The 60,948-nt window shown below is 35.1% G+C and overlaps 1 protein-coding gene, 1 long non-coding RNA gene and 1 pseudogene across 2 annotated transcripts; 2 read left to right on the plus strand and 1 right to left on the minus strand.

The window, feature by feature from the left end:
* The first annotated feature begins 1,596 nt into the window (after positions 1 to 1,596).
* LOC101955513 (afamin-like) lies at positions 1,597 to 60,628 on the plus strand (annotated as a pseudogene).
* On the plus strand, positions 36,249 to 52,882 carry LOC101970734 (albumin-like). The gene is made up of 15 exons (XM_078021402.1): positions 36,249 to 36,404; positions 37,097 to 37,154; positions 38,061 to 38,193; positions 39,977 to 40,188; positions 40,729 to 40,861; positions 41,620 to 41,717; positions 43,477 to 43,606; positions 44,539 to 44,753; positions 45,789 to 45,921; positions 46,994 to 47,091; positions 48,364 to 48,502; positions 49,270 to 49,493; positions 50,749 to 50,881; positions 51,510 to 51,577; positions 52,729 to 52,882. Exons 1-14 carry the CDS (start codon positions 36,326 to 36,328, stop codon positions 51,549 to 51,551), a joined length of 1,827 nt encoding a protein of 608 aa, XP_077877528.1. The 5' UTR covers positions 36,249 to 36,325; the 3' UTR covers positions 51,552 to 51,577; positions 52,729 to 52,882.
* Positions 52,797 to 58,979, minus strand: LOC144366713 (uncharacterized). Its single transcript, XR_013425817.1, has 3 exons — positions 58,782 to 58,979; positions 58,110 to 58,244; positions 52,797 to 53,507 (listed from the first exon to the last, which is right to left on the minus strand). It is a non-coding gene; the product is annotated as an uncharacterized LOC144366713 (long non-coding RNA).
* Positions 60,629 to 60,948: the final 320 nt, after the last annotated feature.

The raw sequence follows: 60,948 nt of genomic DNA on the forward strand, positions 1-60,948 counted from the left end.
GCGAAGTGCAGGAGGAGGGATTTCCCCGGGAGCTATTTCCGGCTGGGGGTTCCTGCAGGAGCCGTGTGGCTTTTCGGGAGGATTCCCCAGGAGCGTGTGTGAGGTTTTTTCCTGCAGTTAAAAAATAAAGTTTGTTCCTGCTTCAGTGGCTCGTGATTTGTGCCCAGCCAGACTGCGGCAATTGCCTTTCTTTATGACCTACCTTCTCATCAAAATGATTTGGCTTTCCCCAAATATATCTTAAAATTTATCATCTTTGTGTTTTAATCACTTCACTCTCTCCACACTGAAAGGCAGGGTTCCTTATTTTCATGTTAGTTGAATTTTTTACATTTTTTTTTCATATGCAACTCATGTGCCACTCCTGTAAATCCTTTTCTGGTTCCTCACCCAGGGATCACAAAGCATCCCTGTGAAATATGTAACCACATTCTAAATGGGATAATAGTCATAGGCACAAGCTGATTTCACTATGAGGGTGCTTAAGAACGCCATCTCCAGGAGACATATCTTTCTTGATCATTGTTGATGGCCTCATAGTGTCCAGCTTGATAAAATGTAAGGACTTCATAAACATATTCTATGCAGAAAACATAAATGTCTTCTGATACACTCATGCTCATTGGGAAAGAATCTATGATTTTATGATTTGAGGTGAGTCTGGAGATCACTTAAATATCTATGTCTGAGTAGTGCTATAAACTACACTCCCCTCAGCATGCTGAGACCTCTCTTATCAACTCCTGTTCTGGAATTATATCACTTACCAGTTAATCTTCACATCACTTCTCTAGTCATAAGTGACAGACATTTGGCATGGACATGGTGTTTGTATTTCACATTAGTTATTGGGGGAGCCATCAATGGCAAATCTAAAATCCTATCAGTTTGAGATTAAGTCAATGAGTTCAATTTAGTAAACATATCCCGAGCACACAATTAGCTAGGATTAAGATCTCCTATTTGGGGGCTGAGGTTGTGGCTCAGTGACGGAGCGTTCACCTAGCATGTGCGAGATCCTGGGTTTGATCCTCAGTACCACATAAAAAGAAATAAATAAAATAAAGATATTGTGTCCAACTCAACTAAAAAATAAATATATATTTTTTAAAAGATCTCCTATTTGGTTCATTTGACTCCTATCTTTCTCATTAAATGTCAAGATAATTTCTATCATAATATTTTACTTTACACTTTGTAGGCTTAAGTGTCATATGTAGTTTTTCATTAGAAAAATGTTAAAATACCAGAATATTTAATAACCTAAATATCTTTACTTTTCAGACAACTTCATGTTAACCAGAAATTTATGGAAGAGAACACAGGAATCCATGTGAGTTGTGCTAGATCCTTTTTGATGATGATAGTTTTGTAATCTTATGTGATCATTCCAGAAATTTTAGTGCTTCTTAAAGTTAATTTAGTGAAACTGAACCCATATAGAAAAGTAAATACAAAATGACATTAATTATAAAATTCAGGCTATGCAATTGAATTGTTAAGAAAATATAAAATTTATAGCCTTCATACTTAATCTCCTGAGGCTATAGAACAAGTGGACATTCCTCTGAGTTTTCGTTAGTGGAAATTCCGCAGATGATCACTGATTTTGCATGTGGACTGTTGCAGTACCATTCTCGCTTTGCTCAGTATGTTCAGGAAGAAACCTTTAATGAAATGGAAACTCTGGTGAAATATACAATAGAATACAGGGATAAATGTTTTGCTCACAAAACCCTTCTAGAGTGTGCTGAAATAGCTTTAAGTAAATCACTTGCATTGCTTATATATAGGAGATTATTTGCCAACAATGAGAAAGTTTCTGGATTACAATTATGAAAAGAAAGATACCCTTTGTGCATCATTTTTATTTCACCTAGTTTTAGTATTTAGGATAAGGCTTATTTATCAGGTGAGATGCACTTCTTTTTATTATATACAGAAGGACTTAGTTATATACTTGCAATTTGTATGCATATGTCTTATATATGCAGAGTCACCACCTGCATCTCTAGAAACTACTGAAAACTATTTCCAAGTCCTCTACTGATACACTGACCTTGTTTTCTTGGGGAGATCAGGAGAAAAGCCATGATGCAAGGGAAATATAGGTAGTAAAAAAAGAGTAGCAGGTTAAGGGGGCTTGTGGTGGGATAAAGACAGCTTCCCAGCTCATGGGATGGTTGTCAAGGGTGTGGGTGAAGATACTCTGCTGGCAATAGTGGGGAAATTGCAATCGTTTCTCCATAAGATAGCACCAATCATTTGTTGTGTTTATTGTTTCTTTTCAGAAGATAGAACAGATTAACCATGACTAAAAATTGTCCTCTTGTTCTCTGTTGTCCAGATGAATGTGTCACAGTAAAGGATATGTATTATGGAGGTGTTGCCACAAAAGTATAATTTTTCACAGTGCTGCAGTAAAGAAAAAAAAAAGTGAACTTTGAAAGAAGGCTCTGTTTCTGTATAAAAGAAAGCTGTTGTAGGATTTCTGCCCCTTTCCCTACTCTGGATCCTGAAGAGAAATGCCAGGCTTATACAAATAAAAGAGAATCTTTTCTAAATCAGTAAGTTTAATCTTGGTAGATAAATGATTTAATCAAAGCATTATTCTTAGGATAAGACATATACTTACCTCAAAAGAACATGACAGGGTTCATTGATTGACTGAATCAAGCAATGTATTATCATATGTCAGGTTCTGTTTAGGATATGGTTATGACTAAGATGTGGTCCACCTTTAAGATCTTTACATTAGTGCTGTGTATCTTCTGATGAGAAAAGCCCTAGAAGAGAGGTACGTGCCCAGTGTTTCAAATTGCTAGGAAACTAGTGAGGAAATGACATATTTTCCCAAGGTGAAGTTTCAGCTCTTTTTTTTTTTTTTAATTTGTTTTAGCTAATTATACATGACAGCAAAATGCATTTCGATTCATTGTACACAAATGGAGCACAACTTTTTATTTCTCTGGTTGTACATGATTTAGAGTCATACTACTTGTGCAATCATACATCCAACTAGGGTAATGATGTCCAGCTCATTCCACCATCTTGCCTACCCCCATTCCTCCTCCCTTGAAGTTTCAGCTCTTAGCTTGGAAAGACATGAAATTATTGGCTGTTTAGCTAATATGCTATTTTAAAAGTTCAGTACTTTCAGAAGCACAGGCTTTTTATAGAAAGATAGTGTGCTTTGAAACCTCTCACAGACTTATATGAATAAAAGTAAAAATTATCCTTGAATCTCAAATGGGGTGTATATTGGTTGTTATTCTTTGAATATGGAAGGGAGATCTGCTACCCACCAAGCATCAAGGAGAAAGAGATTATTTGTAGATGAGTGTGCTGGATTAGAGCTGCAATTATCAATCTTAATTTAGAGTTAGCAATGTCAGGGATATGGACTTTGAAGGATGATACTGAGGAATGTATAATGTTGCCTGGTATAAAATTTTCTATAATAGAGACCTTTCTTTTACCTTCTTTTTTTTTTTTTTTTTTTTTGGTGGGATGGTGGTGGTAGTGGTACTGGGAATGGAACTCAGAGGCACTAGACCACTGAGCTACATCCCCAACCGTATTTTGTATTTTATTTAGAGACAGGATCTCACTGAGTTGCTTAGCACCTCGCTTTTGCTGAGGCTGACTTTGAACTCACAATCCTCCTGCCTGAGCCTCCTGAGCTGCTGGGATTACTGGTGTGCACCATTGAGCGTGGCTTATCTTCACTTTCTTTCCCTTTCATTTTCTCTCCCTTCCCTTCTCTGATCTACCATTCTTTTCCTGCTTCTTCCCTTTACCTTTCCCATTCTTCCCATCCCCTTGCCTCCCTTCTCCTTCTTTCACTCCATTTCTTCATTCTCACCTTCCTTCCTTAGTGCTGAGGATGCAACTCAGGGCCTTGCCCATGTGAGGCAAGTGCTCTACTACTGAGCTATACCTCCACCCCTCCTTCTCTGTTTTAAGAAATATTTTGAACTTTTTCATAGCTACACGCATGAAGTTGCCAGAGGGGAACCCCTTTGCCTTTGGCCCTACACTCTTAACTCTCGCTGCTCTTTTTTGAAGAAGTGGCAAAAATATGTTGTGAAAAACAACAAAACACCAACTCCTTTCAAGCAAAGGTGGGTATTGCATTTTTTTTTGTTAAAGGATAAGGAATCATCCCACTCCATGGCTCTGGACACTTACTTAAAACTATAATTATTTTATAGCAAATGACTTATTTACCATATTCCCATATACCAAGATAGTATCATGATACACCCACTGATTTAAACCCATTCTCTTTATCCAAGACCCTTGTCAGATAGCCACAAATTTTCAGCGTCTGTTTTCTGACTTTGTTTTCTTTTCAAGTTGGAGAAAAAATGCTAGTGAGTAAATATCAGGGTGAAGAGAACTGTTTATCTTCTATCCTGGACAAACCCTCTTTGACACTTCCTCTTTGGCATTGGAGCCATCCAAGTAGAGATGACCAAGCTCACAGCATACTGCCCAACCAGGTGAGCACCACACATCCCAGTCAGTTCAGCCATCAGAGACCAGCCTAACCTTCAGAGTGTACCACAAATGCATAGCTCTTTCCATATGCAAATGTGCCAAAACAAAAATTCGTTAGATTTTCTTCTCTGAACAAACTCTCTAATGATGGAGATGTAGTTTAAAAATAAGAGAGTAGGGAGATTTTGGTTTTGTTTTCAACAGAATTTCCTCTTTTTTCTTCAGGCGGCACCTGTCACACAATATTTAAAAGCATTGTCTTCCCATGAAAAACTGTGGTACCTTTTTGATATTTGGACCCAAAGTTAAACTCTGTATGAGTTCTACATCATCTATCTTGTCTATACTTGTATTTTCTTGTCTGCATCCCGTTTGGTTAAATAATTGATCCTTTTCATTTGTATTCCTCCTAGTTCCCCAGAGGTTTTGAGGTGGGTGAGCATGGCTGGCTCAGAACCAGGTCATTAGAACAGGATGAGATAAAACTTGGGAGGAGGAAAGCTGTCAAGGAGAAAGGAGGCACTTCTGAGATGTATTTTGGTCAGTCTGTGGATTATCTATGCCTCCTGTGGGCTCACAGCAGGAAGTGGAGGCCCTTATGCCTTGTGCCCTACTGGGATTATAGAAGGAAACACCTCTCTTGGGTCTTTTATTTCCTTGGATCCAGTCAGGATTTTTTGAAGTATCCTACAGATGGTGCAGTATGCCATGAGCTGCTTTATGAGGTCATCTGGGCAAAGTCAGTGTGATACCAGTGGCTTTGGAGCTGTTTATGTTGTATGAACAAAGAACTCACTATTGTTTTATGGTTGTTCAAATTATTTCAGTGGTTTATCAATTCTCTTTCTAGAAATATTGCTGTATTCAGTCAAATATTTCCCAAGATTGAATTTAAGGAGCTTACTTCCCTCCTAGAAAATGTTTCTTCCATGTATGACGGATGCTGTGAAGGGGATTTTTGTAGTGCATCCGTTGCCAGGTATAATATTCTCCCAAAGTAAGTAAAACTGTGATTTGTGGTATTCATTTAAAATTTTCTATTTCTAATTAACATGAAGAGTTGTACATACTTTTTAGATAAAGTGTGATATTTCAATAAATATATAAATGCATACTGATCAAATTTCCAATTAGCATTTCCATGTCCTTATCATTTCTTTGTTTAGATCTCTTCAAGCTCTTCCAGTTCTTCATAATCTATCTATCTATCTATCTATCTATCTATCTATCTATCTATCTATCTATCTATCTATCTATCTATCTATAGGTTATTATGACTTGACATCAGGAGGTCTGGCCTAAGAAGTTAACTGCCATGCAATGCTATCCCACAGCTGTTAAGGGGAAGGTTAGCATGGACTAAATTGAATTCTGGTTGAGTCACTAGGACAGGTTAATGTTTTGTGCTTTAATTTTCATCACATATAAAGTTCACATAAGAATATTCATTTGAAATTATGAAATATCATCTAAAGACTATGGGGTGTCTTCCTCCAGGACGATTACATCTACAGAGAGTGTGAAATGGGAAAAGACAGATGCACAACTGAAATAGTGCAAAAAAATGTTCTTTTAGTTCTGATAGCACTAGGTGCTAGGTAGTGTGACAAGTAACAGGTAGTAATGGGAGAGGCTGCTTCTCTTCTCTCAGGAAGGCTGCACTGGGAGTGAAAAGAAAGCCATACTGTCCCCCATCCCAAGTTGGAAGTCTGAATATATTTTCCAATAGAATTCGTCTCAGTGTGTAATTGCTAAAATACTAGTTGCATCATGTACTATTTCTGATACTTGATGAGTTGCATTATTCTAATAGTTAACTTTAAGTAATTCTAATAATTCTATCCACTCAAAAAAAAAGTCTAAAACATAACATGGATGAGAATTTATCAAACCCGAGGAGGAGCTTAGCAATTGAAAGCAGACTCAGTATTAGATGTGAGTAGCCTAAAAGAAAGTGAGGCTGGATTTTTTTTTGTAAATTTGGACCGTAAAATGTGATTGATTGACCTGAGTCTATTTTAGATTCAATGAAGATGATCACTGGCAAAACCCACATCATCAATTTGGTTTATGCAAATGCTTTGAAGTACTACTAGTCCAGTTGTAATCCAAAAAACTCTTTCCAGTTAACATTTTTTATTTTCACTTTTATTTCTATGCTCTGTTTTATTGAGTCTTATTAGATTTTGATATGATTTTAAAAGTAATAAATGATTATTATAGATGACTAGAAAAGTAGTAAAGTTACAAAGAAAAAAGTAAAAAAAGAAAACTTTTGATTCTATTGCCAAGAAATAGCTATAACTATCATTTATTTTAAACTTTTCTGTGCATATAGGCATATTTGTGTGTGTGTGTGTGTGTGTGTGTGTGTATGTGTGTGTGTGCGAGCCTGCTTAAAAACAAGATTAGAAGAATTCCTTTATAGGAAACATTTAGGCCTGCAATTTATTTGGAGTCATAGAAATTTTTGTTATAAATGATGCTATATTATCATTCCATTATGGTCACAAACATAGTAACTTAAAACAACAGAAATCTACTCTGTTTCAGGGGCCAGGAGTCTGAAATGAGTCTTATAGGCTAAGATCAAGGTATTAGAAGGACTGTGTTCCTTTTGAGGCTCTAGGGAGAATCTGATCCTTGATTGTCCCAGTTCCAACCTTACATGTCATTAAACAAACTTCAACGTATATATCATTTTATTTATGGTTTTTAGTTGTAATTGGACACAGTATCTTCAATCAATCAATTAATTTATTTATTTTTATGGGTGCTGAGGATGGAACCCAGTGCCTCACGCATGTGAAGCAAGGGCTCTACCACTGAGCTACAGCCCCAGCCCTACATCATTTTAAATAACGTTTTCCCATCATAATGATTTAACTAATTTTACTGCTTTCTTGTTTGTGTTGGGCATTGTGGATGTTTAATTAGGTTGTTTTTCATTTTATAAGTGATTTGAATGTAAGTATCTCATTTCATTTTTTTAATGAGTTTTTATCAGTTTTCTTAGGATAGATTATTAGAGGAGAAATTATTGGGTTTAAATCTATGAACTTTTAAATAACATTTGACACAAATTGTCAAGTTATTTTCTAGAGATGTTTTGTCAGTGTATATAGCAATGTATGAGTATACTCATTTCAATTTCATATTTACCAACATTGGACATGATTATTAGCTTTGTTAGATTTACACATAAAAAATAGGGCTGCGCACATCAATGTTGACAACAGTACAATTCACAATAACTAAATTGTGGAATCAACCTAGATGCCCTTAGTAGAGGAATGGATAAAAAAATGATATATATATATAATATGTATATTATATATATATATACACAATAGAATATTACTCAGCAATAAAAGAGAATAAAATCATGGCATTGCATGTAAACCGATGGAGCTAGAGAAGATAATGCTAAGTGAAGTTAGCCAATTCCAGAAAAACAAATGCTGGATGTTTTCTCTGATATAAAGAGGCTGATTTTTTAGTGGGGAAGGGAGGGGGAGCAAGGAAAGAATAGACAAACTCTAGATGAGGTTAGAAATGATGGAGGAATGAGGTGGACATCATCATCCAAAGTACATGTCTGAAGACCCAAATGGTGTGAATATACTTTGTATACAACCAGAGATACAAAAAATTGTCCTCTATGTGTGTAATATGATTTGTAATCCATTCTGCTGTCATATATAGCAAATTAGAATAAAAAAATTAGGGCTAGGTATGTAGCTCAGTTGTAGAGCATCTGCTGAAAATGTGCTAGGTTGTAAGTTTGATCCTCATCCCCCGCCAAAAAAAATTGAGAGAAATATATATTTTTAAAAAATAATGGTTGTGTTTTAAGTCAATATTTATTTGATATTTTAAGTTTCATTAAACTTTTCCCATATGATTTTAGCTATTATGCTTATGAATTTCCTGTGAAAAATTAGTTCATGTCTGTTACCCATTTTCCTACTGAAATTAGAATGTTTTTCATATTAACTCTGATGCAATCCTTACGTATTATAGAAATTAAGTATTTGATATTCTAAAATTTTTCATTCCTTTGATATGTGCTAATTTTGCTTTATTTAAAATGTTTCTTTTACTTGCTATAATTGTTAGTTTACTGGTTCAAATTTGAGCAATGAAGTAAGAAAACTTGAATTTTTAAATTCCTGCCCTGTCACTTTCCCTAACAAGGCAGTCTGCTCCTGATTCTTAATGAATCATGGTGCTAGAAAAGTCTTTTTATAAAGGGAAACACAATTTGTCCCATAGCATTCATACACTGTTATGTAGTTCTTTCTGGTGGTCACTTGTTAGAAGTCCAATTTTATGCCATGTGACTGACGGTCCAAAATATATTTGAAGATGACTATTGGAGACCCCTACATCCCAAATCTAAATGATGAAAAAAAGGATAGATTAACATAATTTAAAATGTTCTGCAGTAATACTTACTTGTTGGGTCATTCCAAGTAAGTCACTTAATTTTACAAGGCCAGTTTCATTTACTTAAAAATTCAAGGCACACTCAAACATTCCTGGTGGGACTGAAAATTGGTGTAACCAACCTGGAAAGCAGTATGGAGATTCCTTGGAAAACCTGGAATGGAACAATCATTTGATCCAAATATCCCTCTCCTCCATCTATACCCAAACAACTTAAAATCAGCATACCATAGTAATGCAGCCACATAATGTTTATAGCAGCTCAATTCACAATAGCTAAACTGGGTTTCAATAGTTATTCCATAGACAATGGGAATCTACTTATGTTCAGAACCAAATTAGATGTCCTTAAATAGATGAATGGATAAAGAAACTGTGGTATATATACACAATGGAATATTACTCAGTATTAAAAGAGAATAAAATTATGAAATTTTCAGGAAAATGAATGGAGTTGGAGAATATCCTGCTAACTAAAGTAAGCCAATTCCCCAAAACAAAGGCCAAATATTCTCTCAGATAAGTGGATGCTGATCCATAATGGGTAAGGAGGGGAATGGAAAAAATGGAGGAACTTTGATTGGGAAAAGGGGAGAGAGGGATAGGGAGGAGGCTTGGGGTCAGGAAAAATGGTGAAATGAGATGGACATCATTACTCTAGATACATGTATGACTACACATATGGTGTGACGCTATATCATGACAACCAGAGAAATGAAAAGGTGTGCTGCAATTGTGTATGATGAATCAAAATGTGTTCTACTGTCATATATACCTAATTTATATAAATAAGTTAATTAATAAAAAATTCAGATAACAGCCACCCTGGCCATTTGAATGAGAATGAAATATAGTCATTGTCAACATAAAATTTGAATTGTACTTCGAAATTCTTTAAAGCTCCAAAAATTTTGTACTTTCAAATTTCAGCAAAAATACATTTTTAATAGAAAAATTCAAATTCTTACACATACATGTAAGACGTGCTCTCAACTTATTGAGTAACATATAATAAGGAGAGTCTGAAAATGTTCTATAAATAGAGATGGTATTGGACAAGTTGACATAGAGTTTATGACCGAATCTTAGATAAATGTTTATACCTGTGATTTTTCTTAATTTTCCAGAAAGACAAATTCAATGAGACAACTGAGAAAAGCCTCTGGATGGTCCAACAAGAATGTGAACAGTTGCAGAATTTGAGGAAGGTTGGCTTGAAATACCAGTAGGTTGCTTACACAAGTGTGCTAATACTTGGTGGGACTGAAAATTGGTGTAAATTGGTGACCAGGGCAACATAAAAAATTCCTAAGGAGTAAAAAATAAAAGTCAGTCTTTGTTTTGCAGTTCACAAACTCTGGGAAATAATAAAAACACAAAACCCAACAATGCACATTGGATTGTCACATTAAATCTTTTATCAGAAATGAGGTTAGAATTGGGAAAAGATCCAGGATTCTGGACAAATGGCACAAATTGGTTCTCTGATCTTTAATTGCTGTTTAAAATTGACTTTCCCACTCCCAAATCAGGGTCCCTGGATTTTGTCTTGTTTGGGAATAGGACGGAACAAACTAAAGGTCATTATCATTTTCTGAGAAAGAGATGGTTTGCCCAGGATTTGAGCCTATCTTAACTAAGTTTATAGAAATAACTCTGGATTTGCTTAACACTGTAATAATTATTCTTTCAGTGTTCATGAATAATATACAGTTAATTCCAATTTTCTTAGTTATGCTAATACAGTGTTTGTTGATAGCGAACATCTTCAAAATAAAACATGATTCTATTTATTTATTTATTTGGTATGGGGAACTGAACTCAGAGGCACTCAACCAAACAGCCACATCCCTAGCCCTATTTTGTATTTTATTTAGAGACAGGATCTCACTGAATTGCTTAGCACCTTGTTTTGCTGAGGCTGGCTTTGAACTCACGATCCTCCTGTCTAAGCCTTCTGATCCTCTGGGATTACAGGTCTACGTGACAGTGCCCAACTAAAACATGGTTTAAAAAAATATGACTTTACTATTTCTGCCATCTTGCTGTTAGCTGAGAATTCAAACCCAGACCATTAAAGATCTTATTTTCCTTCATCTCACTGCCAACATGTGTCTATCAATTTCTCCTTTTAATATTTATTGACTACACAAATGATTTCAAGCAGGATTTTCACTTATAAGCCAAGGTGTTTGCTGCCGTGGAGCTCCGCAGGGGAGATACAAAAAAAAAATCTAAGAGCTTCTAAGAGCTTCTGAGATGACCATGAAATGAGAAAGGGAGCAAAAAAAATGCAGAGATATAGGAGGCAGGGAGAGGAAGATGGAGAGTGAGGAGATATTTCTCTACCATTTTCTGGGAGCAGGGAGCACATTGTACTTATTTTGACTTGCTTGAAGGGTCTGGGTTTCAATAGCTATTCCATGGTCGATGGGAACCTACTTATGTTCAGAACCAAATTATGTTCTCTCAGCTCCCTTATCAAGTTCACAAACATAGCCTCCAGCTCTTCACTGAAGAACTGATCCCTCTTGGCAAGGGAATGGTGTCCCTTTGACTACCTGCTGTACACTAAGTGAGGAGTTTGCCTGTGTTGATAATATGGTGAGCATGGCCTGGCCATCTGAAATTGATTCTCATGCATGTATGAGTTTATCAGGATGAACCCAACTACTGTGTAGAATCAAAAAGACTAAAACATAAATAAATAAAACAAAATTTAAAAAGGAAAATGAAGAAAAAGTATTTCCACTCACCAATTGGTATTGATTGTCTACTTTCCTCTCTTCCTTGTTTTCAACATTTTTGAGCAAGTAATGTCAAGTCCTCCTTTTGGTTTACTGTATGCAGACCCTAAGAGGGAAAAAAGACTGTATTAAATATTTGTTAAGGATTTTCTAAATTATCTTGCTTATTTCTTATTTATATGAGAAGTGATTTGTTATGATTAATGATCTAGGAATTACAATATTGTTTCAGGATCATGCAGGGAATCTTATAATTTTAAGTACTGATACAAATTCTTCCTTTTGCTCTAAGAGGAAGAGTTCAGAAAGAGATATGCTACTTCCAGCCCAATCCTTTTAAGCTTGGGGAGTAAAATACCCCGCAGGGAAACATACCCAAGAAACATAGTGTTTGCTCACCACTTTCTGTTTGTTGACTGCAGGTCTCTGCTTACAACTAAAAATGTGTGTGTATGTTACCAAGAAATTGATCTGTATGCATTCCAATTTCTATACTTTGAATTTTTGTCATAATGTCACTTAGGACCATAGGCTTGACTTTCCTTTGGGCATAATATCGTGTTTTGAGATCCTGTGTCTTCTGAGTGAAGTTTGCAGTGATCGTGGAGCTTATAACTATTCATCTAATCATACTTTTCAAAACTCCATTTAATATTTAAAATCAGATCTGAGTTCCAATTCCTATCGGTACAGGCAGATTTAGATCTTGGAGAATTATGTGGAATAAATGAAAATCAGACCATCAGCCCTGCTGTGGACCACGGTTGTAAAGAAAACTTTGCTTTCAAAAGGCTCTGCTGCAAGGATTTGAAAGCTGATGAAATGTATGTGCTGCCCTCCTCTCAAGATTTCTTTACCTTTTGGGTGGACTATCAGGCTTAGAATGAGGACCTTCAGAGAAAGACAGACAGGTACAAAGTTGTTCTTCTATGCCTGCTCTTTTCAGCCAGGGGGCACACTCTGCAACCAAGAGAGGTTTACTGTAATAAGTTATGTGCTTTTGGTGTTCCTTCCACCAAACTGTCTACTCTCTCCTATTCAGAAAAATACCAGTGCATTTTTATTGCCACTGTTTATAATAAAATCCCGTTTTGTCTTTTTCTCTGCTAGACACTTGGAGTGCTTAGCAGATGGTGATTTGGAAATGTGAGCTAGGGCAACTAGCAAAACGCCCATGGACAGGTTCACAATGAATTGGATTTTCTTAAGAGAATGACAAGAATATTTGTCTTTTGAGTATTTCACTTAATGATTGAAAAAAGAAGGGGTCCTAAAGAATTTTACTTTCATTCCTTTAGATGTGATACTTTAGATGCTAAGAAATAAGACCTGTTTTTAAAATTATTTACACAATATCTGTATCAATGTAGTACAAACAGCATTCATTGTTCCTGAAGAAGGGAGACTGGAGTTGTTTTGGAAATAATGTTCTGGAAAAATCAAGTATAGCAATTTATTTTAAAGTTCTGTTCATATTTTATACCATTTTACTTGCAGATCCCCAACCCTCCAAGAGTCCATCCTGTAATTTTAATGGTAAAGTTTCAGAAGATCTTTTCTAAAATGGAATATTTTAGCTCTTTACATTTACTCAATATTTAGACGCCCAAGATATGCAATTCTCCAACAAGCATTTTGGAAAAGAGGAGTGTCAGGAAGAAATTGTAAATTAATTCTCTTTGATTTCTTTGGGCTCAAGCCTGGACTCACCTATGAGTAGCTGCAACCTTTGTTTACAAATCTCTCTAATATGGCAAAGAAATGTTGCCAAATGCAGGAGTCGGAAGCCTGTCTTCTTGAAGAGGTAATTATATTTCTTTTCCACTGATGTGCCACTGGTATCTCTGGTCAAATAAAATCAAATGGAATTCTCTATGGGACTCTGTGTCCACTGTGCATTGTCTCTGAGACCTGTGTTTGAGAGCACACGTGCTGTCTAGCTCACCTGCAGATACCTCTCTGATTCAGGTGTTGGGTACAGTCTCCTCCATGAGCACATGGTATAAAGATAGCTGTCAGGAGTCATTATAAGATTTTGAGTGAAAGAAAGATAACAAATCCATATCATATTCTAGAAAATAATTTGGGGGAATAATATGCAAAATAGCTTGTGTGTGAAGTATATCTACTCTTTAATATATCACTACAATGAAATAGACTAAGAGATGAAGTACAAATAGATTGAAAGAATTAAAAATTAATTATGACTCATTGATATATAGGGAACAAAGAAGCACAAAAAGATAAAAGATACAAAGAGTTGTCAGTGAATAAAATGTGAACAATTTTTTCCATTATGTCCAACTATGATGCACCAATAAAAACTAGGGGGGAAAAAGAATATGATTTCACTGAGGTCAACATCAGAGAGGCTGTGTCCTTTCATATGCATGGAACATATAGCCAGTTCTTTCTCTTTGGGATTGAATAGTGACTTGAATGCAGTTTCAGAGCAATGAGGGGGAGTGGTGTGACAGAAATGTGTGAATTAGGCCAGGGTAGGACCCTTGGGAGTAAGGCTCTGTGGTGAACTGAATGGTCCATGATCTGCCTAATGACATGCAGATTAAAGTGCTTACAAAACATTTTTAACCACCAAGTTAACAACTGGAATATCTATGTAACTGATCAATGAGATTTAAAAATGCAAATGTTAGATTGAGTTGTAGAGGGAAGGACCTCTTGCTTTATGGCTTGGTCATATAACCTGACCTCTATCAAATGGATGTTTGGGTTAGAACTCAGACCTCAGGTTTTACATCCTATCTTTCCTTTCTATTGAGTTAGTAGTTTAGGACATGAAAGAATGATAACAGTGACTCACTTGAGTTGCCACTATCTCTGGCTGTTGTGCTTGGAATAAGGCATTTTTTACAGTCTTGATTCTTATGTTTACTCTGAACTCCCTCTACCTTTAGCCTAGTCTGAGTAGGAGAACAACACAGAACAAAAAGGTTGTTAAAAACAAATATGTTGAATTCTTAGTGAAGAGGGGATAACTGGGTATTTTTAGAATTTTCCACAGTTGTTCACTTTCACTGAAAAATAAGTGGTAGTGACCATAGCCAATTAATATTGTTAATATTATAAATACTGTTGTCAATATTTGTAGGCAATTAACTCAATTTATTTAATTAAATGATTGCAAGTGCCTTTGGTATATAATTGTGTGGTTTTAATTGTTCAAGAGGTTACATTTTTCCCTATAAAAATAAGCATATAATGTTATAAGAAAATCCAAGAGAAGAACAGAATTACCCTATCAGAAATTTAAGAACACTTTTGCACTTCAACACAGAATATTATAAAGCAAAGCAGTTGAAGATTATCATATCATAAGATATTTTAACATTATTTTCAAGTAGCTGTAACACAAGATCATACAGGATTATTCTTTTGAAGAATAAAGCAGAAAGGTAGAAGTTCTTTTTATATGAAATGTAAGTGACAGAAGAGATAGGAAATATTTTTTCAGCATGAGGATTTAAAATTTACTGTTTCAGGGGATGACACCCTTTAAACAGCATGTGTGTATGTCCAAGGGTTTGCTTAACTTAAAGAGATGCAATGTCTACAAGTTTCCACACAAAAATGTCCGGTACAAAGTTCTGTGACCAGTGGCATGTAAGGTAATCCAACCAGGGCAACTCGGGTGATGCTCTGTTAAATTTCAAAGGTTACCATGCGTGGGTTTAGAATTTGTTTAGAGAAGCTGGGATAACCTTTACTCCCTTTTAGCAGAAGCACAATTTTATGAATCTGAGACCCACTCCCTACGTTTGAATCATTAACTTTTACCTTGAGTTTCAGATAATAACATTTTTCTACCTCAGGTTTGTTGATTCTTGAAGCTGGGTGACTATATCTTTTTTGCTTTTCTTCATGCTCCACCATCTTAAATTATCTTTCTACAATTTAGTATTAATTCAATTATTAAACTTAATGAAAGATGGCTGAACACAGTTATTAGGGATCCTTCTTGATATTCTTGTAAATAGTAGGATTGGGTTCAGGACTCCATTGTTAAACTCAAGTTTAGGCATTCATTGTTTTGTTGAGAAATGGAAATAGATCTTAATTTTATCTTATAAATAATCCACTTTTTATTGGAAAGGTCTTTTGTATACAAGTCAACAAACATTTCTTTCAAAAAAATAAAAATAAATTGGTTGAGATTGAACCTCATCAAACTCAGTGAAGAGGTGTTTAATGTGCAAGAACATATACTCCATGAGTATCTTCAGGTTTCTCATTCAGGCTTCCCCCTTCCTCTTTTACATGTGATCAGTTCTCAGTTTTCTTTTATGGTGTCTGAAAGGCAGATTTGCATTTCACTTTATGATGTGTAACAAAAGCACAATTGTTATCTTCTGTTAGTTGTGATCTCCTGGTTTCATCCTTTCAAAAGCCAATAAAATAAAGCTTGTTTTATTTTGGCAGATGTTGCTGTGACCACTTTTTATTTGACATCTATATTCGACACACATTTCTTGGATATTGATGCAGAAGGTAATAAATCTGCTCTTGTATGCTTTACATGTTTTAAATGAATACTAGGAGAATGGGAGGATACTAGACTCTAAGAAGAATCAGGTTTTCATCCTGCTCTACCACTTACTAGCATTTGAACTTTGGGCAAGTTCACTCTTCTGTCTGTGCTTTCCTCATTGTCTTCCAGCGCTGTTAGAAGAGTTGTATTCAATTAATTTTGTTGCATAGCTGGTAGTGTTACAGTTCTTGTTAGGTCCTGAAATTAAGAACAAGTGCCTGTTTAATTAAATTATGAGGGTCATATTTTGAGCAAAAATCATTGTCAGACAAAAGATATTTTTTCTTTGTGAATTTTAATAGAAAGACTCGAAATGTATAACATGAAGTCATATTCACTCATTCTTTTATCTTTATTTTGAAAGATAATTATGCAATTATCTTTATCTGAAGATAATATTGAATAGAATATAATTACATTAAAAATCAGTTTGTCTCAGAAGATTTGGATTGTGATTTGCCACACATAGGAATCAAACCATTTTCGAAAGCAATAATTTGATCATTTAAAATACTGTAACACTTCTATTAAATGTATTTTTTTTGTTGTTGTTGCAAGGAGAATGAACAGTAGAAAATTAGCTACTTTTCTAAAAAATAGTATAAAAATTTTTGTTTCTGATTTTGGGAACACTTGGTGCATATGTGCTCACTCATTTAAATGATATTTATTGAATGTGCAGTATTTTAACCAATGGAGATAAAATAAGAATTAAGATTGGTTAAGAACCTATGATCTTGGGCTGGGGATGTGGCTCAAGCTGTAGCGCGCTCACCTGGCATGCGGGCGGCCTGGGTTCGATCCTCAGCACCAATACAAACAAAGATGTTGTGTCTGCCAAAAACTAAAAAAAAAAAAAAAAAAAAAAAAAAAAAAAAAAAATTATCTTGTCTCTCTTAAAAAAAAAAGAACCTATGGTCTTCAGTGAGAAATGTTTTATAATAAAGGAACAAGTTCCACTGAAGGCTTTCAAGAGGAGGATGGGAATCAGAATTCAGAATATAATAATCAGGATAGTCAAAAGATGTCTGAATTCTTCATGAGACCTCTATTTTCAAAATATAATAGCAAATATTATTATAATGTATAATGGGATTTCAGGGAGATATATCTATATCTTTATCTATATATATCTAACTATATTTATATCACATGTTTGCCTTTTGCCTTCGGTTAATATTTAGGGAAACCAGGTACTGTTTATGTTGACATGTATTAACTAATTTAGCTTTTTATAGCCACCCTATTAATAAATATTATCCTTAAATATCAGGAGAAAAATTAAAGGACCACAGTGTTGAAGTAAGTTACCTAATTCCATGCAACAAGTAAGTAGTAGAGTTGGTATTTGAATCCAGGAATCTATTTCCAAGTCTGTCTTCTTAACAAATACATAATAATATCTCAGCTGGTACATAGAACAGACACTTAATAGAATGGGAAATATAGCACACACTAAACACACATTTGAATGAACTCAGTGAATAAACAGGAAAGAAATACAAAGGTGTAGCTTTGTGGAGTGTATGTATATCACATATATACTATTTTTTTAAAATAGTAAATTAATATGAAATAGTAGGTTCCATCCTGGATCTATTGTGAGAATATCTAAAATTTGAAATGGGGGTCATGGATACATATAAAAATTCAAGTTAAATTTATTTTTAACTTAAAAATAAAAGTTATTATTATTAATGGTATGTTATATAATGTAGTGATACAGGTATACATGGTGTAATGTTTAAATCTGGTTAAACACACACACACACACACACACATCCTCAAACATTTATCATTTCTTTGAGGTGAAAACTTTTAAATCTTTTCTTTTGACTTTGTAAAATGCCCAGAACATTATTATCATCTGAGGTCATCCTGTTATGCCATAGCACACCAGCGCTTCTTGCTCCTATCTAACTGCAACTTAGTACACATTGATCAATCTCTCCCCACCCCTCACTTCCCTCTACACTCTCCATCCCCTTATAACCACCATTCTACTCTCAACTTCTATGAGACCCATTTTTTAGATTACACATATGATTGAGAACATGCCTGCTTCTGAAACACATTCCCCCCCCCTCTCTCTCTCTCTCTCTCTCTATATATATATATATATATATATATATATATATATATCACTTATTACATTTGTTTGGTTTAACAAGAAGGGGATCTATGTTAACATCTAGCCAAACCAGATTTGTTCTTTAGAGTGAAAGAATGCCACCAATATCTGCCCTTCCTTTTCTTGAAAACACATTTTATATTTGATATTTCCCAGGATTATTCTCAATTTTAATTCATAATGAGAATAAGCCAAAGAGTAACCTCTATAAGGAGGGATTAGGTTGTTGTGGCTGACATTTCAATTTGACTTTTAAGAACCATCAAGAACCATGGTGAGTGGCTGGCTATGAACAAGTTTCTCTACAACAAAGGCCCTTGTTTTGCAGGATGGTTGAGTTACTGGAAAGATTTTCTTGTTTGACTTTCTTGAGAGTCCCTTTTACTTACTAAGGTAACAGAATACAAAAGAATATAAGTGGGAATTACCATTAGGTTGGGACTTAGATTTGGGTGGGGAGGGCAAAGAAGTGTCTGTCTTAAAGGCTCATTGTAAATAAGTATTGACCCATATTCTTTGCAATGAATGTATCTACTGGGCCAATGGGATAGATCATAAACCTGTTTAAAGAGACCCCAGTATATCTAATGCTAGAGTGTTTTAGCCTCTTCAGTTGGCCATGGTGAAAACAAGACAGCTTCTGCTAACCTGTTTACCTCCATTTTATCTAACTATGCTAATATTCATGGCATTCTTGTGAATAAAAGAATAATGTGGGAGGACTCATCAGTTGCTCAGGACCCCTTGCCACATGAGTGAGGTTGTTTCTTTATCAGTCAAATTAAATTAACAATCAATGAAAGTTTTAAATTGCTCTTGATTCAAGATATGTCCTAGACTGTTAGATATAGTGAGCATGAGACATGGATTGTGCTTTCAAGGACTTTATGTTGGGGATGTAGGACAGAAAATGAAGCATTTCACTTGTAAGGAAACATTAATCTATCAACCTCAATGAGAGACACAGTGATGGGTGGATTTCTGAACAGCCAAACAAACATACATTCCAAAGTTTGCACATCAAAATTCAGGCTGTAATGGCTATTTACAAAAGTCAGTTAACCTTCTGTCCTAATGCGCTAAGACCTGTGTGATAGGATCTGAAGCAGCACAGAAGTACTGCTTTAGTTTCTTCTCTCCACTTTGTCACCTCACTGAGATGCCCTCCACTGGGAACTCACAGAGACTGTAGCAGCCCTTTCTGAAATTCTTCTACTTCTAGGAAGGTTAGGTGCAGTTTAGGAGTGGAAATAGTGCTAAGGAAATTGTGAATATGATTTTGAGGTAGGGAGAGACAGTCAGGTTTTGTGAAGCTTGTTTAATAAATTGTTGCTCTTCATCACCTTGTCTGATTTTGTCCACAAGTTAAGAAATGGAAATTTCTGGCATGTGGTATGCATTAGAGAAAAGGCACATGGGAATGACAGGCTGAGTAATAGTGCAGGACTTGGTGCCCCTAAGAGATAAGTCCTGGGGCGGGGCTGGGGGGGTGTAGACCAGGGTTTGAGGTTAAGGTTATAGATTTTTCAACGTAGCCCAAGGCAATCAATCTCTCCACTCAGGACTCTCTCTCATTCACTGTGACTGCCTCATGCTTCTCCATTTCCCTGTAGTATTCAACTCCAGGCTCTTCATTCTTAGGTGCCCCTACTTTAAAGACAAAGCACTGTAGGAGTTACAGATGGATTTTGATTCTAAATGAACAAATCTAACTGTATCTACATCCATTCAATCCTGCTTCCATTCAGTTTTGCTAGGTAAGCTACTCTCTGCTCAGCTTCATTTGTACTTTTGAGCTTATCCTTTCAATAATTCATCCACTATCTCTTCTATTTTCTATGTTTAATACCTGAATCTCAGCGGAACTCTTCTTTTTAACTTCTGTTTGCACTCAAGCAAAACCTTTCCCTTCGACTCTTTTCAGCTGCCCACCTTCACATTCAAATTTCTTGGGAGATTTATCTATGTCAGTATCTTATTTTTCACTTTCAGTCTTCCTCTTTTTTAAAAAAAAAATGTTGTTTTTAGTTATAGATGGACACAATATCTTTATTTATTTATTTTTATGTGGTGCTGAGGATCGAACCGAGTATCTCACAGGTGCAAGGCTAGTGCTCCTCCCCTGAGCCACAACCCCAGCCCACTTTCAGTCTTTCTGTATCCACTCCAGTCTGGGTTTGGGTCTCAACATTTTACCAAAGTAGCTGTATTAGGGGTCTAGGTCACCTTCGTGCAACAGATGGTTTTTCAATTCTCATCTGTAATCCTTGCTGGTAATATTTGTGATTCTTGAACGATTCCTTCTCAAGCATTCTCTTCCCTGTGCTCCTTAGTGTAACACTGCCTTGACCTACCACCCCTCCCGACAGCTGCCTGATCTTGACTCTTTGATCTTTCTCAGTACTCCATCATGGGGCTCTCCCTGTTTCACTTTCCTTACTTCCTCGGCTATTTCAATCTTGCTCTTCTTGAAGGTTCACAAATAATGTTCCAAGGTTAGGCTTATCTCTAGATCTTTTCATCTATAATACCTACTTGATGTCTCTTCTTAAAAAATAAAAAAAAGCCTAAAACTCAACATGTCCAATCCTCCCAAAGATTTTTCTATAGGAAGACTGACACTTGGTAGACCATTTTGTTGTATTAAAATTATTGCATTATACAAAGCAAAAGGTCTAAATCGTCACACTTGGAGTTTTGTGCTGGGGACAATCAGGCCCCAGCCCTGGCCCACATCTCTGCTCTGCCCATCCTTGGTTCCCTCATGCATTGTGTGAAAACTTCACTCCTCCTTTCTCAGCTCCACCCTTGCTCCTACGAATAGCTGCCTCCTGGCCACTCCTCAGGCCTAGTGGTAAACAAGTCAGTGATATTCTTTGCTCATGGTGGTAGACTTGGTTTTGTAAACTTTTTGCTCCATGGGGCAGAATAGAGATGGAGAAACTCATGAGAGGTCTTCTAAGCATTAACTTTCAGAAAGAGGACTCTCTTGCTTAGGTGAAAAGCCAGTACTCCTCCTCAATCTCTCTAATATTTTTTCCTTCTCTCCATTCCTCCACCACTGATGCAATTCAAGATCTCATCCTGTTTCAAGGGATTGTTGCATTTGTTCCCTGACTGGTCTTCCTTTATACACTCTTGCCCTCTTCATGCTGTTCCCCACATGTTAACCAGGGTGACCTTCTGAAGCATAAATCAGATGACATCATTTAGCTAATAAATTCATTCAACATCATGTCATTGCTTTTGAGTAAAAACCCAAATACTTACTGTAGCTAAGATGACATACAGAGTTACCTCCTATTCTTCTTACCCTCCTCACACTATACTTCCCTACAACTTGGAATGTAGACTTTCTCAGTTTCTTTCTCTTATTTATTTATTTATTTCCTCAAGCATTTGCACATGCTGTTCCTTCTGCCCGGAAGCTATTTTTTTTCCCTCTCATTATTCATGCATTTAATATTCTCAGCTCAAAACCACATCTCCCTGAAGGCCCTTTCAGATTTGTAGGTGCATGCTATGGATAAAAAAAAAAAATACTGCATGAATCAGGAAGAGTGTTTCATCCTTAAATAATCATGTTATCTACAGACTTTCTCAATCATCTTAGATAATATATTTCCCCTTGAAGCTTTTGTAGTTTTCTATGAGAATATTATTCTGTGGTAGTGGAGGGACTTATAATATTAAAATGACCACATCCTCATACTTACCTTTGGCTGGAAACCCAAATAATTGCAAGTTCTGCTTTTCTTTTCAGAATGCTTTTCTTAATTTCTTAAAATTCCTGCAGGGAGTTCCCTTCCATTCTTCTCTATGTTGAAGCCCATTTCCTTTTTAAATATGTGACACTAGAATGTATTTTGCGAACTATACATACATAGGATATAACTTATTCTATGTAGGATCTCACTATGTGGTTGTAGATGATATGGAGTTAAGGCTAGGAAAGTTATGACCAATTCATTTTACTGTTCCTGTTACCCACCCAATCCCATCTTTCTTTTTCCCCCTTTGTCTAATCCAATGGATTCCTATTATTATTTCCCATCCCAACCTCCCTTGTTTTAGGTTACTATCCATGAATCAGAGAGAACATTTGACCTTTGGTTTTTTTGTGATCAACTTACTTCACTTAGCATGATATTCTCCAATTTCATCCATTTAGTGGCAAATGCCATTATTTCATTCTTCTTTATGGCTGAGTAATATTCCATTGTGTATATATACCACATTTTCTTTATCTATTCATCCATTAAAAGATACCTTGGTTGTTTCCATAGCTTGGTTATTGTGAGTTTAGATACTATAAGCATTGATGTAGCTGCATCACTGGAGTATGCTGATTTTAAGTCCTTTGGGTATAGACTGAGGAATGGGATAACTGGGTCAAATGGTGGTTCTATTTCAAGTTTTCTAAGGAATCTCCATACTGATTTCCATAGTGGTTGCACCAATTTGCAGTCCCATTAGCAATGTATGAGTGTAAATTTCTCCCACATCCTTGCACCATTTATTGTTACTTGTAGGCTTTCCAATTGCCATTCTAACTGGAGTGAGATGGAATCTCAGTGTAGTTTCAATTTGCATTTCTCTAATTGTTAGAGATTTTGTAATTTTTTTCATATATTTGTTGACTATTCATATTTCTTCTTCTGTGAAGTGTTTGTTCAGTTCCTTTGCACATTTGTTGACTGGGTGATTTATTCCTCTGGTGTTAAGTGTTTTTGAGTTCTTTGAATATCCTGGAAATTCATGCCTTACTTATCTGAGGTACTGGTGGTAAAGATTTTCTCACATTCTGTAGAATCTCTGTTCACGTTTTTGATTCTTCCTTTGCTGAGAAGAAGATTTTCAGCTTGATACCATCCCATTTATTTATTCCTGATTTTAGTTCCTGTGCTTTGGTCTTGTTGAGGAATTCAGTTCCCAAGCTGACATGATGGACAGTTGGGCTTACTTTTCCTTCTAGGAAGTGCAGAGTCTCTGGTATAATGTCTAGGTCCTTGATCCACTTAGAGTTGAGTTTTGTGTAGAGTGAGATATAGGGGTTCAATTTCATTCTATTACACATGGATTTCCAGGTTTCCCTGCACTATTTGTTGAAGAGTCTTATCTATCTTTTCTCCAATGTATTTTTATGGTGGCTTTGTCTAGGATAGCATAACTGTATTTATGTGGGTGTGTCTCTGTGTCTTCCATTCCATTCTGTTGCATTGGTCTTCAATCTGTGTTGGTGACAGTAGCATGCTGTTTTTGTTATTATAGCTCTGTAGTATAATTTAAAGTCTGATATTGTGTTGCCTCCTACATCACTTTTTGTGGTGAGGATTGCTTTGGTTATTCTGGGCCTCTTATTTTTCCTAATTAATTTAATGATTGCTTTTTCTATTTATGTGAAGAACATCATTTGGATCTTTATAGGAATTGCATTAAATCTGTATAGTGATTTTGGTAGGTATGACCATTTTTATGATATTATTTTTGCCTATCCAGAAATATGGGAGATCATTCTATTTTCTAAGGTCTTCTTCAATTTCTTTCTCTAGTGTTCTGTAGTTCTGATTATAGAGGTCTTTCACCTATTGTGCTATGTTGATGACCAAATATTTTATTGTCTTTGAGGCTATTGTGAATGGATAGTTTTCTAATTTCTCTTTCAGTGGGTGTATCCTTGGTGTATTGAAATGCAATTAAATCATGGTTGTTAATTTTATATCCTGCTACTTTGCTGAATTTGTTCTAGAAGCTCTAGAAGCTTTCTAGTAGATTTTTTGGGGGGGTATTCTAAATGTAGAATAATGTCATTGGAAAATAGAGATTGCTTGAGCTCTTCTTTTCCTGTTTGTGTCCCTTTATTTACTTTCCTTTTTCAGATTACTCTGGCTAGGGTTTTGAGGGCTATGTTGAATAGGAGTAGTGAAAGAGGGCCTCTTTGATTTGTTCCAGTTTTGGAGAGAGAATGTTTTCCGTTTTTCTTCATTTATTTCAGTGTCCATGATCATAATTCTATTCTCATCAGGATTTTAATAATTTGGGCTTTTCTCTTTTTCTTTGTTAGCTTGGCTAAAGTTTTATCAATATTGTTTATTTTTCAAAAACATAACTTTTTTTCTTTGAGTTTTTTATTTTTATTTTTTTGGTTTCACTTTCATTATATTTGGCTCTGATTTTTCATTGTTTTGTGTCTTCTACTGCTTTTGGTGCTTGTTTGTTTTTCTCTTTCTAGGGCTTTGAGATGTAAAGTTAGATTTTTTTTTTTTGGTGATTTTCTGTTCTTTTAATAAATGAGCTCAATGCATTGAACTTTCCTCTAAGAACTGCCTTCATAGAATCTCATGGATTTTGGTATGTTGGCTTACTATTCTCATTTACCTCTAAATATTTTTATTTCATTCCTGATTTCTTCAGCTACCCATTGTTCATTCAGTATTGTATTATTACATCTCTAGGAGTTTTTTTAGAGTTGCTTCTATTTTTAATTATATCATTAATTTCTAATTTCATTCCATTATTATCTGATAGAATGCAACATATTATATCTATTTTTTTTTGTATTTGATAAGAGTTGCTCTGTGGACTCAAATGTGGTCTATTTTAGAGGATGTTCCATGTGCTGCTGAAAAGAAAGTGTATTGATTTGTTGATGGATAAAATATTCTACATATGTCTGTTAAAACTAAATTATTAATTGTATTTTTTAGCTCTATGGCTTCTTTCTTTAGTTTTTGATTTGAAGATCCATCCATTGGTGAGAGAGGAATGTTGAAGTCATGCAGTATTATTGTCTTGTGATCTATTGATTCTTGAGATTACGATGGATTGCTTTGATCTATGTATATACACCATTGGTTTGGGGCATAAATATTTAAGATTTTTATGCCTTTTGAAGTATAGTTTCCTTCCAGTGTGAAACAGCCTTTTTTGTCCCTTCTGATTGATTTAGACTTGAAGTCCAGTTTATCAGATATGAGGTTAGAAACCCCTGCTTGCTTGTGAGGTCCATGTGAATGGTACATATTTTGCTATCCTTTTTATCTTCAGTCTGTGGATGTCTTTTCCTATGTGGGGAGTCTCCTGGAGACAGCATATTGTTGGGTCTTGTAGTCTTGATTTTTATTTCAATCTGCCAATCTAGGTCTTTTGATTGATGAGTTTAGATTGTATACATTCAATATTATTATTGAGAAGTGATTCTTATTTCCTGTCATTTTGAATTCTTTCCAGTTTTTAATTTGAAATAGCTTCTTTTTTGATGGACTGTACTTCTAGTGTAGTTTTCCCCTTTGCTGCATTTCATTTTAAATTTTTATTTCTTTTTCATGAAATATTTGGTTGCAAATGTTTTGTGGTGCAGGCTTTTTGGTTGTGATTTCTTTTGTTTATCATGGAAGGTTCTTATTTCATCCTCAATATGAAGCTTAGTTTTGGAAGATATAGTATTTTTGGCTGGAATCCATATACTTTCAGAGTTTGGTATATATTATTCTAATACCTCCTAGCTTTAAAAGTCTGGATTGACAATTCAGTTGAGATCTGAATTAGTTTCCCTCTAAATGTTACTTGATTTTCCCCTCCTCTGGCAACCCTTAGAATTCAATCCTTAATCTGTATGTTAGGTATCTGCATAAAATGTGCCTTGGTGTGGACCTGTTGTCGTTTTATATTTAGGGTCCTATAAGTTTCCTGTATTTGATTTTTCAGTTCATTCTTGGGAAAATTTCAGACATTATTTCATTGAACAGATTGTGCATTTCTTTGGCTTGTATCTGTGAGCCTTCATCTATCCTGATAAATCTTAATTTTTTTCATTATATCCCATAGTTCCTGGAAGTCTGTTCATAGTCTCTTAACATTTTTTTCTGCATACCCAGCTTTATTTTCAATATTATATATTTTGTCTTCATTGCTTGTGACTCTAGTTGGTCTAGTCTGTTGATGATACTTTCAATAAATTTTTTTATTTGATTTATTGATTTCTATATTTCCTCGATTTCTGTTTGTTTGGTTTTTTTTTTTTTTTTTGGAATCTCTATCTCTTTATTGAAGTGATATTTTGCTACCTGCAATTTTTCCCTTACATCAGCCTTTTACCACACATATCAGTTTAACTCTGTACATTCTAAATTTCTTCTCTGACATTAGGTTTTTTTCCTTGTGGTATTATAGTGTTCCTGAAGGTTTCCAGTATCTCACAGTTTTGCAGGCGATAGATAGTAACAACACTGACCCAAACAATTACAGCATTAAACCAAGTAGCTCTTGCAATGAACTCTACAATGCTGGTTGTTACAATACTGAGAAATGATATGATCATTTATTGCCCATGAGTAAATTAGTAAGTTCACACAAGAATTTACAATTTCATGTGATGACCAGGAGTATAATGGAAGTGATGTAGGATGTGATAATTATAAAAGTGGTGGAGGAAAATTTTTTGAGGTAGAAAATTAAATAATCGGTGGAAAAGAGAACATTAGAGCTTGGCTATTAGTGGAAGAAAAGAGAGAAGGAAAGTGAAAGAAAAAATAATAATGAAAATAAAATAAAATTAAAAATAGAAAATTTTTTTTAAAAATTAAAAGAAAAAATGAAGTATACAGAAAAGAAAGTTTACAAGAACAAAATCGATACATTCTAATCAAACATTTTAGTCTATGAAATATTGATCCATGAAAAATAACTGCACTCAAATAAAATGGTAGAAAGAAAAAGAAAAAAAAAGGATATATAAGTATGTATAAGTACCAGTTAAAAATAGAGTTCTTTAAGAGGAAAAGAAGAAGATATAGGACTGTAGAAAAGGGTTTATAGACTCAAGAGGGGAGTGGGGTCTATGCAGATGCTACAGGATATATTATTAAGAGGTGAGACAAAAAAACAAAACAACAACAACAACAACAATAACAAGAAAACAATAATTAAAGATAAAATAGAAGTAAAAGAATTAAAGTAAAAGTGAGAGGAAAAAAATAGTAGAGTTTGGCTGTTAAAAATAGAGAAGTATAAATAAAGGAAAACAGAGTTATGAAAGAGTCAATAGGGAGTCAATCCAACATATACTAATCCATGACCTAGTCTTCCAAAAAATAAAGAAAAATTAAAAAATAAAAAAACTTTAAAAATATGAAGAGCATGAAATAAGAAAAAAAGCTATCTTAAATCCTAAAAGCTAAAAAAAAAACCAGAAATAAATTGTATATGTACAAATGCATTAATGTCAATCATTTGTCAATCAGTACACTTCAAAAACAATTCAAAATATGACAAAAGGAAAATCGAAGTAGCAAAATAGTCAATGAATTTTTTTTTTTTTTTTTTTTTTTTTTTTTTTTTTTTACTGACTGTGCTAAAGTGCCTTTCAGTTTCTAAGCATCCCTTCTCAGTATGATGGGCTGAGGAGTTGTGGAAGATTCTGGCAGCTTGACTCCTTGAGTGTTGTCTTTGAGATCTGTTAACTGCAAGTGAAGCTCCCCAGGGTGGGGATTTGCTATTTCCCCAGCTGTTTTTTATGAGGAGATTTTCAGGTGTTTAATGAATCAACTTGCTTCTAGGACTGTATTCCAGTGCTCTGCACAGGGCACTTCGCATGGAAAGAGGCAGTTGGTCCTTCAGCAGTTCTGTGTTTCTGGTATACTGTTTTTGTATTTTTGGATTCTCAAGGATGGCGGGGTGGGGGGTGGGGGTGGGGTTTGTGGTTTAGGAACTGAACTCAGTCCTTCAGCCCCCCTTCAGTTTCTCCCAGCTGCTGATCTTGCTCACTGCCATTCAATGGAGTAGAGGAGGGGCATGGACTTTCTCTGGCCTCTCTGATCTGTAATGCCCCGAGGCAATATGATCTCCGTGCAGACTCTGCTGATTTGCTAGGCTCACTTTACATCTCACAGTTGGCATCTGCTGGATTCATGTGCTGGGATTTTGAGGATCCAAGCACCTGGTCTGAGTTTGTGCTGCTTTTACATGGAGGTATTTAAGTCTATGCTTCCTGTGCTAGTCTGGCTGGCTGCGTCATTTGAGTACCAAGTTTATTTGGACAAATAGCCTCTGGCTCTGCCCAGGGTGGCCTGCCCTGATTCCAGGGTTCCCCACACCATGATATTCCAGGATTTATAGACCTTTTCAGAACTTGCAGTTTTCTTTTTTTCTTCACCTCCAGCTCCTGCCTGGAGTTCAGCTCCAATTCAGTTCCTTAGCCTTGTCTGATATACTCCAACTTTTCCAATGTTCAAGGTTTTCTGTCAGACATTGAGTATCAAGGGAGTTTTTTTTTTTTTCCCCTTTCACTCACCTCCTGCATAAGTAATTTACCTGCTGTTTAAGTCCAAGTCATGGAGTTGTGAGCATTGCCTCTTTCAGCTAATCTGCCATCTTTCCAGTTTGCTTTAATCTTTTGTAAAACAGAAATTGCACATCTTGATTTTCCTTACCTCCCTCAGTACTCTGCCAACTCATTCCATTTCTGCAGGCAAAGTTCTTTCACAAGTTAAAATGAGCTCAGTGACAAATTTGAAATTCAACAGTCTGTTTAATTGCATAGGTAGCTAAAGAGGTTAAAGTCCACATATCTCATTTATGCACAAGATTGCCTTTCTCCAAGTCCTAACTTGTATTCTACATGCATAGTAACTTATAATGTTGCACTATAATTATCTTCCAATGTTTGTTGAACTGTGAGCTTCTTGAAATCAGGGACTGTGCCTTATTAATCTTTTGTATCCTCAGAGTTTAGTAAATGCTTGCTTGGCATATAGGGGACACTCAATAAATTTTGAACCTGAATTAAAATAAGAGACACAACTGAAAGTATGAAACATTACTTAGTGCCTTTGCCCTGTCAACAAGAACACTGTGGTTCTTAAATAAATAGTTACCTAACCGTTTACTTCACATTTCTCAATTATTTACTCTGTAGTTAAATTCAGTTCAGTGTCAGTTTTCAGCTGCAGACTTGCACATGTAGATCTGAATATATCTCCATGTTGCATGAGTCAAGTTGTGTTAAATTATCTTTAAGACAATAATCCAAAAATTTTGCTGTGATGCCAAGACAGTGTTTGCTTTAGATACTAACATTCCTGATGTACTTTCCCCCCCAATATTCCATATAGCTGCAAAAAGAAATTTGCACTAATCAATATCATCATCTGCTTTTAAGATGTTAACTGCAGAAAGACTAATTTATATAATTTTAATGCATGAAAAAATAAATTGTATGAATAAAAATTTAAATTGTATTCAAATAGTAATTATACTACTTGTTGAAGCTATTAATGCTAAATATACTTGCCATGTCACAACTATAAATCAGAAGCTGTTTCTGATTTTGAAAGGACAACACCATCCTGTTACTGAAATTCATTCTTTATTCTATTTGAATGTGTACTTCTGACAGTTTTTATTATTAAGTGAACTTTTTTGCAAAATACCTTTAAACCCACATATATTGTTCTAATAGAAAGTTTTTTCTAATGTTTATATAATTAAAAACTAATTTGAAGAATTCAAAACTTATATATCCTATATAAGTTTTATATATCCTATAGTAATATATTAAAATCACTTTAAACCATTTACATCAGGTTGTTTACTATAATTTAGCTAGAGAATAATTTTTCTCCTTATTAAAAAACATATAGGCCAATTATTTATATGATCTATTTTTTTAAGTGTTTCATGGTTTAACTTTTAGATCAAATCATCAATTTTTTAATGTTAGCCCACACACAGCTCTTAAAAAGCTATGAGAATTCCAGGACTTAAATTCCCAGCTTCAGTTGGGTAGCAGGTTGGGAAGGATTTAGCTAAGAACTAGCACTAGAAGATCACAAGATACCTAACAATTTCTAAAACTTTAGAAGATACTGAGGGGAAAATTTTACCCTGTAATTAAAATAATCTGAATCTGAGCCACTAAAATTTCAACAAAGGAACATTATAACAATACAATCTTTGTACAAGTTAGGAAAATTTATTTTTGTAACTTTAAACTTCTTTTAGTTAGTCTCTTGAATTGTATTTGGAAAAAGATGGAATGTGAAAAGACTCTCAATAGTGCATTCATTTCTGCTTGATTTCCATCTTAGCTATCATTATGAATGGAGTTACTAATATTAATTTCTGTTTATGTTTATATATTCTATTTGTTGTGAATATTTCAAGAATGAATAAACAGATTATAGACATTAGTATATTTTTCTTTCAGAAAAAATTTGATTAAAAGTTAAGGGAAAGTCTCATTAATGTAGTTTAGAAAGTTTGCCTTTTTTAATTTCTTAAAAATGTTAAGCTGAGCTCTATAGAAAGAAATGCCTGCCAAGCACCTGTTTAGCTTAGGAATGGACAAGCTCTCACATTTGAGTTCCAGTTGCGTAATGTGTTACATTTTTTCCTAACAGATAGGATGTTTTTTCATTTGATGAGACCATCATCAGAAGTAGAGAATTATGAAATATTCAAGGTGGAAGACTCCCTAAGTGTAATTTAATCCAACTTTATTTATATGGCATAGAAATATACATAGATCTACATGTCCATGCCTGAAGCTAGAAAATTACACTGAACTGACTGAAACAACAAGTAAATAATCAAGAAATTTGAAGTAAATGGTTAGGAAATATGAGTGGGAATAAAAATTCCAGAGACTCAATCTAAAATGAGAAAGGGCAGAAAACAGGACCCTTACCCCAAGGGAGCTTTGGGGGAAAGGAATTAAGAGAGAGGACAAGCTGTTTTAGACAGTGTTTTTGCTGCTGTGACTAAAAGACCCAACCAGAACAACTTTAGGGAGGAAAAGTTTATTTGAAGACTTATGATTTCAGAAGTCTCAGTTCATAGACAGCCAAGCCCATTTCTCGGAGCTCGAGGTGTGGCTGAACATCATGGTGGAAGATTATGGCAACGGGAAGCAACTCACAGGGTGATCAGAAAGAAGAGAGAGAGGTTTTCACTTTCCAGATACAAATATATACCCCAAAGCCCTGCCCTCAATGCCTACTTCCTCTGGCTACAACCTACTACTTCAGTTACCACTCAGTTAATCCCTATCAGGGGATTAATTTACGGATTGGGTTAAGACTCTCACAACCAAAAATTTCTCCTCTGAACTTTCCTGCATGTCTCACATGTGAGATTTTGGGGGATACCTCACATCCAAACCATAACATTCCACCCTAGATCCTCTAAAGCTCACAACCATCTCATAATGTAAAATACATTTTGTTCATTTCCAAGAGTCTCTATAGTCTCAATAGTTCTGAAATAGCTCAAAGTTCAAGTCCAAGTCTTCTATGAGGCTCAAAGCAATCTTGCATTGTGAGCTCCTGTAAAATTGAAAGCAATTTACAAGTATCCAATATATAAAGGTACAGAGCAAACATTTCCATTCACAAAAATAGGGGCAGAGAAAAAAGGGATGAGACCAAAGTAAGACCAAAATCCAACTGGGCAAACAAGTCCTATAGTTCTGTGTTCTACATCTGGAACACATGGCCTGATGTCCTCTTCAAAGAGAAGAGAGAGAGGTTTTCACTTTCTGTAACTCCATCCCTGTGTCCTTGTTGGTTGCAGCCCAAGTGGCCTTTCTTTTGCTTGTCTCAGCTGAATTCCTACAGCTTTCCTAGGATGATGTCACATATTATTGGCATTTCTTAATCTTGGGGGTCTCCAATACAGCTTCATTTTCCTCCTCAAATCTCCACACCTTGCATTCTCAGGGAGTGCCTCCAGGGCTCTGACTCTGCTGCACTTAACCTGACTTCCAAGGTCTTCATTTGAAATCTTGCTGGAAACCTTCATGATCCCCTAACTTCAGCATCCTGCATTGCTGCAGAACCAGCACCATGTGGTTGACACCAAGTTCTACTGTCATCTTGAGCAATAGCCAAACCTCCAGGGACCTTGGCTGCAGCAGCTTCTGACTATGTGGGTGGCTGAGCATGTTAAAAAACTTCCGAAGCTCTCCTTCTGCAAGAAGGATGCCTCACTGGTCTCTTCTCAAGAGAATTTTTACTTTTACTTACTTAAGTCTGAGCTGGATTTGATCTTGCTAATTCCTGAGATGCCCTCAAGCCATCTTTCCTATTGTCTCTGAGCAAAGTCTTCAGCATTTCTTTAGTGGCAGTAATGTCTTTAACAACTGCAACTCCTTTAGTCCCAGTTTTACTCTCACCTTTCAAGTCCAAGTTTTTCAAATCTTTCTGCTCTGCTGTTTTTTCCTAATTATCACAATAAACTTGGCTAAAAACTGGCAGCAATATCCACACAACTGCCTGAATGCTATGCTACCTGAATATTTCTTCCACCAGATTAAGAAGTCCATCACATTTAAAATTAGCTTCAAAGAAAGTCATGGGCAAAATGCAGACTACTTCTGAGCCAGAACATAACATGAATGGTCTCTACTCCAAATTCCACTAGAGTTCTCCTTCTCTGAACCCTATTGATTCCTGCCCTCACTGTCTATGGTCCTTTTGGCATTCTGGTCTTCTGAGCTCCCACCAGAATTGGTCATTAAGCTCCACTTACAACAATCTAAAGTATTTCCAGCTTTTACTGCTAAACATCTCAAAATTCCTCCCACCAATTCCCAAAAGCTCCAAAACTTATGAATCATATTGTTAGATAAGTCACAGCAACAACCTCACTCTCAGTAACAATTTCTTTTTTAGTCAGCTTTTTTACCACTATGACTAAAAGAACCAACCAGAACAACTTTAGAGGAAGAAAATTTATTTGGAGGTTTACAGTTTTATCTCAGTCCATTCCTCAGGCTCAAGGAAAGGCTATACATCATGGTGGAAGACTATAACATAGGGAAGCAGCTCATATGGTGATCAAAAAAGTGTGTGTGTGTGTGTGGGGGGGGGGTAATTCACTTTCCAGATAACAGTTATATACCCCAGACCATTCCACCAATTCCCACCTTCTCCAGTCACATCCTACTACTCAGTTAATTCCTATCAGGAGATTAATTCACTAATAGGGTTAAGGTTCTCACAACCCAATCATTTCTCCTAGGAACCTTCTTGCATTGTTTCACATGTGAGCTTTTAGGGGCATCTCATATCAAACCATTACACTAGCCAAAGATGGTGATTGTGTCTGTGCATGTGTGTGTAAACACCTAGACAACAGTGCTTTATTGAAAAGATTTGCTTAAATGAATATAAAATTGTGAAAAATAATTGTTTTTGAAATACAATTCTGTAGGTAAAAATTATCTTTTACTAAATGAGCAACTATCATCAAGAATATGTATTTAGATTTGGGTAGCAAAACAACAGGGGATTAAGAAGTGTGACAGTGTGAGCTCTCTCACCCAAAATAACCATTATTAGGTGGCAACTCTTTCAACTAGCAGTTTTACTCAAACATACATAAGGTTTCCATTGATCACTTGAATATGTTTTTTTTTAATTTTTTACACTTTTTTTCCTAGCAAAGTTAATAAATGTCAAAATAATTCAAATAACTGACTCTGCATGGATGTACTTGAAGTCATGTAACACTTCTCTTGGTAAGAACTAAACACAATAAGTGTAAACATAAGAGTTTTTGACTATTCACAATTATGTAACAGTGAAGGGACAAAGTTAGAACAGCAGATTATTTTCTGTAATACACCTTTGTAATATTTCTTGATCAACACTGACTTCATTTTATTTTTTTCTGGTCAAAATAGCAACAACAACAAAAATTGCTTTCTCATTCTTGAATGAAGCGTTTTTTTCTATCTCAACTTTTGCTGAAGCAAAATGATAGCACTGACCCAGCACTTGCCTCCTCTCAATGAGTTGTCTCCTTTCTGTAGGCCCTTTCTGTGGTCAAGTTTCCTAACATTAGTGTAAATGATTTTTAAAAAAAAGAAAAAAAAAAGCTACTCCTGAAGTGTGTCACAGGGATACAAAGGAAGAAAGGGCAGGAAAACGAAAGGACAAGGCCACAGTGCACTGAAACCTGACCAGGTGCAGTTTTGACTGTGGGCAACTATTGATAAGCTTAGGCTACAGATTTGAAATGTATTTCATTTTTTCTTCCACACATGGATAAAATTGAAGAAACTGATAATAGCTGAAAATAGAGTAGGAAGTCTACCACTGATATTTTCCTCCTACCAGAAAAATTATTTCAAAAGGAAACAGAGGAAATCCAGGACAGGGTAAACTGGTAGGCATTTGGGTTTCCTGGTGGGGTGGCTTTGGGAGCAGGAACTCTGTCCAGTAACAAGCCTAGATTCAGGGGTGTGCCTACCAAAGGACCTCAATTTCCATTGCTGAGGTGGATCTTGTATACTTGCAGATACAGAAAATGCATTATAGTGCAGTATAAAATATAAAAAGGATGATTTCTGAACAGGTCAACTGCCAATTTTCCTTAAAAAATTATTCTCTAATTTAGTTGAGTAAAAATAGTGTGTATACTTAATTGTAATATGAAAACTGGAGATCATAGCTGCTTTGGTTTTCTCTATAACATAATAATAACGTCATTCCTGGAGAATGCTAAATAAATTGGCTTGTGGGGTATGCTCTTCAGAGTGGATTTAAAAATTACCTAGTATGAGAATCCAGAGACTTCTTAAAGTTTATGCTTAAAAGTGTGCATTTTAAAAGCTATTTAAATGTAGAAATTTGTCATTAGATGATTCTATTTTATTTTGCTAACAAATGTGCATATATGTAAATGAAGTAATGGTATTGTCATAACAGCAAAACTGGTTTTAAATGTTGTATATAAACATAAAATAAAGGAATTTAATTGTTACCACAGGGTATGACTTGATAGTTTTGTATCAAGTCAGCACAGCTTTCTATATCACTAGATATATGTCTCTGCCATACAGGAACATTCTGGGTAAGTCTGAATGTTCAAGATGTAAATCAAGAATGCTTGTCAATGTAATTATTAGTTAGGCTATATAAATCAAAGAAATTCAAAACGAACTAAACATTCTGACTCATTCTTGGAAATCAGTTCTACCATTTGTGATTAGTTAAGGAAGAAGAAAATGAAAACAAAAGTTTACCTCCAAAAATATAAAGTATAACATAGTGGTGAAATACAAATGTCAAAAGTACTCCTTTGAGTCACTGAAAACAAAAACAAAAACAAAAATCAATGAACAAAACAAAAACAACAATAAAAACTCCTATGTTTCTCTCAGTTATTCTAGCCTCTTCTGTGTATAATTATTTAAAATAAGGTCATAGAAAATATATTTCATTATAATACTTCTCTTGAGTATTTATTAGTTTCTGTACCTGTATGTGTTATGGGGCATTTTGACTGACTCAATTATTTAGTTAAATAACTGGCTTGTTACTTAGGCCATAGCTAGGATGGAATCATGGGACTGGTTAATATCTATTTTAGTTGTCATTGTTGCTATGCTTTTTCTCCTAGTTTGTGTTTGAGGCAAAAGTCAGACTTTTTCTGATAGTTAAAAAAAAAAAGTAGAAACCCCATGAGATGTCTCTTTGTGTAAATTTCTCATTACCTTTAGTAAAAAGCATACTTGGAATTAATAGTAGATGCAGTTTGGATCTTAACTCAATTCCAAGCAGCAGCATTGGATTAGTTGTATTTTTGCAAATATCACAAACCAAAATATTCAAATGAGAAATAGCAGATAAAGAACATGGTATTGAATAATAGGTACAAATCGTTTAAACTGTTATGTAAAATTTGATAAGATGTTTTACATAACTTTGATAAATTGTCAAAGTGTCTTGGAGAAAACAGTTCCAGATGGCAAACATACGCAAGGAATCTAGTCAAACATTTTTTTTGGCAAGAATCTTATGATTTTGTAATCAGCTGGGAGCCAATGAAATACAAAGATGAGTCTAGTTAATAATCTACAATTATTGGCTAAAGAAGTATATTAGGGCTAATTTCCCTGCATTCATCCTACCTTTTTTATCAACCCCACAAGCCTTTGGCACAATGAAGTGGGTAACCTTTATTTTTCTTCTCTTTCTCTTCAGCTCTGCTTATTCCAGGGGTGTGTTTCGTAGAGAAGCAGGTAAGAATTCTGTTTTTCCTTTGTACAACATTTTTTTTTCCTAGTAAAAGTTTCAGTGAGCCCACATGTATTTAAAAAATTAAGTTTTCCTTTAGCTTTTATATCTAGAATGTGATGATTTTTTGTTTTTGTGAATGCTTACGTGGTTATTTAATTAATATAGTTCAAGTATCTTAAGGAGAAACAACATAGTGGGAATTACTTAGTGAATGTAATTTCTTTTCTCGAATGAAGAAACGCCAGGCAGAATGACTTACACTTCATAGAACAGAGAAGAAGATAGGATTCACAACAATCTCCAAGGCCTACCTAATGGATCTTGCTTTATTTAGAATAGAAAAACTCTTGTGTTATTAATAATATAAATAGGATTTGCACTTATATTTACTTTTAGATTGTCTTCTCAGTTGCTGTTCATAAGTACTATGAGAACATTAGATTTTATACAGTTAGAATATAAAGTTATATTTAATGATATTTAAAATAATATTCTTTGTGATTGAATAATTCTTCTTTAAATGCAGAAGATATAGTTCACCATCCTAAGATTTTCTGTAAGAATCAGAACCCAATATCTTGTAATAAATAAATAACCTAAGTCAAATGAAGAGAAATACAGAACATATTATATAATTAATTGTTTGCTTCAATATTTAAACACATGTTGTTTTGTTTCTTCTCCTTTCCCTTAGGCAAAAGTGAGATTATTAAACGATTTAGAGAATTCGGAGAGCAAGAGTTCAAAGGCCTGTAAGTTAAAATATAGAAGAGTCAAATTTAATGTTTCTGATTACATTGGTTATACTCTAAATGTCTTACTTTCTCCTGTCATTAGGGTTCAGATTTCAGAACATTGTTGCCCCATACAATTTTCTGTACTGATGAAAATACTCTGTATGAGTGCTATCTAATGTGGTAGCCACTAGTTACATGCGGCTGTTGAGTACTTTAAAGTGCAATGGAGAAATAAAATGTCAAATTGTATTAAAGTTTAGTTAAATTTCATTTAAGTATGTAAATTTTAATTGATTGAAACTTAAATAGAATATTAATTAAATTTAAATAATCTAAATATATAGTTGCATGTGTCTAATGGCTACTGTATTGAAAAGTTAAAATCTGGAATTCTCATACTACCTAGAAACTCTGGAACAATGGTGGAAAGACTAATACATGGTTCCTTTGGCAGCTCACTTACTAATTTCCCTTTACATACCAAATTGTTCTGAGGTTCCTTGGGAACATTTTAATATATATTTTTTTAATCTAGTAAAAATTACGATCCTACAGCCCAATTAAATGAGGTATGTGTTTTTATTTTCATTTTAAATAATTCAAAGGGTTTATATAAAGCCCAGTCTTGACAATTAAATCTATTTGGTATACAGTTTTCTAGTTTGCCCTATGTGTATGTCTCTACTGACATGAACCCATACACATTTGGACATGGCTGAAATACTATCCTCCCTACTTAGGAAGTCACATGTGCCTGATTAGGTCTCAGACAATACCTCATATGAATAGTCTTTCTGGATAATTATAAGAAAGATATAGAAACATAGATTATAGACACATAAGTGATTTGCTCTCTAGCATAGCAACCTGTTTTATGTTAAAGTTTTATTGTGCTACATGTTTCTGTGTTTTTTGTTTCAGGGTTCTGGTTACCTTTTCTCAGATTCTCCAGAAGACCTCATATGATGACCTTGCAAAATTCACAACTGAAGTGACTGACTTGGCAAAAGCATGTGTTGCTGATGAATTCGGGGTAGATTGTAACAAACCACTTGTAAGTTCTGATTTTGAGGATTCATTGTTTTCCTTTAAATTATTAAGAGTATTTCAAAGGAAAGATTCTTTTAAAACTTTACTATTAAGTGACTGAATTTGTAAGCTATACTCAAAAGTTTCATATGGACTGATAAGTAATATCAGTAATATATTTTTGTTTATTTATTGACTTTATTTTATTGTGATTAGAACACTCGATAGGAGTTCTATCTTCTTAAACATTTATGTGTGAAATGCTTTACTGATGCTTATAGGTACAATATTATGCAGCCAATTGTTACAGTTTATTCATCTTGATTAAGTGAAATTTCATGCCACTTGATTAGTAACTCCCCATTTCCTTCTTTTCCTAGCTCCTGGCAGCCATCTTTTTATTCTTTGATTCTGTGAATTTGACTATTTTAGATACCTCATATTAATGGAGTCATTTGTCTTTGTCTGTCTGTGATTGGTTTATTGCACCTAGCACAGTGTCCTCAAAGATCATCTGCATTAGTGCCAATTGTAGAATTTCCTTCTTTTAAAGGATGAATGGTATTCCCTTGTGTATAGATACTACATTTTCTTTATGCATCCACATTTTTCTTTATCCATTTATTATCCATTGATGGACACTTCAGTTATTCCCATACTTTGACTAAATAATGTAAATTATACCCAACTGAATACAAGAGTCTAATATCTCTTTGAGGTAATAGCATGATTTTTACTTCCAGAAAGCACCAACAGATTTCTATGCTACGGGCAAAATAACAGTTATAGTTATTTATTCATCATTTTAGGGTTATTAATGTTTTTACATAAAACAATAAACAAGGCATTCAATCCTTTTGAAGAACTTGAACATTTGCTATTTCCAAATACATCTTTAAAATAAGAGGCCTATGTTTCTTTCACCACTCAACCTATATATGCCTCTGTAGGGACAAGGTTCATATTGTCATTGGACCCTTTCCTCTTCTTGTTTCTCTCTGGATGCACTTTTCACTGCTGCAGAATAAGTACTTTAACTTCCCCCAATTTTATATTTCTACATATGAATTTTTTAAAGTACATTTAAAAAATAATAAATTCTATCTAGACCAGTGAATTTTTCATATGGTTACAATTACTTATATAATAACAATGAATGAGGAAGAAAAGGATTTATTCAATGAGTGAAATACTTTGAAAGAAATATTTCTAGAATAAAAAAGCTATATATTTTAATGCAGTAACAATGTGTAGTAGATTTATGTTACTCCTCAATTTGTAAATGTATCTACTAAAAAGTTGAGTCTCTCAAAAAGAAGCAGATTAAGTGAGAAAGTATCTGAGTATTTTCTCCCTAAGGTGAATTCACGTGCTGCACTGCAAGCTAGTTTCTCTAGTGACAGATAACAAGCATAGAAAGGTAATGTTCCTGAGAGCCATCAACTCTCTTTTTGCCCTTCAGTTTTATTCATCATAAGTAATATTGTGGCAATTGATTTTTATGACAATTATACATAGTTAAATGAAGGGAATTTAATGGAGGAAGTGAATTTTTATACAATTTCCTTTTTGATAGGTTTAAAATTTTGTATTTCATTAAGATTTTTCATATTTAAATTTATGTTTTACCTCATACATATTCATGGAGTCCTCTGCAATGTTTCGATATATGAAATACCATACATATTTGCAATGTAGATGATTTCTTCACCAAGCTTTAACAGTATGTAAAATTTTTATGCTGGTTTTTGGTAATAAAGAAAATAAAGTCCTGCCCAGAAAAGTGAAGAATGTTCTCTTTCATTTAGGACACTATCTTTGGAGAGGAAGCATGCAAAATTGCCACTCTTCGTGATACCTATGGTGATATGGCTGACTGCTGTGCCAACCAAGACCTTGAGAGATTTCAATGCCTCATAAAGTACAAAGAAGATACTCCTACCATCCCTCCACTTCATCCAATAGATCCTGATGCTTTGTGCATCTCCTTTGATGAAAGTAGCCAGAATGTTTTAGGACAGTAAGTAATCCATGCTTCAAAATTAAAAATTAAGGAGTAAGTCAATACTCTATATAATAAGTGCCATACCACAAACCATTTCCAACATTAAAACTTAGAAGTTTTGTTCTCATGTTGAGTTTTAAAGAAGTAAAACTTCACATCACAAAATTCTGCACAACAAAAAAAATATAACCAAAATTCTTTGATCTTGAAACAGGTATGATCCATATGAAAATTTGAAAGAGACATGTTTTTATATATATATATTAAAATTATATAGTTATTCTCAGGATTGTTGTAATTTTAGTCAGCTATATTAGATCACCCCAAATTTAACCATTTATATGTGATCCATATACATATACATCACAAATTCATCCCTTCCTTTCACTGACTTAAAGAATGGAAAAGACAAGGGCATCATGTGCAAATTGAGCTTCAGTGGTAAATTACATGTCTTTGGGTTTTGGAGGCTCTTGGGAGAATGTTGATTGTAATTATTTTGTAATATTGTGTGGTATGGAAAAATGACTTCTTGTTATCTTCTTTAAAAATTAGCTTTGTATATGAAGTTGCCAGGAGAAATCCTTACTTATGTGGCCAGAAAGTCATGTACTTTGCTGAAAAGTATAAAGGCTTTCTGACAGAATGCTGCAAAGCTGCTGATAAAGGAGAATGCCTGACACAAAAGGTATTTCCCAAAAAGAACCAATTTATAGTGCATTGTCAAATTTTGAACATCTTGTGGATAGATTTAAAAAACCTTATTCTCCTAAACACACTTCCCTACAGGTACAGCCTTACTTTTATGTCTTCCAAAGAAGTTTTATTCTCTTTGAAGGCCTCTCCTATATTTCCTTCCTCTTTCTGAGATTTAGAAGTGCTGATATGATGGAGGGAATCTCTTAGCACATAGTTAAATGTCCTGCCCCTTGTTATGGTGATTCTCTCTATAAGAAAGTATTTGTGAAATTGCACAGCAAGGGCCCACAGTTCCCACAGTTTTGCTTTATTTTTCATGAGACTTTTTGATGGATAGAGAATTCGAAGTAGAGAATATTACTGCAAGAGCTCATTTATTCCTTTCATAAGTATTTTTTGTGTGACTCACTGTGTTCTCTGGGGAGTTTGTTGATGTTGTCAGAGGAGAGACTTCAAATGGATTATGCACAACATTAAGAACTCAGCTAGGTTATATGTTCCTGGGATATTAGCATATACTTTTTCTCTCAGAAGCCTTTTCTCTGGCAATGTGCCCTAGCTGATTTTAACTATCTAGAGGGTTCCACTATGACCAGAATAATGTTACAAAGCAAAACAATTATTTCCCAAAGGGAGTACTTGGGAATTTAGATTGAATGTGGCATAGTTTCATCTGAGTTTTTGAAGTTGTGTTTTGTATAGAAGTTTTCTTTTCTTCATTTTTTTCAAATTGCTTTCTTTCTTTAGACTGAGAATTTGAAGAAGACAATAATGCTTTCTTCTGCCAAAGATAGATTCAAGTGTAGCGTTCTTGAGAAATATGAAGAAAGAGGTTTAAAAGCATGGTAAATATTTTTTAACACAATTTGTATCTTTATAAAAAATGTACAAGTGATAATGGTTCCATTGACAAAAGTATACATTTATGTGTCATTTCTCCCAGTGCTTACAAATACAGTTTGTTGTCATTGTTGTCTAAAAGGTAAAATTTCTTAGAGATGAAAATTAGAACATAAGGAACAACTTGACATTATTTTTGTCTTATTTTTCTAAGTTGTTAAAGAATTAATAAAACTTTATCATTTTTGTCCTAAAAAGAAAGACATGGATTCTATTTGTTTATGAAAACCAGGAATGGGGAGGGGGAAGGCATGAAAAAAATGGACGAACTTTGATTGCACAAAGGAGAGGAAAGGGAGGTAGGGTGCATAGGGGCAGGAAGGTTGGTGGAATGAGATAGATGTCATTACCCTAGGTACATGTATGGCTGCACATGTGGTGTGATGCTACATTGTGTACAATCATAAAAATGTAAAATTGTGCTGCAATTGTGTACATTGAATCAAAATGCATTCTACTGTCATGTATATCTAATTAAAATAAATTAATTAATTAAAAAAGAATTTATAATGTTAAAAAAAGACTAGGAAACATACTCTATGGTGTATTATTTTTATAGAGCTATTGTCAGGGTCTTTTATTTAATTTTATCCTTTCCCACAATGATATGAAAGCATCTACTTCTCTTGTTATGTCCTATAATTAAATTCAGTCACCAACTAAGCCAAATTAGTACTCATAATTTTCACTTAGCTTCAACTCTGCCCTTAATCTCATATTTTTGCTTGGGCCCCTGTTTTTATACTATTAGTTGATTCTGAGAACATCATTTAGTATCTGACTAAGAAAATTATTATCTGCTTCTCCAACCTCTCACTTGTCATCAACAATGAATCTATATACCAGGAGATAAAATTAAAGTAATGGACATTATGCATGCTCTCTAGAAACTGTCAATTGAACTATCTTTGCTTTTCATTCCTACCACCCAAACCACAAAATACAACCAAATTGATAAACAAAATACCCCTAACATGAACCAATGCACATTACACAGGCAATGACTGGTTCTGGGAAAGAAGTCCCTATTTCTGGATTTAGACAACATGGAAATGATTTTTGGAAAGAATGATGACATTAACTTTTTATATCTTGTCATAGAATTTAGAGGCTGTACTGGATCAATTCTTGGTAAAAGTATGCTTAATAAAAACTCCCTCATTATGTAGAAGTATTGAAATTAATTTTCTTGAAGAACTTTAATATTGAATGTGTTTTAATGAAGGAAAAAAGGGTAACTAGAGTTTTATGATACTTCCCAGATTATAAAATGTTTTTACATGCATTATATAATTTAATCTTCAAAATAGTCCTTCAATTTAGCGTGATGTTGTGACACCCGGAAGGCTAGAGTTCAGAGGAGTTAAGTAACTTGCCTAGGTTCCCACTGTTACGAAGATATGAAGTCAGATCAGGAAGAAGATTGGGGCTCCATACCTGATGCCCCTCACACTGTTGCTCCCTTCACAATTCTTCTTTGACTGCTGATTTTATGAATTATCAGCTTTCTTACAATGCATAAGTTTCAGAAAACAAGAAAAAAGAACACCATTTGTTTAAACTCTAGCAGTAAAATAATTAATGAATTGAGAAAAATTTCTATGTGTCTGTCTTGAATTTCCTTGTTATAAATGGCATTTTCATAGGAATTTCACATCAATTATTTACTGATTAGAATATATTGATGGAGGGATTTTTTTTTAGGTTAATATCTCGTCTGAGCCGGAAATTTCCCCAAGCTGAATTTACAGAAATTACCAAGATAGCAACAGATCTTACTAAAATCATCAAGGAATCCTGCAGTGGTGATCTGCTTGAAAGTACACATGACAGGGTAAAGAGCCATTAATTTTTCATTTGTAGCTTACATGCTTAAGTTGGTAGAATAGATAAACTTAGCATACTTAGCATCACTGGGGACAACTGGCAATGGGTGATTTAGTCTTCTGTACTTTCATTTGCTCTGTCTCCCAGTTTTTACTTCTCTGTGGTATTTTCTTGTAAACCCTACTATCCCAATTACTAAATGATCTGAAAAACTCTTTCACCCATTTGTAAACCTCTTTCAGTCATACTATGAGAAGCTAGGCTGAAGGTGAAGGAGGACAGCTGGTTACTGACATATTTGGGGCAGGGGAAGGTTGGGTTGGAGAAGGGCCATTAAGAGACCTTTGGAAATAATGCATTTTCCTCCTCTATTTTTCCCCAAAATGGTCTCTTTCCCCAAATTTGTAGTGTTGTCTCCCTTTCTTCAAAGATTCAAAATAATGAGCATATATCAGAATCCTGAGCTATCATGACACTTCCTGGAAATTTAAGACAGATATTTTATATATATAAGCAAAACTCATTACTGTCATCTTGACTCATTTGTTAAAATCTTACATGCTTTACTTAGTTATTTTGTTTCAAAATGTCTGCATTTATTTTGAGGGAAATATTGAAAAAATAGACTTAAATTTTCATTTTAAAAAATTACCTGCCTCTACAGTGGAAATATAAAATAGATAAATAGCTAAGATTAATTAATTAATTATGATAAACTAATAAATGATAACTGGTTCCTAACTAGTGTATTTTGATCAAGTAGGTGTGTTTTAGTAGCCTAGAGCCTCAGAAGTACTGACAGAGGATATGTGTTCATAGGAGGCACAGTAGTTACGAATGAACAGCCTTGGAATACAGTGAACATGTTCAACAACATCACAAATATCTGAAGAGAAAGTGTAGCTAATTTACATTGAACAATTGATGACCTCCTCACAGGTAACCCTTGCCAATTACATTTGTGAAAATCAAGATAAAATCTCCAAGAAAGTGGGAGAATGTTGTGTTAAGCCCCTGTTGGAAAGATACCACTGCATCATTGACCTGGAAGAGGATGACAAGCTTGCTGACTTACCAGCACTAACAGCTGATTATGCTGAGGATAAGGATGTTTGCAAAAACTATGCTGAGGCAAAAGATATCTTTTTGGGCATGTAAGTTAAATAAGGAATTACATTTTCATAGCGCTTGATTTATCAAGATCATGATTTAGGAATATATGCTAGGCTTTCCTTTGGAGTTACTACAGTTTCGATGTTGCCTGGGATGCTTCTTTGACCCATTGTCTCCCAGTCTTTAAAGGTTGAAACAATTAATTAATTTCAAACATTGTCATTCAGTATATATTCATAGTAAAAACTCAATGTTCCTTAATCCTTAGGGACATTTCTAGAAATATTTGCATGTATATTAATTATGTACATAACATTTACTTGTTCAGTCATTCATGAATAGGGTACTTCTTAAATATCTAAAATATATATGAACATATATATTGCCTATTAATCATCTTAACCTATCTATCTATATGTGCATCTTTGTGTTGACAGGAAACATAAAACAAAGTATAGAATTTGACATTAAGTGTTTCATACTTGAATGAAAAGGCTAAAAATTCAGGGGTATGGCAAGGCAGTTAAATAAAAATGATGATATATGATCAATAAGAATGATGACAAGTTTTACAATTTTATTGTTAGATTGCAATAGCTTCCTTTCCACTAAATAATATCATAAAAATTCCAATAATTTAAAATGGAAAAAGAAAATTTTAAGAACATATCTGTCTAGTACAATACTTTTGAGATATAATCCAAATCAAACTACATATGCATAAAAAGTGGCAGATATGATTCATGAAATATTTAAGATATCAGTATATGTTTTAGACACATTGTGTCATGTATATCTCATAACCCAATATATGAGCTGAATATTATTATCATTCGCAATATACAGAGGAGGAAACTAAGGCTTTTTAGTTTTAATAAGTTGCCAAATGTAAGAGAGTACAATAATTGGCAGAACCAGAAATTGAGCTCAAGAAGGAACCCAAGTCTTTTGCCACTAAGCTTCACTGCATGGGGTTTAGTGGAATTCAGACCTTGGGAATATGAGTTACACTTGGAGTTAGTTATGTACACATTCTTGCTCATTGGTTCAACTAAATCTATGTTCCTCTTACTTAGGTTTTTGTATGAATATTCAAGAAGGCACCCTGAGTATGGTTCCCTCTTGCTGCTGAGAATTGCCAAGGCATATGAAGCCAAACTGGAGAAGTGCTGTGCTGAAGCTGATCCTCCTGCATGCTATGGCAAAGTGGTAGGTGTCCTGCAGGGAAAGAAGAATACAGCTCTTTGCTGATTCCAATAATGAGAAAGAAAAACAATGCAAGACTGAAATGATACACAGTACAATTTTTAGATCTTTTCTTGAGATGGATTCAGTTCTGTGCTCTTAAACATTTTAGGAAAATAGCCTTAAGGAGAATGCTTAATAAATTTTAGAACAGTTGGTCTAGAAAAGAAAGATATGAAGACATTAATCTCTAATTTCACAAAATCTTGGCCATCATTTCTTTGTTTTCAATATTCCTGAGAACCAAATAAGGTCAGGTAAATTTAAATGTCAATTAAAAGAGATTTAACTTAGATATCAAGAAAGTTAAGCTGACCCAAGTTTATATCAAGTATTAGAGGTAATATCTTAAAGGAGGTTATGAAACTTATTTCTTTAGATTATTTTAAAATCTTTTTGAGAAGGTTTAGGAAATGTTTTACAAGATGGTAAGTTAGAATACACCTGTTCTGGAGGATTTTAGGGTGCCTACTAGTATATGTTAAAGGTTTCCAAACTGTTATAGAATTCTTTCCTCTACCAAGAAGCTGCTGTATGCCACGCACCGTCCTGCAACTGATGCTAAGAGCAACATTCCTCAGAACTGAGGATCCAACTGGAGAGATGGCCTAATAATAATAATAGTAATAATAATACTCAGAACCAACATTTATTGACCTTTTACTATGGACTAGGTGCTATTTTAATTTCATTAGCTTAGTTGATTCCCAGAGCAATTCTGGGTGGTGAGCACTATTTTTACCTCTATTGTGAAGATGAGGATTCTGAATCTCAGAACTGGTAAGTAAAGCTGCACCTCTGGAAAAAGAGTCAGGTGGCTTGGCTCCAAAGCCAGCCACTGAACTCCAGAGACTGAAGATTCTTAACTACATTCACTATACAGTCTTGTTAAATAAGAGAAACAATTTGATGTGATGTGACAGATGTGGCACTGAACATCTACTCATGTGGTTTTGGGAAGAAAGAAGGAAGGGGTAAAAAGTGACCGGTAGCTGGTCCTCAGAAGGATATATAAATGGAGTCTTTTATGTTCCAGTTTGAGGAATTTGAGCCTCTTGTGACTGAGCCTCAGAATGCAGTCAAGCAAAACTGTGATCTCTATGAGCAGCTTGGGGAATATAAATTCCAAAATGTGTAAGTAGTTTTGTTTATTCACTGACTTTTTTCCTTGACCAATTTGCTATTATTTAATACTTCATATATAGGCTGCCTAGCATATGACTTTTAATAGCAAAGATACACATGTATTTCTAAACTTTCTTTATCAAGAAAGTCTGGAGAGTAGATAAAATATAGTTGATGGGATGCAGAGGCCTCTATTTATGTACAGTTTTAAAAAATAGTCTCTTGAGACTGGGAGTATGTAGGCTGGGAGGGTTAGTGACAAATATTGGCTCATCAATAATTTATGTGAGTAAATTAACCCTAGCATCATTTTATAGAGCAGGAAGTAGTAGGCCTTGAATAGCAGTAGTTCAAGAAGTAATATAAGAGCTGAACACAAAAACATGACAATATGGACTTAGCTAATATGGGAAATTGCATTCCTATTGGTCCATTGGTGGGAAGAGTGGATGTTCAGAAGATACTCTGGACTTTGATGGTCATGACCTTGTTTTCCTGTGGAATTTCCTTCCCAGAAGAGATAGAGACAAAAGTTCATGCTGAAGTAAGGTCTCCATTTAATAGGCCCTTATGTATGGTGGAAAAGGCAAGAAAGAAGAAAGGGACACATGGTTCAGTAGGAATTTATTGTGCAGTTTATATACATCGTTAGCACTCTTGTAACTATAGCTCAGGGCTAACAATAGCGAATAATATATAGATTCTTTCATCAAGTAGATTACAGTCTTACATTGACTTTACGTGGTGATTGGGATTCTTTATAAGTGATTCTTACATACTGGATAACATGCCTTGTTCATTGCCTGTATTATCACTTTCAATTTAATCCTTGCACCATTCTTACTGAGGCAGGGATATTTCCTCCCATTTTTCACCTACCTCTTTCAAATTTATCATAGTCCTGGTTTATGCTACATTCTCAAAAGAATTTAATGAACGAACCAAAGATGCAATAATAAGTATACTAATGCCACTGGATTGTAATAAGGTAGCTAACCTTCCTGAGATTATATGGTGCAGGTGATATTCAAAGCCATGTTTAATGATTGGACAAGACTGAGTCTTTTTCTGACACTAAGCCATCATTCTGAAGATGAAGATAATTTTTGGTAGCAGGTACTGGGGATAAACATAATTCTATGAATGGCAAACAAGAGCATATTAGTTGATTTTAACTTTGTTTGAATTTTCTCTGCTTAATATACTGTATTAGAAAAAGACAGTTTATTATTTGGCTAAACACACATGGACTTTTTATTTTTATTTATTTTTTCTCAACAGCCTTGTAATTCATCATACTCAGAAAGCACCCCAGATGTCAACTCCAACTCTTGTGGAGGCTTCAAGAAACTTAGGAAAAGTGGCCACCCATTGTTGTAAGCTTTCTGAATCACACAGACTACCCTGTGTTGAAGACTATGTGAGTCTTTTAAAATATAATAATTTTAATACTGAATTGTCATCTTATTAAATTGACAAAGCTAACTTTTAGAGGCAGGAGTGGACTAATGTGTGTACATGACTAGCAGGGGTATACCTGTGTCTATGTATTTTTGTGTGTGGGCAGAACTTGGTCACCTATATTTTCTTGACTACCAAAGTTAGAATTTAGATAAGATCTCAAAGTTATAGCCTGTTTTTAAAAAGGATCCATGAATATTCAGTGTCTGGAATTTCCTAAATATTTACATTTTGGGGTTCTCTCTTTCATGTGCCAATAGAAGACTACTTCTTTCTCAATCTAACACATATGTTAGGGCATATCACCTTCAATTATTTTTTTTTAAAGAGAGAGTGAGAGAGGAGAGAGAGAGAGAATTTTTAATATTTATTTTTTAGTTCTCGGCGGACACAACATCTTTGTTGGTATGCGGTGCTGAGGATCGAACCCGGGCCGCACGCATGCCAGGCGAGGGCGCTACCGCTTGAGCCACATCCCCAGCCCTTCAATTATTTTTGTGAATAATCTCGAGTATTAAGAATATTGAGACATCTAGATTTACTTTTAAAAGAGCCAATGTTAAAAAGTCCCTTGAGTTCAGTTCCAAAGATAGTCTTTTGCTGCCTCAGTCAAGTTTGGATTCATTGTTACCAGTTTAATATGTCACAACTTTGGGTGCGTGGGAAAAAGAGTGTTCGTGGACTTTTTGCCTCTTTTGAACTTATGCTCTCCTTCCTGTTCTTCAGCTGACTGCAATCCTGAACTCAGTGTGTGTGATGCATGAGAAGAATCCAGTGAGTGAGAGAATCACCAAATGCTGCTCTGAGTCCTTTGTGAACAAGAGAGTATGCTTTTCTGCTCTATCAGTTGATGACACATATGTTCCCAAAGAATTCCATGCTGATACATTCACCTTCCATGCAGACATATGCACACTTCCAGAGACTGAGCAACAAATCAAGAAACAAACGTGAGCAGTATTTCATTATCACATGTTTGTAGTTTTGATAAAGAAAACTGTTAATTCAAAGGAGTAAACCCTCTCATGTACTGATTATATTCCTTAGAGGAAAGTACTTAAGTATTGGCCTTATTAAGTTGATAAAATTGTCAAGAATAAAATGAATGGCTTTTTTTTCCCTTGGAGGGCAAAAACTATTCGTAGTGATATTGTGGATGAACACCCCAGTAGAATAAGATCATAGGCTAGGTCGAGTAGAAATGGCTTAACATTTAACTGATGAATTTGTGGCTAGAAAAAAACTAGTTGTAGAAATCATAGGGGGATTTATTTCTAGGCATGAATGGTACTTTAAGTTTGTTCTAGAGTGACCCCACAGGTGAGAGAAACCCCTGTGATGTGACGTTTGAGAATGACAATTGAATAGAAAACATCTAGAAATGTGAGTTTTGAGGCTTAACTTCTCAATGCTGTCAGAAAGGACAAGAATAGCATGAACTTTAGCAAAAGAAAGTTGCTGTCATCTCTGGTCACCCATAGTCAAGATAGAGACTTAAAACTAATATTATAAAACCTATTATTCCCACATAACACATTGGGGCACTGTTGTCCTTTTATTTGTCAATGAAAGGGAAACACCACCTTCCACTTGTTTGGAAGTCTTAACTCCTGTAACCTCCCCTTAATTAAATTTGAATAGGGCAAAAGTGACAGACCAACTTTAAAGATTCTTAAAGAAGAAGATTTTTCAATGAAGTTCAAGGTCATTAAAAATTTAGAAGTCATTTTAAACCCTTCAAGAGCTATAAAGTCAATGAAGCATAGCTCGTAAAATCTGAACAATATCTGAATGCCATGACATACGTTTTCTGGCAATCTACTGAAACTCTGTAAAACACTGAGTGATTTGCATTGATTATCTTATTTGATCCTCTCACCTATTCTAGTGAAGTGGATTTATTAATGTTACATGAGGTTAGAATGGCATACATGACCTCAAACCCAGAGCTGCCTGGCTCCAAGATTTAATACTTTTTCTTTCTTTTTTTTTGGGGGGGGGTATGGTAAGTGCCTCCCCCAAGTTGGTGAGGCTGGCTTTGATTTTGTGATCCTCCTGCCTCAACCTCCTGAGCTGCTGGGATTACAGGTGTGCGCCACAGTGCCCTGCAAGGTTTATAATGTTAAGTGCCATTCTTATATCCTTCATATTTCTTATATTCTTAAGTTTTTCTTGCTGTGTCTTTCATTTTCTGTTCAAATGCAGAGCACTTGCTGAACTGGTGAAACACAAGCCCACGGCAACAATGGATCAACTGAAAACCGTGATGGGGGATTTCGTAGCTTTTCTAGACAAGTGCTGCAAGGCTGACGACAAGGATGCCTGCTTCTCTGAGGAGGTGCTGGAGCTGCTTTCATTTTAATATTTCCAACTTTCATTTTTGTGCATTTGGTCAGGTCAGAGGTCAGGGACTTAGGTTTTGAAAGATGCATGGAGCAGAGATCTTATTCTATGAACAATTGTCTTACAAAATAAGTTTAGTAGTTCTTGGTTTTATCTCCTGCTACACCGTGGCATACTATTAAATTTTTGTAATGTCTCTTCTGTTCCAAATTTGTGATCATTATGAATAGATAGACATATTTATAAGGCCTAAAATGTTTTGGTCAGTAAAGTAAAGCATTAATCTAAACATTTTCCCCCAAATTGCTGTCTTCTCATTTGGCTGAATTTTACAAGTTAGTTCAGGTGGGAATAGACTTTTAAATATATAAATCATTTAATAGTCATCCCTGTACCCTGACTATCTATCTATCTATCTATCTAGATAGATAGATCTTTATTTTCTTGGGGAGAGTGATTGTTGGTGAACTTCCTTGTAGAGATCCTGGTAATTTAATGTGAATTAAAGGGGGTGATGCAGGTACAATCACTGTATATCACCTATTTTTTGTATAACCTGCTAATTTTTATATTCTATGGTAATGCTAATATTTTCCCAATGTCTGTCATTTCTTTGTATTCAGGGTCCCAAATTTGTTGCTGCAAGTCAAGCGGCCTTAGCATAAAAACATCACAATCACAAGGATCTCAGGTAACTATATACTTTGTATTTTTAAAAAAGTAATTATAATTGTTATTATTTTAAAAAAGCAAAGATGACTGAACATTTGTCAACAGTCATATAGATAAGTACCAACCACTACTTTTAGCTCTTTGTATATATTAACTTATATAATTATTTAAAAAATATCTGAGTTGGGTACTCTTATTATTCTCATTTTGTAGATGAATAAATGGTCACATAAAGGCATGGGTTATATAATATATTTACCTAAGGGGCAACCAAGCTAGTAAGAGTTGGAATCATATTTCAAAATTCCAGCAGGAATTGAGTTAACCATTGTTCTCTTCTGACATATGTGAACTGTGTGCAGAGTCCTCTCAGTGATGCCTCACCAGCAGAGACTCTAGTGTTAGAACCATATGAAAGAACATTTTGCAGATTAAAAACAGTTGAATATCAATGGTTTCACATGGTTCAACCTAATAATTTAATAAGCAATCTATCTTACATTAACTTCCAGTGTAGAATGATTATCACCCTCCTAAATTTTTAACGTGTCAACATGCTGATATAATAGAATTTAATATAATAGAATTTTTTCTTCTTATGACAAAAGGTCCACTTTAAAACATGGACATTTGAGCATAAACATGTTTGACTATTTTTTGGAACAGAATTTAAAAAATAGAACAGCAATGAAATAAAGTATTGGTAAAACCAGGTTATTTGACCGTATAATACTACTTGTGCATCCAAACAAAGAATAGCCATTTTGTATCTCCAAAAATTTGGTCATTCCCAAATGTGATATGTTTCAGTCCTAAGTGGAAAAAATTTCTTCCTAGGGTTCCAAATTTGAGCTATTTGAGATATTTTTTTGTTTAGGTATGACTTAGGTAAGAGTAGGTGGTAGATAGCCCTGAGGAGTGGTGATAGAGGCCTCTGACTTGAGTCTGGCAGAACCATTGAAGAAGAGGGCACTTCACAGCATGTTGGTGTGTCCTGTGCCCTTGCCCAGCAGAAGGGAAACCCAGCTAAGCTTTGGAAGGTTTAAATTGTTTCTGCTGATGGAAATTTCAGAAAGAAAATCAAAGCAATTTAGCATTAGTTGTAACAGATTGGAAAAATATATGACGTTTTACAAACTGCTCTTCTATTTTTCTCCTTTTGTTTTTCAGCCTGTCCAGAGAAGAAGAGAAAGAGACTAAGACTTTATCCATCTGTTTGTCTTTTCTGTTGGTGTAAAATCAACACTCTAAGAAACACAACTTTTTTCAAATGTTTGACCTCTTTGCTTTATGTTGTAATTAATAAAAAATGAAAAGAATCTAATATTGTGGTCCAGGACTGTTATTTTCCAAAAGTGTGTTTCCATACATGAAAATTCTGTGGATCTGTGAAAGTTTCAATTGTCTGTCTCTCACCCCACTTCAGCAGAGGACTTCTAGTTCCTCAGAGGCTACTTCATGAAAAGAAAACTTAATTCTCATCTGAGTTATGGGTTATAAACATTCAAAATAGCCTTTTAACATCATGAAAGAATAACACCTGTGGCAGGGATAGGGCATTTACAGTCTGGCTCCTCCTCACTACTGGGACTCTCTGAGAACTAGTGAGAGACAAAAGAGAGGTGACATTTAAGGTGACTAATTAAAATTTAGATTTAAAATTCTCCAAGTCATTCTTGGAGAAATTTAATGACAGTTTAGGATGACAATACATGAAATGTGTTAGAAATTTGTAGAAGCATTAATGGAAGAGAGGGTTGGGTGATCTGGAGGAACTTATATCCAGTATTGGTTAAAATGTGTTGAACTGATGAAGTACAAGCATCTTTAAAGTTTCTTGTAGGGGCTGGGGATGTGGCTCAAGCGGTAGCGCGCTCGCCTGGCATGTGTGCGGCCCGGGTTCGATCCTCAGCACCACATACCAACAAAGATGTTGTGTCCGCCGAGAACTAAAAAATAAAAAAAAAATATTAAAAATTCTCTCTATCTCTCTCTCTACTCTCTCTTTAAAAAAAAAAAAGTTTCTTGTAAAGAAGTTAAGGTGTTGTACTCAACACTAAGCCTCTTTTCCCTGTTCCTGGAGGTAATTACTTATACCACACTTTTGTCTAGGAGTTTACATAGTCATTTATAGTCATAATAGTTTGTATTTTTTTTTTAATTTTTACAGGCTTGGTTTCATTCTGTGCTTACTATTTCACAACTCATTCTTAACAAATAGTGCTCTATAGTTTCATTTTAAGTCTGATGCTTGCTCAAGTTGAAAAAAAAAGTCCCTTCTCTTCCTGTTATGTTCTGCACACCCACCATTACATCCCTCATCCCTATGTAACCCCTACTTGGCCTCAGCTCAAATGAATCAAGCACTTAACATATTTGTTGCAATCTCTCCAAAGCAGGAGAGAGCCCAAGGGGACAATAAAGTGTGGGATCTCTGGACGATTTATATTTTTAATATTTCCATCCACTCATTGCAATGATTCCAGATGCTTGGCATCAAAGATGAGGCCACAAACATAAAGTTCATCTCAGTTTCCAAGAAGGGTTTTAGAAAAAGTATAATTTGGGCATAGGTTGCTATGTACAGAGTTACTGCCTTGAAAGACTGAGCAGGACGCGAAAAGACCTAAGACGTCCTCCCTTTTCTTTTGAAACAAAAGCATATTTCTGTTCTTCCTCTGAGGTTTAACTGTGGTGATAGGCTGTGAATGCTGCATTATTTTGATAGTTAACCTAAGTTTATTTTTAAATCATCCTCAGAGGTCAGTCCAAATACTGAATCTTCTGGTACCAGATTAGTGTCTTTGAGTGGAGCAAGGAATCCAGAAATTCATGAGGAACTCAGCAGGACTTGATGAAAAATGTTTCTTTCAAGTTTTTCATTGCTTATGTGAAGAAAGTGCCTCAGCTGACCTTGGCTGAGCTGATGGCCTTCATCAGAAAAATGGCCTCTATGGCAGCCACGTGTTGCCAACTCAGCCAGGACAAGCAACTGGCTTGTGGTGAGGGAGCAATGAGTGTTTTCTTTAGTTTTTATCTGTTTTCTGCTGCTTGACTTGAAGTGGCCTTCTAATTCTCATGTAGAGGAAATGGGAGACGGCTTTAGCAAGCTCCTTCAGTGAGGTGCAGTTGGAGGCAGCGTGAGAACCCAGCTCCAAATGGTTGGCCTGTGGCTAGGACTCCAGTCCTTCTAGAAGGTCTGGTGGAAATGCAGCCAGGCTATGGCACAATGTCTGGGCAAGCTTTCTGTACAGGAAAGATGGAATACTAACCTCATATTTCCTCTTTTTGCTCATCAAATACTTACTTTAATATTGCAAAAGAAAGAAAAAGCTGTACCCTCAATAGACTAAATTTGTCATGTGACTTGAGCCATTCTTATATTTTTGCCTTTTGTAGAACAATCTTATCATTATGATATCAGGGCAATTTGTTCCTTTTTAACGGATATAAAGTATAGAACAGTGTAAATAAATCTCATCTTGTAAAGAGTAAAATGACTTTCCATTTACTAACAGCAATACTATTTACTTTCTCATCACTCATGTCATACAAATAATTATAGATTGAAGTGCTTAAAATTATTTTCTCCTTAACGTCAGAATTGTGAACAAAATCATATATCAAGTTTTATCTTGCTCTTCTTTTTGATCATGGGGAATTATTTGTTAATTGGTTTTCATGTCACCAAAGGTTAGGAGCAAAAGGAGAGTTTCCTGTGATTGTTACCTTAATCAATGATTGGATTCTTCACTGAGAAGCTGTAGGGATGCCAGGTGGTGTAATGATTAAGGAGTGGAGGTTGTGGGGCTGTCTTCCTGTATGTTCAGCCCATTTCACCACTTATTAGTTATGCTACACTGGAGAAAATATGTATGTCACTAAGCTTCAGCTTTTTCATCTGACATTTGAGAATAAAAATTGTACCACCTTTTTAGGACAGCTTTCTTAAACTAGGTAATCTCAGTAACTCATATAGCATTAAGCTGAAATGTAGTATACACACAAAGCATGTTAACACTTATTGAAAGTTTTTTCCTATGCATTTAAGAAGAAAGCAGAAGGATTCCACATTAGGAAAGCCTTCATGGCACATGAATATTGACCCTATTTCTTTTGTGTTAGCTGTGTGTATGTGTGGATATATAGATGTAAGAGAGCTCAGTTTGCACAATTCTTATCTTCAGAAAGTGATCCATTGTATCTTGAAAGTAAGGCTCAACTAGACATACACAGGAAACAACCATGTGCTGATTTTCATGAATCAGGGAAAAGATATTTTTTTCTCCCTTTAGAATTAGGTATTTGGAAGGGTTTCAATAGCTGGTATCAAATAGCTGAAGGACTGTCTTCAACATCAATAAGGTAACATCTGTCACTAAAAGGTAAGATTTATCCCTCCAAAATGGGTAAACACTGAATTTATGATATGGCAACACATGATCCTTCACACATAGCAAAATTTCCTTCAATATTAATTGTAAGTTGCTGGACATTAAAAATAATTACAAGTGTCTGTTCAGGTCCTTGGCTCATTTGTCGATTGGGTTATTTGTTATTTTATTGTTTAACCTTTTGAGTTCTTTGTATATCCTAGAGATTAGTGCTCTATCTGAAGTGTGAGGGGTAAAAATTTGTTCCCAGGATGTAGGCTCCCTATTTACCTCACTTATTATTTCTCTTGCTGAGAAAAAACTTTTTAGTTTGAATACATCCCATTTGTTGATTCTTAATTTTAACTCTTGTGCTATAGGTGCCCTATTAAGGAATTTGGAACCCAACCCCACGAGATGGAGATTAGGGCCAACTTTTTTTCTATTAGACACAGAGTCGCTGGTTTGATTCCTAGATCCTTGATCCATTTTGAGTTAACTTTTGTGCATGATGAGAGAAAGGGATTTAGTTTCATTTTGTTGTATATGGATTTCCAGTTATCCCAGTACCATTTGTTGCTATCCGTTCTCCATTGCATGCTTTTAGCATCTTTGTCTAATATAAGTTAATTGTAATTTTGTGGATTGGTCTCTGTGTCCTCTATTCTGTAGCATCGACCATCGATTGTAACCCAATCGACAAATGGGCCAAGGACCTGAACAGACACTTCTTAGAAGAGGATATACAATCAATTAACAAATACACGAAAAAATGCTCACCATCGCTAGCAATCAGAGAAATGCAAATTAAAACCACTCTAAGATACCATGTCACTCCAGTAAGAATGGCAGCCATTAAGAAGTCAAACAATAACAAGTGCTGGCGAGGATGTGGGGGGGAAAAGGTACACTCATACATTGCTGGTGGGGCTGCAAATTGGTGCAGCCAATTTGGAGGGCAGTATGGAGATTCCTTGGAAAGCTGGGAATGGAACCACCATTTGACCCAGCTATTCCCCTTCTTGGACTATACCCAAAAGACCTTAAAAGAGCATATTACAGGGACACAGCTACATCAATGTTCATAGCAGCACAATTCACAATAGCTAAACTGTGGAACCAACCTAGATGCCCTTCAATAGATGAATGGATAAAAAAATGTGACATTTATACACAATAGAATATTACTTAGCACTAAAAACTAACAAGATCAGGGCATTTGCAGGGAAATGGATGGCATTAGAGCAGATTATGCTAAGTGAAGTTAGTAAATCCCTAAAAAACAAATGCTGAATGTCTTCTCTGATATGAGGGAGGTGACTCAAAACAGAGTAGGGAGGAAGAGCATGAGAAGAAGACTACCACTAAACAGGGAAGAGAGGTGGAAGGGAATGGGAGGGAGAAGGGGAATTGCGTGGAAGATGGAAGGAGACCCTCATCGTTATACAAAATACATATATGATGGTGTGAGGGAAAAAGAAAAAAAGAGAGAGAGAGAGGAAGAAATGTGTCACAGTAGATTGGGTAAAGAGAGGTGAGGGGAGGGGAGGGGAGTGGAGGGGGGGATAGGGAGGGCAGCAGAATACAACAGACACTAGTATTGCTGTATGTATATACGTGGCTGTGTAACCAATGTGATCCTGCAATCTGTACACATGGAAAAATGAGAATTCATAGCCCATTTGAACCAAATGTATGATATGTCAAGATCATTGTATTGTCTCAAGCAACTAATAAAAAATAAAAATTAAAAAAAAGAAAAGAAGGAAAAAAATAAAAATCTTGTAAAAATAAATAAATAAATAAAAATAATTACAAGAGTTTTTTAAAAATCTGAACCAACTTTGTGACTAATGTCCCATCTCCTTGCTTTCTTCTTTCTCCTTCTAATCAGGGTGACCTTATTATTGGGCAGTTGTATATCAGGCAGGAAGTGACTCCTGTGAACTCTGGTGTTGGCCAGTGCTGCAATTCTTCATATGCCAACATAGGCCATGTCTCTGTTTTAATTATTGTTTGAGTGCATTTTGGGGCTAAGGAAAAATTAACAATCTATTTAGGGAGATTAAAGCCTATCTTTGCAGTGAGTGTAGTTACTTCTGTTGCATGCACTTGAGGCACATAATTGAGTCTGTTTTTACAGTATGTTTTATAGAGAATAATCATATTTGATTCAACCTGCTGTTGGTCAGATTTGCAGTTCTTCATAGGCCACATTTCAGCAGCTTGGTGATATTTGAGATCTATGTTCCTCCATCATTCTCTGCTGATAAATTCATCTTCCATCTTACTTTCCCACCTCAGGGTATAGCACTGCAAGCAATGAAACAAGAATAAGAAATTGTCTTTTGCTAGTATGGAGGAGACCGACAATACCAAGTAGCAGTTGAAAGTTGTATCTTGCATACATACGTACAACTCTTGGGCTGAGTAGTACAACATATTATCCCCCAAACACTTATTCTTTCAAAATAGTTCTGTTCTCATAGACTCATTGGAAATTTAGTCTGGAAAATTCACTAGGGCAGACAATCTCCTGTTTAGAAAAATTGTCTCTGTTTTAATGCATTTTGGGGCTAAGGGAAAAGGAACAATCTATTTAGGGAGATTAAAGTGTATCTTTGCAGTGAGTGTAGTTACTTCTATTGCAAGCAGAGGAGGACACTTAATTGAGTCTGTTTTTACAGTATGCTTTATAGAGAATAATCATATTTGATTCAATCTTGTGGCATGGGTGTTTAGAAATGAAGTACACATTGCATTAATTGTAGGAGCCATTCTGCAATGATGACGGTAATGCAAGATAGTGGAACTTAGGTTCTCCAAACACCCATGCATGTTAAAACTCACTTGCTTTGTAGACTCTTCCTTCATTGGAAAACCTGTTCTTCCCCTTTTTCTCCATCACAGCCTGAGGCATGTTTTAAGGCTCTTGCCTGCTCTCCTACTTGCCCCAGGCAACATAATTCCTGCTGAGGGGCCTGACTTTCCTGTGGGGGCACTTGAGCAGTTCCCTGAAACTGCTTTGGGAGAAACACCTCCCAAAGCAGTTTCAGGGAACTTTTGTCTGCTTTATTGTGCAGCAAAAACAGCTTTTATAGTGGGTGTATGCCAATTTACATATAACAGTCATGATAGGCCAGAAGTGATACACAACATATCATATTTCAGGAGTCCAGACACCAGGAGTTCAGAACCTGCCACACAGGCTGACCTTGTACTAACAGGGGAATAAGTTGATGTCAAAGAAGCAAGGACATTGAGCTTGCCAATGTTCTGACAGCACTTTGTCCTAATACATAGCGTTCTATGTTAGGACTTCCCTGCTGAACAGTGAGCAAGATAAGCATTCCTCCATGAGAGTCCAGAATCAGGCCCATCAACAAATTCCAGTGGGAAAGCATTGCTAAATGAGTAGTACAGGGGTAATTGGTGCTACCAGTGCTAAGTAAAGGTGTGATCATGGTGGGTGGCAGGGTCTGGAAATCTGGGCCTTTGAGTATGGATAAGACACACTTTAGAGGAGAGAACAGCAAAGGATAATCTAGGCAAGTAAGAAAAAGACCACACTTCATTCACTACATAGAAATATAACAGAATTATAAAATAGTGTTTGATCTATATTCTACAAAAGTCCAGACCAGTGGAAAGTTGGCATGGGACCAGCCTCAGTCTTTCTGATGAGAGCGCTTTAGACAGGTGTGTGCGCTAAGACTGGAGAAGGTTTGATGGACTGGTGGTTTGGGCTGAGGGTAACTAGAGCTTTGGCAATTCTCTAGGAGGAAGCTGTAGAAGAACCAGTGTATAACAGACTTCTCTCTTATTTTGTGTTGTCTAAAACCATAGGTTTCTCATTAATCTTGTGAAGCAAAAGCCACAAATAACAGAGGAACAGCTTGAGGCTGTCATTGCAGATTTCTCTGGCCTTTTGGAGACATGCTGCCAGGGCCAGGAGCAGGAAGCCTGCTTTGCACAAGAGGTGCGCACAGCTCATTTTCACATGCAAACCTTGGTGTGGAGTATTCTGTGGTGAAAAAGGGAAAACGATAATCTATCGATGGATAATTCTAAAATAATGATTTTAAAATAATTTAAATTTCATATAGAAATAGACTGAAGAATTTCATGGGTTTTTTAAAATAATTACCTTTTCCCCACTAAAATATTAGGAAGAATTCTAATTTTATATGGCAAAATGGCGATTTTGATTTATTTCCTAGTAAACTAGTAAGTGACTCTCTAAGTAATTGATGATAATTTAAATGGTTTTTTGGCCTAAAATTTATCAATATTGTTAAAGGGATTAAAAAGATTTAACAAATTAATTGCGCAAACAGGATATTGAGAGAATTTAAAAAGTGTTTTGAACTCATTAAGGAGCATGCCTTTGTATACCAACAGAGAAGTCACTAAGAATTGTCTTTAACCAATTGCTTAGTAATTTTAGCTGAATTTGTAGTTGACAACACATTTTTTTCCCTCTCTGGCTTCTACTGTCCCAGTTTGTTGACCTTAGAGTTTAACTCCTTAATTTCTCAATTGACTAATATACAAACATGTGAATTCACTCCAGATTCTACAGAGTGACCTGTAGGACTGGCATGGTCATCCATTCCTTTTTCTGATTGTTTTTATTTGTTATTAATTTTCAGGGTCCAAAACTGATTTCAAAAACTCATGCTGCTTTGGGAGTTTAAATTCCTTCAGGTAACAATGAATCCAGATGAGGCTAAATATAATGTTGATTCTACCCAAATATCCACCCATAGTGAGAGAGATGTTAGGAAATACCTTAAAAATAAATGTGATTTAATTTTAGAAGCTTACTTTAAAAAATACACTGGGACAAAATTATGCCAAAAATGTTAAATTAGTGATTCAGCTAATACAAAAAAAATTAGTTTACTTCAAAGCCTTCAGAGAATGCCATCTGAAGGTTTCCTCATGTGCTGTTCCCGCCTGACATAAGGTAATAGAGCCCGTTGCCTTCTACACCTGTTCATTTAATTAGTACTTA

This window comes from Ictidomys tridecemlineatus, chromosome 9, assembly GCF_052094955.1.
Source record: "Ictidomys tridecemlineatus isolate mIctTri1 chromosome 9, mIctTri1.hap1, whole genome shotgun sequence".
Taxonomy (NCBI): Eukaryota; Metazoa; Chordata; class Mammalia; order Rodentia; family Sciuridae; genus Ictidomys; species Ictidomys tridecemlineatus.

Bases quoted from the DNA above. Each gene is read 5' to 3' on its own strand.
- LOC101970734 (XM_078021402.1), top strand. From the start codon at position 36,326: ATGAAGTGGGTAACCTTTATTTTTCTTCTCTTTCTCTTCAGCTCTGCT. The intron at 37,155-38,060 runs GTAAGTTAAAAT...TTTTTGTTTCAG, and splicing joins GAGCAAGAGTTCAAAGGCCT to GGTTCTGGTTACCTTTTCTC. The intron at 41,718-43,476 runs GTAAATATTTTT...ATTTTTTTTTAG, and splicing joins GAAAGAGGTTTAAAAGCATG to GTTAATATCTCGTCTGAGCC.